General features: G+C 52.9%; 2 protein-coding genes across 2 annotated transcripts; one reads left to right on the top strand and one right to left on the bottom strand.

The window, feature by feature from the left end:
- Positions 1-2,145: 2,145 nt before the first annotated feature.
- NATD1 (N-acetyltransferase domain containing 1) lies at positions 2,146-11,483 on the bottom strand. Its single transcript, XM_054391331.1, has 3 exons — positions 11,387-11,483; positions 3,010-3,128; positions 2,146-2,262 (listed from the first exon to the last, which is right to left on the bottom strand). The coding sequence occupies exons 1-3, from the start codon at positions 11,481-11,483 to the stop codon at positions 2,146-2,148; spliced, it is 333 nt and encodes a 110-aa protein (XP_054247306.1).
- Positions 11,484-33,364: 21,881 nt separating this feature from the next.
- On the top strand, positions 33,365-50,380 carry MAP2K3 (mitogen-activated protein kinase kinase 3). The gene is made up of 13 exons (XM_054391060.1): positions 33,365-33,380; positions 37,870-37,902; positions 38,298-38,367; positions 40,322-40,370; positions 43,631-43,744; positions 43,918-44,037; positions 44,505-44,621; positions 44,778-44,829; positions 45,621-45,748; positions 46,389-46,466; positions 48,912-49,051; positions 49,799-49,844; positions 50,297-50,380. The coding sequence occupies exons 1-13, from the start codon at positions 33,365-33,367 to the stop codon at positions 50,378-50,380; spliced, it is 1,047 nt and encodes a 348-aa protein (XP_054247035.1).
- The last annotated feature ends 18,819 nt before the right edge of the window (positions 50,381-69,199 follow it).

The following is a 69,199-nucleotide window of genomic DNA, read 5'->3' as shown; positions in this document are numbered from 1 at the left end:
AGTGTGTTGCATGTTAGAGCGAACATTTAGCAGGCGTTTTTTTGAGCCCCTTTTCTTTAGTTTGATATCTGCAACCTTTTCCCAGTGCCTCTGAACCATCCTGAAGGTTGCAGCCAGGCTGAAATAAGCAGCAAGAGGGCAGAAATGTGAGGCAGCAGCAGGGCTGAGCCCGATGCCTTGACTGAGCAGCAAAAGCTGGAGGTGGGTCTGCTGCAGGGCACAGGTAGTGGACATGGGCAGGGGTCTCACAGCCTGTGATGTGGCAGGGCAGAGATGGAGTTTGAGAGGTTCTGCCTAAGCCTGTGGGCAGAGCTGTGCTGTGTTGGCAGCAAGCAGCCCAAAAGCACAGGCAGGCAGCAGGGCTTTGCCCTGAGCTGGGGGCTGGGAGGAACAGCTCAGGGTCTCCTTGGCTGACATCAGGCACAGGGTCTCCATCTCTGATCAACTCAACCGGAAGAGAAGGTTGTAGGAGCTTTTGTCTCTGTCACCATGGACTTTGCACTGGGTTCTGGGAGAGGGCTGAGCTGCCTCTTGTCCAAGGCTTCGGTCGATTGGTGGCACAGATTGTAAACTTTAGTCCCCACTGGGAGATAAGCTGGTCTGGATGTGGCCTCTGTGTGAAAGGCTCCTTATCTTGTCCTGCCTGGCTGCAGCCCCCAGCAGCTGCTCAGGGCTGGCAGCACCTTCTCCTTCACCACAGTTCAGCTCTGGAATGCTGCAAAATCCTGAGAGCTTGGGAGGAGATGCTCTTGGGTCCAGCTCAGGCCCCACACAGCCTGGGCAAGGCAGGGAGCCAGAACCAGGCAGTGCCCAGCCATCATGCTGGTACCTCTACATCCAGCTGTCACAACACTGAACTGTGCTGAAGAGTCATCATCTGCAGAGGTAACAGCACAACACAAGGGGGTTCCTGCTGCTGGCCAAGGACTCCACAATGCTGCCAGCACCCTGGGTGCAGAGGTGAGAGGAGGCTGGTGAGCAGAAGGACAATGTCCTGAGCCAGGGCTTCCTTCCAAAGGCCATGAGAAGTGATCAGCATCCACACCAAGGCAGGTGGCTCTAGCATCAAGCCCTGGAGAGAGGCCAGGAGCAGGTCCCAGAGGCCTTGCCCAGGTTGCTCCCAGGAGGTGATGACAGCTCACACTTTACAATCTGGGGCACAGACAGGGCTGCACACGGTTGAGGGAGATGGGGGAGCGTTCCTCTTCAGCTGCAGGAAACCACCCTGGTGCCTGCAAAAGCATGGGATGTCTCCCTGTTGCTTAGGCTAGGGCTGGCCATGGGGGCTGGTGCTCCTTCCCTGAGCAGGCTGTGTCCACACCAGCAGGGAGCAGAGACAGGAATGGTGGCCTACAACCCTGCAGGGATGCCATGTGGGACTGTGTACAGAAGGCTGGACAAGAGCTGACATCTCCAGGGAGCAGTGTCTGCAACTCAGCTGCCTTTCTTCCTCTGCACACTCATGCTGTATATGCTCTGCCCCGGCCCCTGTGGCCAGAGCCCCCTTCTCATACAGCTCCTGTCTCTAGTCTCGAAGGTGTCACCATCCCAGTGTCTCCACATCAGGTGTGGCAAAGCACCCAGGGTGCCACCATGGCCCACATGTTCTCATCTCTGCCTCAGGTGAGCTTGTGCAAGGCTCAGTGCCCAACAGATTCTACAAGGGTTGGGGCTCCCCCAGTACCTCCTCTGTCCCATGAGTTTTAATTCACAGCATCTCCCCCAGCTGCTGCAAGAGGGGCTGGTACTCCACAGCCACCCCTAACCAATATCCCCCAGGGAGTTCACAGCTGTCACCAAGCAGAGGGGAGAAGATGAGGTGCAGACCAAGTCACCCCTTGGGCTGGTGATAGTGTTGGGTGGAAACATCATCCTCTGTCACCCTCTGGCCGGGGAGGAGCACCAGGGGGCACCACGGGTGCCTAGAGCCAGCCTGGCCCAAGGCTCATAGCCATACTCACAGGTGGGCAGAGCAGAAGAGGTTGTGCTCACACTCATGCACCACATGGGTGCACTGAGAAAGGAAAAAAAAAACACAACCCAGGGAAGTGTGAGCGTGGGAGAGGGATTTCCTGAGACGGCAGAGAAGCGAAGGCCGTGGCCAGCAGTCCGGGGCAGGGCTGCTGGTGCCAGAGCAGTCCTGCTTTAAGGCTGCAAATGTTCCAGGTACTGTGGCAGAGGGTTCTCCTTGACATACTTCTGGATGTACCAGCAAGTCAAGTGAGCCTTCAGGTCCTCCTGCACCACGAAGTCCAGGGCTGCCTGCAACCAACCACAGAGGACAGGTGGGTTACAGCCAGCACCCCCCCACCTCTGCACTCTCCTCTGGAGCTTCACAGGGGTTGGGACTCTTGTACTTCACAAGCAGCTGGGGGCAGCCATCCTGCCACAGCCTCCACAGTGCTTCAGGGTCCCCAGTTTAACCAGAGGTGTGCAGGGACTCCCCAGGTGACCCTCCAACCCGGTGGATGCAGGTGACCCAGCCACATCACATCAAGACTGCCTTTGTCACCCACTGCCCTGGTTTATGAGGCCAGCTGTAACCTCAAAGCACTGCCCCACAACCCCCACCATGACTGTCCTCATGGCTCTTCAGCTCTCCCTGCACAGCTGTGGGCCCCAAAAGCTGGGCCTCAGACAGAAAAAAGGGCTCACAAAGGCCTTGAAGCTTTGAGATAAGGGGATCCAGCCCCCAGGAGAGGTGTGGAACAGCCTGTGCAAGGTGGGCACAAGGGCTGCTCACTGTGAAGAGCAAAGGGCCAAACCTGGGTGAGCAGCTGGCCATGCTGGCACCTACCCAGCCCCTCTCACTGCCAGAAATAGGAAATGTCTGACCATGGATTTCCATCTGCCCAGCCATCCACTCCCCATCTCCCACTAGGGCAGGGATGGTTTCCATGGGGCATGCGTGCAACACCAGTGCAGGGCCCTGCTTCAGCCAGGGTCTCCAGCTGCAGCTGGGACAGGGCCAGCTTCTGCCCAGGGGGGAAGTGGGGGCTGAGGCCATACCTTTGCCAGGTGCTTGGCTATTCCTCTGCCTCGGTAGGCGTCCGGCACCTCTGTGTGCTGCAGGTCCACGATCCGCTTCCCCACGTACTCATAGAGCAGAACTGCCTTGTCATGGCAACCTGGGGATGGAGACAGGAGGGAGGCTTGGGATGTCCCCAGGCAGCTGTGGGCAGGCAGCTTTGGGACTGCTGCAACAGCCCTCACAGGGCTCCTTACATGCATGGTTTTGGCACTGGGTAGTGGAAAGTCTCAGTAGAGATTTTGCTCTTGGTGACACTTGGATGTCCCTGCTGGTCCCTCCCTTGTGATGCAAGCAGAGGTGGATCTGCTTGGCTTTTCCAAGGCCCTAGAGCTTTTCAACCCAGCCCTGAATCCAGGGGCTGAGGTGCCAACACAACAGATTTAGGTAGGAAAGTAGCTGGCAGGGAGGGGTGGGATGCGTTGAAGGGGGAAAACAATCCAAGGCTGACCCAGGCAGTGGCCAACTCCTTTTTCTCTCTACAGCACAGTTTTTGTGTTGTGGCATGTAAAACAGGACAAGATTTCTTGGCCTGGTACTGCAGCATTTGGATTGACAGGTTGTGGGGAAGATGCTGGGAGAGATGAACCCCACAGGCACACAGGAAGGTGCACACAGGCGTGCAAGGGAGGGTGTGTGCACACACATTTACATGCACACACACACAGAGGCTTCCTGTTGCAACACCCTGACCTTTCTCACAGCAGCTCAGTTACAGGAAAAAAAAAAAAAAAAGGTTTCAGCAAACATGTAAATCAGAGGAGAGCTACTAACACCCCTCCAGCTCCATCTGCAGAGCCTGAGCTGCCATTTTCAATGCAAAAGCAAATATTTCATGTCTAGAGTGTTTCTGTCTTTCAAAGTGAGTTTCAACAATGCAAGCTTCCCATCAGATAAAATAATGGAAACCTTTCCTTTCACTCCAATGGTTATTGGAGGGTGAAGGACTGCAAGGCCCACCTACACTTATTATATGCTTTAGCTGAGCTCAAGACACTATTTTCTTGCATTTCAGCTGCAACCCAGTTCCCCTGATCCCTGTATTTGAGAGGCACAAGAAATGAAACCATTTGAATTCTGCGTTTCAAGAGAAGCAGCTCAAGTTTTTGTTCCTGCTCCTTTTAGGCAGAGCCTCAATCCTGCATCAGATGGAAACCTTCACATTTTCAGCCTTTCATTCCTGCTGCCCTCTACCCACTTGTTCTTGTGCCAACATTGTTCTTGGGTGGGCATAAATAATTTCCCTTGCTGTCAGCCCCCAAGTATTTACAGGCATCAATCCTGCCCCTCTCAGCTTCCAGTTCACCAAATCCAAGCTCTTCTACTCTCCCTACAGATCTCAGATTGCCCACCCTGTCTCAGGACAGAGTTTAGGGTGAATCTCTGGGATGGGCAGAGGTAATTGGGTGGGGAAGAGGTGCTCACCTCTTCCCCAGTACCAAGACCAGTGCAGATGAAACCCTACAGCCCCATTTTAGAGCTGCAAATCTTTGTGGGGCGGAAAAAGGGAGAACTGCAGCATTTCCCTGTGCAGATCCAGGCACCCAAACAAAGCCAAAAGCCAAGGGAGCAGCTGCAAGGCCACTTCTTCCCCAGCAGCACAGACCTGTCTCCCTGGAGAGAAAGCCCACCCAGGTCAGGGCAGCCTTGCATCAGAAACAACACATTTGGTGACAGATCTCTTAGAGCTGCCATCAGCAGAGGCTGCAGCCCCAAAGGCTGTAGAATGCTCTTGTAACAGCAGCTTTCTCATGCTCCAGCCCTTCCACTCTGCTCTCCTCCCAGGCCAAAACTTTCCATAGCCTCTACCTGAAGCTTTGACAAGTTTAAATTCTTCTCTAAGTGATGACAGAGCAAAAGGCCTATTTTAGAAATGTTAAATATACTTTTTTATATATATGTATATATATATCTATGATCTGTCACACACACAAATGCATTTTAAAGAGAAGCTGATGTGGTGTTTGGAGTGCTTTGGATCTGTTCTGGACAAACTTTCCCTCAATATCACAGAAGCATTCTAAAACCAGTTGGTTGAGGAGCTGTAGGGTGCCAGGGACACTCGTGCCACAGGGTTTGGTGCAAGCCCTGCAGGTGACACAGATGGCTGGAGAGGAGATTGCTGCTGCATCCTCACTCCTGCACAGCCCTGGGGCTGGGCTGGGTGTCTCCCAGTCCCTGTCTCCAGCTCCCTGCTGTGGGATACCACAAACTGAGCACTCAGACTGCAAGAGGAGCTGATCAGGGGGGTAGCCAAAGGTGAGTGGTTATGCTTAATGCTCACCACAAACACCCTCTGGGCAAGAACATGCCAGGTCAAATTCAGAAGCTGGGGACATGGGACTGCCCTGATCAACAAGGAAACCAGACAGGATCTGAAAGGATTTCATAAAATCATGGAAAGGTTTGGGTTGGAAGGGGTCTTTACATGGTATGTAGTCTACCCTTCTCTGCAGTCAGCAGGGACACCTTCAACCAGGTTGAAATTGCTCAAAGTCTCATCCAACCTGACCTGGAATGGTTCCAAGGGTGGAGTATCTACCACCTCTCTGGACAGCCTGGGCCAATGTCTCACCACCCTCATCATTAAAAAAAATAAAAAAATCTTCTTTACATCTAGTCTGAATCTCCCCTCTTAGTGTCAAACCATCAGCCTTTGTCCTGTCACAACAGGCCCAGCCAAAAAGCCTGTCCCCATTTCTCTTACAGCTCCCCCCCTTAAATACTGAAATGCCACAGTAAGGTCTCCCCATTTCAGTCTTGTGAGACAACATCCCACTTGGATTCTCCACCATCTGCTGCCAGGCTGTGTGCTTATGGCAGCCCTGCTTCCACAGGGATGCCAGCTCACAGCTCAGGTCCTGCAGGAACAGCCTCTCCTGGAAAACTGACATCCCTATTCCTCTGCTGAGCAAGGCTGAATGTGGCCAACAGCTCAAAGGGAGGGGAACAACCATCTGGGAGGAAAGCACATTTCCTTCAACCCCAGCTGCTCTGCACATCCTCTCCATACCATCTTCACTGGGGTCCAGAGCCTTTGGGAAAAGCCAGGTGAACCAGGCTGTTCCTGGGCCCTCCATGAGCATCTGTAGGCATAACCTTTATTGTCCCATCAAAAGGCCTCCCCAGGGCTGGAGGGAGGAGATAAGGGGACCAGAGGAACCTCACTGCAATAAGCCAGCCTTGCTGCTACCTTGGATCTGGGAGGCTTGCTCCCAGCAAAGGGAACACTGCAAAGCTGGGGGGGCTGGAAGCAGAGTTGATCCCTCACAGGAGCAGCTCAGCACCAGGCTGTTGCAACCCCCACAAAAAGAGAGGGCACACAGGCAGAAAGAACACCAAAACATGGCTTTAGAGGGACACCACAAGCCAGCCTTCCCTCCATCTGTCTCCTTAGACTTCAGACAGGGATTTTATCAGGCTGCACAGAGGGAGTGTGGCAAAACAAGCCCAGGTCTCAGGCAGGTCAAACAGTGCCCCATGGGCCTGCTCCTGGTGTTTGGCACCCAGACACTTCCCTTGGCTTCAAGGCCATCGAGAGTGAGGAAGTCTGAGTCAATGCAAATCAGCCCAGCAAGAAGAGGAGCAAGAGGAGGCTGTGTTGGAAATGGCAGCAACAGCAGTGCAGCTGGTCCCCAGCCTTCCCTCTCTGGAATCACAGAGTGCATGGGGAAGAGGAAGCTTTTCCAGGAGTGGGGTGAGAGACCAGGTCTTGCTCACCATGGAGGGTTTCTACTGGGATCAATGGCACAGAGCTTCCACCCAAGCAGTGTGGACAGGATCCCTGTGTCACAGGCTCAGTCACATCACCAGACACAAGTCCCCAGGCCAGGCAGCTTGTGAGCCTTGGGGAACAAGCAGCAAGCCCAGCCCCAGCCCTGAGCTGAGGAAGGGACATGGCAGGCATCCAGGAACACACAGGCACCCAGCTCCAGCCCATATTTTGCTGATCCCCTCTACTGGGGCATGCACAGGCTAGCAAGGGGATGCTGCAGCACTGGAAGCACAGCAGGAACCATCCATCCAGCCCCAGGCCTTCTCCCCATCCCTCTGTGCTGGCCCCAGCCCACAATACACCATTGTGTGCCTGGGACTGGAGCAGGACAAGGGCCCCACCAGGGCTGGGTACCTGTGGCCAGTTTCTAAGCTTACAAAGCTTTGCAGGCAGCCCCTGAGTTCCAGCCTGCTTGGGGCACTGCTGCAAAGCCATTTTCTGAGCACAAAGGAGGGGAGAGCAGACAGCAGCCCCATCTCCCACCCTCAGACACAGCAAAACCCAGAGGCTGGCTGTAGCTCAGCTGCTTCTGGCTGCTGAGCCAAAAGGTGGCCACTGAAAGCTGCCAGGAGGACGAGACGTCCTGACCAGCTCACACATCCCAGGCTGGAGCTGCCTGCATGCCACGGGCTGGCCCTACTCCCACGGGAGGCACTGGCATGTTACTAGGGAGAGAAAACAGAGAGTACAACAGACGGAGCAGAGCGGGGACGGCGCGGCCGGCACGGAGGGGCCTTGCTCGCAGGAGCAGCAGGGGCAGGGGGCAGGAGCAGGCTGGTCTGAAGCAGTTTCCTGTTAAGAAGCTCTCTTGAGATGGTTCTGGTGTGGAAGAAGAGTGGGGATGTCTTGCTGCAGCGTACAGCAACCTGATCACTTTGTCCCCACTGCTAACTCAGCAGCTTTCCTCTCCTGGAGGGCATCTGTCTCAGCAGAAGAAAGCACCAAGGTACAACCTGCTCCAGTTTTCCTAATGAACCTAAACCTGGACTCCTGATGAAGGAGCTCCCGAGACTCAGATCAGCAGCAGGCAGAGCAGAAGCTTCCAGCCACTGGATCCTGGGGAGGTGTGGAAAATGTAGCTTGTTGCACCCATGCATTGGATGAATGGGGGCACGGATGCACAAGAAGCCCACACATCCCTAAGGAACCAGAGCTTCTTGGTGCCTGTGGTGATCCCATCTCCTGCCTTATGTTTGATGGGCATCAAGAACTCCAAAAGGCTGCTGCTAAAAGTGGTGTTCCCTTGCCCCAGGCAGCTGTGCCAGCAGCCAGACTGACTTGCCAGCTACTTTGAGATGGGAGTCTCTTTGGGTTTCTTGTTTTGACCAGAAATTGTATCTCAAATCCAAAAAAAAAAAAAAAAAAAACCAAAAAAAACACCACCAAAAAACCAAACCTCCCAACTATTCCTGGCAAAACCAGCCTGTGTGATTCTCACAGAAGCTTTTAGCTCTGACAAATTGATGTTTTCCAACAGAGTCTCTCCACAGGGAGGTTTCTGGCTAGCTCGTGCTGTTAGTCACATCTTAACCGATTACAAATCCAGTTGGGCTTCTTTCTACTCTTCTCTCAGAGGGATAACCAAGCTTGGTGAGGTCTGGTTATAATCAGCTTTACTTCCAGCTTCTCAATGCTTCTGCATTCAGGATGCAAGGAAAAAGGGAATGTATTAAAGTGAAGCAGCTGTGGCTGTTGAAGTTTTAGGAGGCACGTTCAGCAATGAGGGGAGAGAATAGCAATGAGCAGAGAAGGGAAAGATGAGGCAGCCTGTGAAATGCCAAACACAATTCATCTTCCCTGTGTATGAGGACAGAGTCACACAGGGGTGCAGGAAGGAACACAGGATGATGCTGAACACACTTTCACAACTAGTTCACAGCTTCTGCAGTGTCTCAGGCCTCTTGCTACAGGGATTTCCATAAGAGTATCACCACGGAAAGTTTTCTACTCAACACCACCCTACTGTAAACCACCACGTCAGTCCAGCAGAGACCAGCTGCCACTGGAGACAAGCAAAGCCTGGCTCCCTGGTTCACCTGTTTTCCCTAGAGCATCACCCACACACTCAACATCTAGCTGAAATTAGGACCAAGACACCAGAGACAAGCTGCCCCTGGAGCCCACTGGCGAGCTGTGGGTTCACCCCATGAGGTTGCTGTTCATCTCCACCACAGTGCAGTGACACAAGGCACAACAGTGCTCTCAGAGGGACATGCAGGTCACATTGATACTAAAATCTGTGCCTGGACCATTTCTTGTTGTTCCCCTGCACGCAGCAAGGAAAAACTGCCACAGCATTCAGCACCTGATGCTCAGGGTGCCAGGAGTGGGAGTGATGAAGAGGGCAGCGCAGGAAATAAACACCCTGCCACGCACTCCTAGAGACATTGTTATCTTCTGACCACTTTCCAGGGCTTGGCTGGTAACAGCCAATGCCCAACAAGAAGGAGAGATGGATCACCTGCCCCACATGGATGTTAGTCAGCCCAGCAGCAGGAAGACTGTCATGGCAGGACACTGCTCAGCTCAGTTTTCTTACTGGGGTTCAGTCTCCCTGAACTCAGAAACACAATCCTGATGGCAGGGATCCACCTACAACCCTGGGAAAGGCTGTGGATTCCCCAAGCTGTGGTGGTCCCCTGCCACCATAGATCCCACAGTTGATTCTCTCACTCTCAAAGCTCATTCTCACCAGATCCAACTCATCTTCCCTCAGCCACCAAACGCTACCCAGCCCACAGCGTGGCTGGCAGAGGTTTAACTCAGCAAACCACGATAAAGAGATTCCATTTCCTTAATCACTGTTGGTCCTTAGCTCTCTCCTCTCTTTTTTTTTTTTGCACATAGGAACCCTACCTACAGCTACAAGGCTGCCTTCCAGCCTTCACAATGGCAGCAGGGACAGCCATCACCTGGGACCTCGTTTGATCTCTCTCTAGTTGAAATAAGCAGCTGGTGAAATTGTTTTCTCCGCACCCAGCACGTATGTCTCCTCCTTCCTTGCTCCACCACTGTGGAGCTTCCAGCCTGCACTTTGTAATTAGTGGTTGAAGGGGGAAAAGAGAAAAAAAAAAAAAAGAGGGAGGGAGGGACAGAAGACTCTAAAATAAAATCCAGCCTGTTCCTGTTGTTTTATTGTGAATGCCTCCTACAGTCTATACAGTTCCTGCACTACCCATCTGAGTTGGGTTTGTTGAGTATTTGGGATTAACCATTAAGAGGAGGGCTGGAAAAGGACCAGCCTGCCATACAGCAATTTCAGTGCCACCTACTTTTTGTGTTCACTCCATCCAATATGTGACAGAGCTGTTGAGGGGTCACCATGTCACCAGATCTCCACAGCCCTGCTCCCACAGATGCTTGATGGCAGCTTGGCTCCATGCTGTAGGTCCTACCCAACTAGGTGCCCCGTAGGCCACTCATACCCTCAAGGGGCTTCCCTGCTGGAATCCTACCAGAAAAGCCACCCAGCAATTCCCAATCCTAGGAATGTCCCCCAAAACAACCTGGTGCAGCACCTCCACGTCATCCAAAGGCATCTGATCCTGGGGGGACGGGGGCGAGCTAGTCCCCCCCACAACCTGCCTCTGCCAGAAAGGGGCTCCACACCGACCAAGGGAACCAGGAGATCCCCCCCAAGGCAGGAAGCAGGGCAGGAAGTAAGGGGGGGGGGCATCAGGAACCAGAGGCACTAGGGGCTCAGCGGGGTGGAGGGAGGGCAGGGTGGAGCCTGTGGAGTGCTGTGGGACACAGTGGTACAGGGAGGGCTGGGGGTGATGGGGAAGGAGAGGAAAAAGGAGTGGAGAGGGAAAAGGTGGGGAAGAGGAGAAGGGAGAGGAGGGGGTGAAAATAGCAAGGAGAAAAACAGGGGGGGAAATCGGGGAGAGGAAGAAGGGAAATGGTGGGGGAAAAGAGGGGACAAATCGGGGGGGAAGAGAAGGGGAAAAGAAGGGGGATGGAGGGGGAGATATCAGGGAGAGGATGGAAACGGGGGGGATCGAAGGGGGAGGATCGAAAGGGGGGAGGAGATCGAAAGGGGGGGGGAGATCGAAAGGGGGGGGAGATCGAAAGGGGGGGGGAGATCGAAAGGGGGGGGGAGATCGAAAGGGGGGGGGGGAAGATCGAAAGGGGGGGGGAGATCGAAGGGGGGGGGAAGATCGAAGGGGGGGGGAAGATCGAAAAGGGGGGGGGGATCGAAAGGGGGGGGAGATCGAAAGGGGGGGGGGAAGATCGAAAGGGGGGGGGAAGATCGAAAGGGGGGGGGGAAGATCGAAAGGGGGGGGGGGAAGATCGAAAGGGGGGGGGGAAGATCGAAAGGGGGGGGGGGAGATCGAAGGGGGGGGGAGATCGAAGGGGGGGGAGATCGAAAGGGGGGGGATCGGAAGGGGGGGGAGATCGGAAGGGGGGGGAGATCGGAAGGGGGGGGAGATCGGAAGGGGGGGGAGATCGAAGGGGGAGGAGATCGAAAGGGGGGAATGTGGGCTTGCAGGTATTGGGGAAGCTGGGACCTCTCACAGAGGTAGAGACAGGGGCAGTGGGGGTGCAGAGAAGGTACCGAGGAGCCCCACGGCGCCGCCCCTTACCGTTCAGCCGCACGGTAAACTGCCTTCGCTTCCGATCGTGCTCCACTTGGATGGGGCAGCCCTGCTCGAGGAGGCCGAGCGGTGACGAGTGCGCCATGGCCAAGCCGAGCCGAGCCGAGCCGAGCCGTACGCGGCACAGGGAACGGCGGATCGCGTGGCGGGACCCCACGAAGGGGAGCGGCGGCGGCAGGAGGGAGCGGGAGCAGCGGCGGGGCCGGGCCGGGCCGTGGCGGCGGGAGCCGCGGGGCTGCCACCGGCGCGCGGCCGCAGGAAACCAGCTGTGCGCCACGTGCCCGCCGGGCAGCCAATGGCGGCGCCGCCGTTTTGTTTTGGTACGGCCGCCCGGCTCTTAAAGGGACCGCGCACCCCCGCACGGCTCCGCAGCCAGCGGCGGGGCCCGGCGCCCCCGAGTGGGCGCGGGGTCCGGCTCCAGCTCCGTTACTGCCCGTACGGCCTTAGTGAGCTGTACCGGTCGTATACTGGTGTTCTGGTCCTGTACTGGTATACTGGTCCTCTATTGGTATGCATAGACGTGGTGCTGAGCAACATGGTTCAGCACCCTGGAACAGTCAGAGAATGGTTGGTTCTGGTCAGCTGCTGGTGTGCATAGACGTGGTGCTGAGCAACATGGTTCAGCACCCTGGAACAGTCAGAGAATGGTTGGTTCTGGTCCTCTGCTGGTATGCATAGATGTGGTGCTGAGCAACATGGTTCAGCACCCTGGAACAGTCAGAGAATGGTTGGTTCTGGTCCTCTGCTGGTATGCATAGATGTGGTGCTGAGCAACATGGTTCAGCACCCTGGGACAGTTAGAGAATGGTAACCAGCAACAGAACAAGAGGACACAGTCTCAAGCTGCACAGGGGGAAGTTTAGGCTTGATCTTAGAAAGAAGCTCTTCACAGAAAGAGAGATTGTCCTTTGGAATGGGCTGCCCAGGATGGTGGTGGGGTTGACGTCCCTGGAGGTGTTTAAGAAGAGACTGGATGAGGCACTTAGTGCCATGGTCTAGCTGATTAGAATAGGTTGGGTGATCGCTTGGACTTGATGATCTTGGAGGTCTCTTCCAACCTGGTTGATTCTGTGATTCTGTGGTTGGACTCCATAACCATAAAGAGCTTTTCCAATCAAAACAATTCTATCATTGTACTGGTCCTGCACTGGGTATTCTGTACTGGCTGTTCTGGGGCACTGGTACTGCCCTGCTGTGCCATCTGCTCTACAGTAGTTGCTGTAACCAGAGTACCAGCAGAGAGGTGGCAGAAGCCTCATTCGTGGGAACATTTCAGGTCAGGTTGGAACAACCTGATCTAGCTGAAGATGACCCTGCTCAATGCAGACGAGTTGGACTAGATGACCCTTAAATGGTCTGTTCCAACACAAACCAGTCTGTGATTTGTGAAGGGTCTGGAGAGTAAGTCTTATGAGGAGTGGCTGAGGGAACTGGGGTTGTTCAGCCTGGAGAAAAGGAGGCTCAGGGGACACCATCTCACTCTACAGTTCCTGAAAGAAGGACAGAGCCAGGTGGGGGTTAGTCTCTTCTCCCACAGAACAAGTGATAGGACCAGAGAAAATGCCCCCAAGTTGTACCAGGGAAGGTTTAGGTTGGATATTAGAAGAAACTTCTTTGCTGAAAGGGTTCTCAAACGCTGGCACAGGCTGCCCAGGGAGGTGGTTGAATTCTCTTCCCTGGAGTTGTTTAAAAGCCACAGATATGTGGTGCTGAGGGACCTGATTTCACACCAGACTTGGTAGAATTAGGTAATGGCTGGACTCAGTGATCTTTAAGGCCTTTTCCAACCGAAACAATTCTATGATACTGGCCAGGCTACATGTCCTGGTTCCATTGGGCCAGAGTCGTAAGATCAGTTTTCAGGAAAACTGCATTTTTGAGAAGCAGGCAGCACTGGATGTGGTGAGAACCCAGCTGATAAGAGGCTTTGTTTCCATTGGTGGCCAGCCATGGTATGTGAGTCTCCACAGCAATGGAGGTCTTCAGCAGTTTTGTGTTACACAAGTGCTGTGATGTCACTGCCCTGCTGCACTGGAGCTGAACCAGTGCACTGGTGCTGTGCTGGTGCTTTGTGCTGACACTGTGGGTGTGGTAGAAGCCCCAGGTCACCGTCCCTGTGCAATCCTCTGCCCCCCATCCAGGACTGGGCCCTTTACTGGGGCAGGGGGTCCGTTGGTTGCCTCTGCAGCATGGCAAACCCTGGAAAGCAGTCCCAAAAGCAACAGAAACCTTCTGCACCAGCTGTCACAGGCCCCCTGAGATGCCTGGTGGGGGGGAGACCTGCCACAATCACTGTTTGTGGGATGGTTGCACTACATCCTCAAAACCAGAGGCACTTAAGCATCTAGAAGGAGGTGTCCCTGCCCAGGGGTTGGAACATAGATGATCTTTAAGGTCCCTTCCATCTCAAGCCATTCTACGATTCTACACACCATGGTCTACATCAGGGTCTGCTTGATAACCTCAGTGTATCCACCATGTGCAAAAGCTGGGGAGGAAGGAAGAGGGGGGAGGTGTCTCCAACCCCGGGGAGCTATAGCAGCAGCACCCTGATAGATCTGAACCAAAAGCTCTTGGAGGTAGGAGCTGAGCCTGTCCAAGGTGTCTGCACACCAGCTGTGCAGCAGGCAGGCTGCTGGCTGCCTGTGCAACAGGAAAAACAACACCACCTAGAATTAACCTGCAACTTGGAATAGCTCACCAGCAGTTACTCTGCACCTAAATACCATCTCGTGGAGCCTGGCCTTTGTTTACTCATCCCTTTGGCTCCTGCTCCTCGAGTTGGAGTCCATCAGCTGATTAATTCATCAGGCCACTCAATTTGTTTGGTTTGTGCTGCTCCATTGGCCGATGATGGAGCTGAGCTGGATGCTGGCATTCTGCCCACTGGGGGTCATATTCTGCTCCTGTGCAGCACAGGCACCCACAGCACTGCAGAAATGGCTACCTGCTTGGAGAAAGGGCTTTGTTACCTTCCCCCTCCTCCTCCATGAAAGGGTAGAAACTGTCAGTGGTGAGATCATAGAATTGTTAGGGTTGGAAGAAACCTCAAGGATCATCCAGTTCCAACCCCCCTGCCATGGGCAGGGACACCTCACACCACATCAGGTTGCTCAGAGGAACATCCAGCCTAGCCTTAAAAACCTCCAGGGATGAGGCTTCCACCACCTCCCTGGGCAATCTGTTCCAGTCTCTCACCACCCTCATGGGGAAGAATTTCTTCCCAACATCCAATCTGAATCTACCCATTTCTATTTTTGTTCCATTCCCCCCAGTCCTATCACTCCCTGACACCCTAAAAAGTTCCTCCCCAGCTTTCTTGTAGGCTGCCTTCGGATACTGTAAGGCCGTAATAAGGTCTCCTTGGAGCCTTCTCATCTCCAGACTGAATAGCCCCAGAGATGTTGTCCTTCTGTTCAAAAAAACTGTAGACATGGCACTTCAGGCCATGGTTTAATGGCCACGGTGGTGTTGGGTTGACAGCTGGGCTCAATGATCTTAGAGGTCTTCTCCAACTGAAGCAATTCTGTGATTCTGTGTGGTGGAGTCACCATCCTTGTGGGTGTTCAAAAACAGTTTTATGATTCTCCTCATCCCTTCCCTGACAGCTTCCACTCCACCTGTGCTTCCACGCTGTGTGGTGGCATGGAAAGATAAAAAATGGCAAAACCCTCGGAGCAGGGAAATGCAGGAGAAGGCAAACACATGGCAAACAGCTGGGACAAGTACAGCTGCCATTTTACAGGGAGGAAGGAGACAAATTACATGAGCCTGAGGGCAGGGGTGAGCCTGGGGCAGGCTGAGAGAGAGGCCCAATCCTGTATCCTGCTTGGAGCTGTAGGGGAGCGCTGATGCCCTCCAGTGCACAGAGATGCTCAGGAGGTCATTTGCTGGAAAGCCTTTGGAGAAGGGGGACAGGAGCAGCAGGCTTTGCAACAAGGCAAGGGGCTCCTTGTCTCTCTCAGTAATGCCCCTGGTTGCTGTGCTGGGAACACTGAGGATGCCCCATCCTGCTGTGGGTGCATTTCCAAGCCAGGCCTGCCGGGTGCAGCCCTGCAGCAAGGGGCCAGGGGTGAACACCTGAGCATCAGATGCCTGCAGCAAAGATCCTGGTGTGTCTGGTAAGATCTGGCCCCTGGCTGCACCTGCACCTCCCTCCCTCAACCTCCTTCTGGGGCCTGCAAATCCACAAGTTTATCCACAGAGCACAGATTTCCAGGCTTGCCAAAAGTCCAGCACTCCTGCTGAAATTTCTGGCAGCACTTCCGCTCCATGGGGATGCTTTGCCTTTGCCTTTGCCTGTGACAGTTCCCTCTGCCTCAGGCCAGCAGTTACAGCTGCCTCAGATCCTCCAGACACACTCCTCCACCAAAGAGGCTCTGCCAAGCCCAGTGACAAGGAGCCATGCTGGCAGGCACTGAGGAGTTGCAGAAGAAAAGGAGAGATGTTCCCAAGAGGTCACCCTGCCCTGCCACCAACAAGGGGACCATGTGCTGCCTCTGGTCCCCTCCTTGCAGCTCACAGAGGTCCATGGTCTCCCTTCTTAGCTAACTAAGAGCTTTCCAGTTTTTAGCCAGCAGAATTAAGCCTCATTAAAGGCTGGTTAGCATTCCTGATGATATTTGGCATGCAGGGATATTTCTGTTGATTTCATAGTGGCTTCTTATGTTGGAGCTAACAGTGAGTAATATTTTGGCCACTAAATCCAGAGGAAGATGATATATATGATTAAAAAGAAAGCAGGTTTGTAGTAGGAGCATGGATTGTCTGAATTTAATTTCTAGTCTGGGCTCCACGGACTATAAATCCTCTTTCCGTCCTGTTAGATTTTTGGGAAGTAGAGCATACCCCAATTTCCATTCATGCTTCTGCAGCTGGAAAGTTTCAGAGCAGGTGACAAAACCCCACTTGTGAAGCACCTAGCAATTCAAGATGGGTGAATAAAAGCCAGGCAAGTGTTTCATCCACCCCTGTAATTGCAGCTGGGGTTGGTGGTGATCTCCAGCCATGCCTGGGAGTGCAGGTGGAGGAATGGTGCAGCATGCGACGTGCTTGGGGACAGCAGGGTTGTGCCTTATGCTTGCAATGCTTGCCCTAGGTGCTGCCAACATCAAGGTCAGTTCTCAAAGCCAGTCCCACAGGTCCTCGCAGGTCCACATCCAGCTGCAGAGGTGTAAAGGCTGCTCTGCTCCACAGCAGCACTCCCCAGATCTCCCATCCAAACACCAGCCCAAACCCGTTTGGATCAGCCAGGCTGGAGCTCAAACCTCGTTGTTGATTCAGAGATGTGTACAGCTAAACGCTGGGAAGGTCCACTCTGCTCCCACCTCCTGCTTGCCCAGCCCAGGCAGTGACATCCTGCAGCTCTTGCATCAGAGCTAACAACTCTGCGGTTGGGCTGGAGCAGAGTGTTTTTAGAGACTCCTTGCCCATGTTGAAAGACTTGAAAGGTGGGGAATCTGCTATGTCTCTCAGGAAGGTAATCGCTCTCCCTATTAAAAAAACCTGTAATTAATTTCCCATTTGAACTTTTCTAGCTTCAATTTGCAGCTGCCAGATCTTATGCCATGGCTGCTGGATTCCAGGTCTGTTGGAGGCACCAGCCCTCTGCAGACAGACACAGAGCCCAGTTTGCCCAAATCCTTCCTTCCTGCAATGATTTCCTTGAGCTGTCTGATTTTGAGGCAGGTTTTCCAGCCCTTGAACTGATCCTAAATGCTCTGCAAACCGTGGAGCTGAGAACTGGCTGTGACAGCCCTGCTGTGATCTCACCAGGGCTGTCTGCAGTTGCCACCCCTCTAACCCCTCCTTTTCATCTATGGATCATGCAAGGAATTTCAGCTAGAAAATGGCACCTGTAATCTCCTTTTTGCTTGTTCAGCTGCATCACTCATGTCCTGTTTGGCTGCTATGGTCTGTAGCCCAATTCAGGTATTTGGGGAACATCACAGAATCATAGACTGGTTTGGGTTGGAAGATACCTTAAAGATCATCTTCCTCCAAGCTCCCTGCAGTTAGCAGGGATATCTTGAACTAGAGCAGATTGCTCAGAGCCCCATCCAACATGACCTGTAATGGTTCCAGGGTTAGGACATCTACCACCTCTCTGGACAACATGGGTGAGGGTCTTACCACCCTCAGCATAAAAAATTTCTGAATCTCCCTCGTTTAGTTTAAAACCATCACATCCTCACCCCGGAACATGCTACTGCACATTGCTGGGCTATGAGGGATTGATTTCATTGAATCACAGAATTTGTCAATGACTCGGAGACGAATAAATCCCCATCGATTTCTCAGCTAGATCCACTGGTGGAACCCACGGCGTGCAGGACTAGAGACCCAAGCGATGAAGGATGAGGGACAAGCGATAAGTTTGGCCGGTTTCAGCTGCACAGCACCCCACGCTAAGTGTGTGGGTCAAAGCGTAACACAGGACGGTGGTCTCCTAAACCGTGCTGCCGGCAAGGCTCCGCGCCCCAGCCACCACCTCTACCCTTCGTGTGCCGCGTCGGGGTCACGCCGGTGACGAGGACAGAGGAGACGCCCCGGTTACACAGCAACGGCACTTTCTCGCTCGCTCGGCCTGCCACCCGCCCGCCTCGTTTCCTCCTCACCGCCATGCCCGAGAACCGCGAAACTCTCCCAGCTGGCAGAGGTAACCACGCCCCCACCCCCGCCGCGGACCAATCTCGCTTCGTGGGGGCGGAGCCTGCTGCCTGTCGCCCCGCCCCGTCGCTCTTCCCCCGCGGCCGCCGCGCTGGGCCGGACTTCGCCGGGCGCCGCGCTCAGCCTGGGCGCTGCGGGGTTGTCGTCGCCATGTCCCTGCCCAGAGGTAGGGTCGGGTCCGGTCCGGTCCGGTCCGGGGGGTGATGCTGTGCAGGACTGAGGGGCTGGGAGGAGCTGGTCTGGGGAGTAGGGGAGCGGGCTGCGGCTGCGTTGTCGGGTCTGGCGTAACCCGCGGGGACCGGGCTGTTGCCCAACGTGCCGGGCGTGGGCTCCCCGCAGCTGCCGGCCGGGGCTTCCTCTGTGTGGCCTGTCCCGCCGTGGGCTATCTGCAGCCCAGCATCGCTCGCTGGGATCGAGGCCAGGCTTCTGTGTCCCCTCTGGGCTGCAGAGCCCGGGAGTTGTGGGCTGCGTGGAGGGGAAGTGGAGCTGGAGGCCGCGGAGCCTGACGCTGTTAGTGGTGTGGAGAACCATAAATAACAGTATGGGAGTGGTGTCCCTGCTGTTGGAGGCTCTGCCCCTCAAAGAAACCCCCGTCGCAGCTCGGCAAGTGTCGTGTGGCTTGCACCAGCTTGTGCCGAGCAGAGCTTTTGTCTTGGCCTAACGAGACAGGAAGGATGGGGGTGAGGATCCTGCTCCCCACAGCATGGATCCAGTTCCCTCTGGCCTAGGTCTCATCCCCCGTGGCATGGACTTTCTTTTCGGTGGCTGTGCTACATCCATGACCTGATGCTGGTGCATATGCCAGGAGCACCGTGGTGGAGTTTCCTATTGCTTCCACCATCCTCGGCTGTCAAAAACGTGACCCTGTGTCAAGGGTTTTATTTATAGAGGATCGCCGTGACTCAGGTGGCCTGGTCGCTGTCCCAAGGTGAGCACCAGGTGGCAAGCATCAGCCTGGGATGACACCGCCGGCGTGGCGGGAGTGAGGAAGATGAGGAGATGGTTTTGCTGGTGCCTTGGTGCTCCGGGGAGCCGGTTGCATCAGCACCGTGAGCGCAGACCGGGCGGAGGAGGGAGCACACGGAGCTCGGTTGCTGCCTCTCTCTTATCACCGGATTGAAATTTGAGGGTTTTTCCTCGTTCGGGAGTGATGCACTGGAAACTTGAAGTCAGGAGCCATGTGAACAGATGAACGCACCTCGGCGTGACTTTTTTTTCCAGCCCCCATTTTTAAATGATCCGTGTCTTAACCGGAGGGAATGTGGACCTGAGTTTCCTGTTTGCTGTGTAAGCAGGGTGTGAATCAGCAGCGATTTACGGTGCTGCTGAGCGGAGCTGCTGACTCACAGGTACGAGCACATGCCGCCCGCCGGCCCGCGTTGAAAGGGATCAGCTGGGCTTCTTAAAAAGGCTCTCACCGGCACAGCCTAGCCCAGACCTCTTGCTTGGCTCACGCGTGTGGATGGAGGGAAAAGGTGAGCTTGGCTGCGGGACCGCTCCTGCAGGAAGTGAGGATCTGGGGAGAAGCAACCTGGCTGGCAGCAAAGGGTGATACTAGTGCTGGGAGCACCTAGGAACGTGGCTCTTTCCTTGGAGGAAGTTTGGAACCTGTCTGTATCTGCAGGTTTCTGGTTGTGCTCAGCTGGTTCATTCATACAATTACTCCTAATATCTTTTGCTAGAGGTGCTGCATGTATGCCAGGTGTGCACTGCCAGCTCTGGGTCCCCATTTGACCCAAGCTCCTTTGCCTCCCTTGGGACAGTGTTCAGCATGGGGATTGATCCTGAGTGTTTCTAATTTATCTGTCTCTTTAAAACCCTCTCCTCTCATCCTGCTTGCCATCCACTGTACCTTTGCTTGGTTTTACATCTCACCTGGGCAGTGCCAGCCTTCTGAGGCTGGGCATAGGGATGGTCCTAGGTCCAAGTGTATGCACCTGCTGCTGGCCCTTTGGGTGCACTGGCAGCAGCTCCTTCACCTGTAGGGCAGCCTGAATTTGCAGCTAAATTTCCCTGCTTCTCCTTGGGGAAATTCAGCGAACGCTCTTGGGGCTTTCTTTTTGCTGGTTGAGTTGATCAGGGTGGTAAAAAGGAGGCTGCTGCATCGAAGTTCTCAGGTTGGCTGTTTCTGTGACAGATGCTTACCAAGCCTCACCTGCCTTCATTGTGAGTTAGTCACAGGATTGTCTCCTGCCCCGGGAGTTTCTGGGGATGCGCGTGGCTGGCCATGACACGCGCGATAGGAATGGTGCTGGGCGATAGGAATGGTGCTGGGCAGGAGCTTCACCTCGCTCTGCGCTAAACATAGCTTGGGAGATAAACACCTCCTGGGGATTATGTGAAGCTTAGGGAGGATTGGGGCTTTCTTCCTCTTCCCATGCCCGTATCTGCTTGCTCCAGGTTATCTCGCAGGATCAGGTGTGTGGGAAAGACGTCGCTTGGGTTTATCTTGCGTCGTCGATCTGATGTTTAGTAAAATATGCAAAAGCTTCCTCTTTTCCCAGGTCACCAAAGATGCCTCCAGATGTCTTCCATCAAATGGATGACACTGAATGAAGGAATTGTGTGCAAAGCTCTGCAGCTGCCTGGTTGTCCTCCTTGGCAGAGCTTTTGCAAGGGGCACAGCCTCTAGCTGCAGATTGCAGCATGTGGCTGGTGCTGAGCAAGGTTTTCCAGCAAAGCCTGCACCTTTTTTTTGGTGAAATGGATGCTGTGAAGAGGGAGGAGATGGATCGGAGAGGTTAAAGGAGAAGGAGATTGAGCCTTGGGGGGTTTGCAGCTTTAGGGTGAGTGCAGAAGTAGGATAGAGGGTGCAAAGTCTGTGCTAGACCCTGCGTGCACATCCAGGCTGCTGCCTTTCCCCTGGGGTTTGAGGTATATTTTTTGCCTGTCTAGGAAGACTTCTTCCATGTGCCCATCTCCATGGCTGTTGGCTGTGACTTGGGTGGCCCCTGGGAAGCCCCTCCTGAGGGGACAGGCAGAAGCATGGAAGGTGTGGAGGTGCATGTCTCCCAAACCTAGGGAGTGGGCTGGAGAAAGGAGCTGTGCAGCTGTGGGGAGGGAGGGTGCACGGATGGGGCCTGGAGGGACACCTGCTTGGCTTCCCCTGAGCTCACCCAGCGGCAACTAATTCAAAAGCAAGTCCTTCTCTTTAGGGGAGAGATCTTCCTCCAGGAAGATGGGTGTTGCTGGGAGGGGTCCAGCTAAGGCAGGCTGTGTTTCTGGGCAGACAGCTCTCCTTTGACATCAAGGCTTGGGAAAAAATCAGTGGTGAGAAATGCCAGAACCCAGGGATGAACTGATATTTGTTCTGGTGGTGTCTCTATTCTGGGTAGGTAAATAAGCAATGGGGACATGTCCCTCCCATGCCCTGGCTGTGCCCTCCATGGGATCTTACCACCATTATGCAATTCAGTCATCTGTGAATCCTGTACTGTCTCTTGTACCATTCACACTTCTCCTGCTGCCACCCCAAAACCAGGCAATTCTGCTGAAAACACACAGGGAGCCATGACCTGGAGAAGCAGGACTTTGCCTTTGGGCTCCTGTTCAGCCACCAGCCTGATGTCCCCTGGGTGCATGTGGGCAGGGAGGTGGCATGACTAGGAGCTCTAATCCCGTGGAACCATCCAGATGATGATAACAATCATGGAGACAGCAGAGACCTTTGCTCTTGCCCTCTTCCTTGTGCTGCTGTCTGTGAGCATAATGGTGGGTGGGCACAATATCATGTGGATGTGACAAACATTTAGCTGTGCTTCAGCAGTCCCTTTCCCTCCCTGGAGAGATGCTCCCTTACTCTCTTTTTTTTTTTTTTCAGTGGATAATGCTTCTCCCTAAAGGCTGCTGCTTTGCTTTTCTGGCTCTGGGCTCCAGGCTCCAGTTCAGGGCTAAGCCTGTGGTTTGCTGCTGGAGGAAACTCCTCTGTGCTTTGTAGAGCTCCCCTTTGGGTGCCTGGGAATGGATGTAGGTTTCTGGTCCTGGTGATTTCATGACCTGAGAAGACATTGCTGTGGACATGAGGCTCTGTGGGTTTGAGGATAGAAGATGGTTTTCACTGGTGTTAAAAAGGCACTGCCCAGGCAGGCTGTTTGCTGGGGAAAGAGCTGGGAGAGGAACTTGGGTTGGCTGGGGAGGTGATTTTAGTCTACCAACAAAAAGTTTGGGGTTTTACTGGTGTGACTCAGGACTGCTTGTGGGTACAAATAGAGCTAGACCTACCCACCACCTCTTGCTGACAAAACTCTGTAGTGCAGATCAAGTCTTAGCCAGGGATTTTGGGTGAGGGAGAGGGCAGAGAGGATTTTGGTTTTAATGCTAGAAACTGGAAGTTTCTATTCTTCTATCAGTCTGGGAGATAATCCATTTCCCCACAGCTCCAGATCTGCTTGGAGATGCTGCTGCTGCACTGATGCCATGGCAGCACTGTGAGTGTAATTGTTCATTGCCCCAAGGAATACCATAATTATTGGGCACCAGTGCAGCTATCTCAGATATCACAGTAGTGTCTTGTGGTCCAGCTGGCCTCAGTTTGTAGTGAGTCTCAGTCTCTGCTCCCTTCTCTACAGCTGGGACAGGACACCTTTCTCTGCCCGTGTGAGTTATAGTGTGGTTAATGGGAAGGGCAGGATTTGGGGAGTCTTGTGGTCCCAGCGGGTATGGGAGGGAGGGATTTGCTGCCTAATGCTGGGCAGGAGGTTCTGGACCTGCAGTGGGATGAAGGTGAGTGGGGTTGGACCCTCTCCAGCTCTTTTCTCCCCTCTAATCCTGTGCTGTGTTGTCCACGTGGCTTAGTTAATCTGTGGGTGCAGTGGCACAGGGCTGCTTTGTGCACTGTCTGAGAGAGAAGATGGAGTGCCCTTTGGAAGAGCATGCCACATCCAAGCTCTGGAGCCTGGTGGGCTTTTCCTTGTGCTGTGATTGCCCTCATGTGCTGCTGGATCTAGTGTAGAGTCACTGGAATCACAGACTTTTAAGGTCAGGGATGATGGTGAGCACCGTGCTTGGCTGGAGGTCAGGACGTTGTTTCCAGGAATTACTGCAGGCAGTCCAACAGCTTTTGGGCAAAGTAAGCTGGATTGTGTAAAAAGGCAGCAGATCTTGTTTTTAAAGACATGCAGTGCTGGAGCTTGGTTTCTCTGAAATGTGGTGGTTGTGTCCTCAGGGAGCTGTTTGGTGTGCTGGGGTGTGGTGCAGCAGGATGCCTCTGCCCTGACCCTGGGAGCAATGGCTTTGCAGCCCTGCTTGCCTGGAAGTCAGAGAAGGAGACATCTGAAGGGGATGGCCTGGCTGTTGCCTATTTCTCTGGGAGCTGGCACAGTGCATGAGGAGCTGGGGAGGGTCCAGCACCCACCAGGCTGCTCCAGCATCCATCCTCCTGTGTGCACTGAGCTGTGGGAGGTCACTGCTGAGCTACATCTGCCCTGTGCTCTAAGCCTTAATTTCATCATTTCAAGCAAAATGCTTATTTTTATTATTTTTTTTAAGATGAATTTCCATTAAAAACAACTGGAGAGAAGGCAGGATGAGGAGGAGACAAAACTTAGCAGAACTTGTTTGTAGAGCTTCTACCTTTCCTCCCCCCACACCACTGCTACCACCACCAAAGAAAAAAAACCTCTAGTTTGGGGAAGGAAGAAACCTCCAAAGTGCTCAACACAAGTAATTTCCCATCAGAGGCTGCTAACCTTAGCTGTGGTTTGGTGCTGGCATTAGCCTAATTGCTTATATCCGATGATCCTGTCTGAGGATGATGATGGTGTTGGACCTTCTCCTCCCTGGGAGCTGCCTGTTGGGCACTGAGTGTCCCTTGTCGTGGGTGTTTGCACCCTGCAGCCTCCTCTCCTGCCTTGGATGTATCTGTTGTGTCTTTTAGGAAACTTCAAGCAGCTTTTAACGGTGATATTTTCTTCCCATAAAGGTCTTGGAGATTTCTGATAAGGAATGAATAAAACCCTGCAGCTGGATGGGGTCCTGCAGGCATCTCTTTGGTGGTGCCAAGAGCTGTGTTCTACCTTTCTGTCTGTTGGTGGTGGGTGCAGGTGACCCGTGGTGCAGGGCAGAGGGACAGAAGGGGAAGAAGCTCTTCTGCAGGGCTTGGCAGGTGACAGTCATGTGTGTGACAGATCATAAACATGCAGTGCTGGTTACGTGGATGGGCTGGGGGTGGTTCAGGGGAGGATGACTGAGGTTATCTAGGGAGTGTCAGCTTGTCTGGGCTTGCAGGCCAGTTAGATACTGCTTTGTGGTGTGTGGTTGCCTATGGTGCCATGCAGCCCTGCCTGCCTTTACTGGTGGTAATGGCAGCCCTTGGAGCTGGTGGCATCCTGACCCAGCTTGCTGGAGGACATTATCCATCCATCTCAAAGCAGCTGGAGCAGATGTCCTCTCCTGCTGCTTTGCTATGAATGGCAGTGAAGGGCAGGCACACTGTGTGATGTGACTGTTCTTTGCTCTAGGATGCAGATCTTGCCTTACTTGGTGTTGGGGTGAGAAAGTGGAGGCTTGAGGGGGAGCTGACAGAGCAGCTGAATGTGCAGCCCCGAGGACGGTCCCTCTGAGTCAGTCCTGAAGGTCTTCCCCACAGGCAGGCACGGTGCAGGGGGGTGTGTTGCCCTGAGGACATGAGGATGTCTTTGCAGCACGTCACCAAACATGACGTGGCTCTCTCTCCTGAGAGCCAGATGTGCTCACCACAAAGGCTTCTGACGAAAGCTGCTCTGCATAGCTGAAAATCCCCTGCCGCTGCGGGCTGCTCGTCTCCCTCCTGACCTGCTGCCAAGTTGCGCCTCAGCCAAAGGGGAAGCCATCTCCTGCTGATACGTTGCTTTGGCTGCTCTTTGTCATCTTCCAGGCACCTTTAGAAGGTGCTTGGGGGTAGGTGACAGGCCCAGCCCCACGTGCCTGTTTGTAAAACCCCCGTGTCTGCACCCAGGCAGTCCCTGCCAGCACAAGGGCAGGCCAGCACAAGACAATTCCGTGCTTGTGCACGTGTGCTCAGATGGCTTTCAAGGTTTCATCCACCCTACCTGGCTGACCCGTGGTGCTCCTGCCAGCTACCATCCCCTCAGCCAGGAGCTGGCTGCTCAGGAAAGAGAGGATGTCATGGTGCAGAAAGGAGGATGCAGGTCCCAAGGAGGTGGGAGGTGATGCTGCTGGGGGGATCAGCATGGACCAGGACCAGCCTCCAAGCTATGCTCTGTCTCTCTTTGGCAGCCCCTCTTTTCCTCAAGGCTGGAAACAGCTGCATGCTGCCAGAAAAGTAGGTGGGTGTTTTAGATCTGCTGCTTCTACATCCCCCTGCATTCACTCTTCATTAGCATCCCCAGCTCATTTCTTCCAGGTTTTTAGTTGATTCCTGTGATTGCTTGGCTGTGAGCATCATGGCCAGAGCCTGGCTGGCACTGGCTAGGACTGGGGCTGTCCTCTGAGCCTAGGGTGCCCACTGGGCTGTGCTGTGGCCAGGCTGTCTCTTGTGCTCTGCAGACCCTGCTCTCTTGCCCAGGAGAATCTTTTCACAGGTGTTAATTACACCTGCCTGCTTTGCTGAAGGATGCCTAGGTGACCAGAGTAAAGCAGAGGCTGGAAGAGGTGCCTCTAGAAACCACCAGGCAGAACTTGTGGGTGAGAGAATTTGAATTGAAACTCTTACCACCAGCCTTGCATGTGCTTTGCTGAGGTGCTAGGAAACAACTCATCTTCTCCTCCAGCAGCTCTCCTGTATGTGTGATTTCTTTTGTGTGGCTTCCAGGTAGCTGCAAGAGTTTACCCTTAATTTGGGATCCACAAAGAATTTCTTGTCTGGTAACTGTGGATTTCCCCCTGGGGTTTCACTGTTGCAGCACAGGGAAGGGAGGCAACCAGCCTGGCCCTTTGTCTCCAACAGCTTTGGCTCCTTTCAGCTCCTCTCCTTGCCCATTCCCAGGGGTGCTTTGCAGAGCACCTCTGCTTTCCCCACACCTTTGGTGTGAGGCTGATTCTTGGGAGTAAAGGAGATTTTTAGAGCTTGTTATTTCTTATCAAAGTGAAAGTGGTTCATGGAAGCCTCAAGTAAGCCCCTTGAGAAGCTGCAGGGTTGAGCTGCATTGAGTCACGAGGATGAGGAGGGGACTTGAGCACCTGCCCTATGAAGAGAGACTGAGAAACCTGTGGCTGTTCAGTCTTGAGAAGACTGAGAAGGGATCTCATTGATGTCTATAAATACCTGAGGGGTATTTTCCTGTCAAGGTTTTTGCAGCCAGGCTGGATGTGGCTGTGAGCAACCTGCTGTAGTGTGAGGTGTCCCTGCCCATGGCAGGGGGGTTGAAACTAGATGATCCTTGAGGTCCCTTCCAACCCTGACAATTCTATGATTCTAAGTGGAGGGGGCCAATCTCTTTTGGGTGGTGTGCAATAATAAGACAAGGAACAACAGCTACAAGATTGAACATAGAAGATTTCATCTCAACATGCAGAGGAACTTCTTTACAGTGAGGGTGACAGAGCCCTGGAACAGGCTGCCCAGAGAGTTGTGAAGTCATCTACTCTGGACACATTCAAAACCCATCTGGATGCATTCCTGTGCAGACTACCCTGGGTGATCCTGCTCTGCCAGAGGGGTTGGACTGGAAGATGTCTGGAGGTCCCTTCCAACCTCGAATGTACTGTGAGACTCTGAGTCAGCCTGGGAGCTCTTGAGCTGGGACATGAGCCAGATGTGTTGGGACTGCTTGCTTCCTGGGATGGAGAGATGGCTCTTGAGCCTGGCTTTGCCAGATAGAAAAACCTGCAAGGCTTTTTTTCCCCCTGAATGTTGGGAAAATTGCACTGCAATAGCTGGATTTGAGAGAGGTAGGCAAGGAGTAGAAAAAATGAGAGGGAAAAACTAAAGCCCACCCACAGGGAAGCAGCAGAGCAAGGCTGTGCCCTTCCTGCCAGCAGCCACGTGGGACTGTGGTGGTAAATGGCTGCTGAGCTGTGGGCACATCGCCCATGGAGGCCCTGCCTTGCCCAGGTATGAATCAAAGCTGCCCTGTGGGTACTGGGCACATCTGCACAGGGATGTTTTCCCCATGCAGGGATGTGGCAGCTTCAGATAAGAGGATCTGAGCGGGCACCATGTGCTCACAGCCCAGAAACCAACCGTGTCTGGGGCTGCATCCACAGCAGTGTGGGCAGCTGAGACCTCACCTGCAAGGCTGGGTCCAGCTCTGGAGTCCTCAGCACAGGAGAGACATGGACCTGTTGGAACAAAGTCAGAGGAGGCCACAGCAATGATCCAAGGGCTGGAACCCTTCAGCTGTGAGGCCAGACAGAGAGTTGAGGTTGTTCAGCCAAGAGAAGAGCAGGCTCCAGGGAGACCTTCTTGTGGCCTTTCAGTACTTAAAAACTAAAAAAAACTTTCTACAAGGGCATGAGTAATAAGGCAAGGTGTGATGGTTTCAACTGAAAGAGGGAGATTCAGACTAGATAGAAGGAAGACATTTTTTACTCTGAGGGTGGTGAGACACTGGCCCAAGTTGCCCAGAGAGTTGGTAGATGCCCCATCCCTGGAGCCATTCCAGGTCAGGTTGTTTGGGACTCTCTGCAACCTGCTCTATTGCAGATGTCCCTGCTGACTGCAGGGGGTTGGACTAGATAACATTTAAAGGTCCCTTCTGACTCGAAGCATCTTAAGGTTCTATGATATCTTTAACATCCTAAACCAGCGAGCAGCAGGAGCTGATCTCATGGACCAGCAGGACAGGAGACTGGGAATGTGGATGTAGTCTGTCCTCTGGGGAAGAGGAAGAAACAGTGAAGAGAGAGCAAGAGACACATGGTGAGGGTCAGAGAGATGGTGTGGTGAATGCCAGGAGAAGAGGCTGCAGGTCCAGTTTGCCTTGGACAAGCTCTCCTAGGGGTTTCAGGAGCCAGCTCTCCCCTTGCTACATCAACCCTTACTCCCAGCATCATTACAAGCAGGTTAGGGGGACCAGATGGATCACCTGTCACCTCTCTTGACCTGGGAGCATCATTAGCAGTAAAGACTGATGTTTTTTGGCTGAGGTTTGAGTGCAGTACCAGGCTCACATGGAGATAAGGTTGTGTAGTGGCTTGAGGGGAATTAGACAGTCTCTGTGTTCTGTGGCTGCTCTCAGCCTCTGGTTTTCCTTTGTCTCATCCAATCCTGGGAAGGCATCTCAGCTCCCCATTCACCTCATGAGTGAGTGAATTTTAATCTGAGAAAAACTCAGTGGAGGAACTGGAGACTCCAGCTGGCTGTGCCTGCTTTGCACCAGCTCTCTGGCCTGATTTTGTGTGATCTGGCCTGGCATTTGTGTCTTCTGCCTGGTTCTCCAAAGTGGGAAGAGGACAGAGTGAGAGAGGCAGGGAAGAGGGATGGCCACTGAAGTTACAGAGACATGCTGCTGGGTCACTGCTGGAGAGCAGAGGTTTTCCTTTGAAGATGCTTTGGCTTTGTCCTCCTGAGCTGCAGCTATTCCCAGGAGCAGGGAATAACTCCAGATTCCCAAGGGTAACATCACTACAAACCATCTGAGCAGCTCCTGCCCTGTTCTCCAGCAAAGGTGCTGGTCTTGGGAAGGTCCTGAAGTATCTGGGCCAGGAAAACACCTGGTTGGTCTCTTGTTTCTATCCCTCTCCTTGAGCAGGTGGCTGTAGACACTGAGTCCTTCCTTGGTTATTTTCCCCCTTGATAAATTCCATTTTCAGAGCAGGTGCCTGTTCTGTCTGACATCATTTGCAGAAATGAAATCACTCTGTCCCTGCCCAAAATAAATTGGAGGGAGGATGGTAGAAAGCTAATATTTACTTTTTCCCCTCTCTTTAAAGAATTGCATTAGAAGCAGAGGAGGAATACTCTGCTCTCCTGCCAAGTATACAGAGTTTTAGAGACACCTGGAAGTACTTGTATTGCACCAATTTGGCTAGAAAAAGAGTGTCTGTCGACTCTGGAGGATTGAGTTACAGCTGACAAAGAGTCAAATGGCTCTTTTCCTTTCCCACTAGCTAACAGTCTGCCTCCTGTCAAGCTGATCTATTCCAAAAACAGTTTGAGTTTTCTCTCGCATTAGGAAACTGTCAGCAGCTGAACACATCAATTCCAAACACATCTTATTCTTTCACGGCTTTGCCTGTGGGCTGAGAAATCAAAGGGAGGAGGAGCGTTGCTCTGGGAAGAGTTGGGTGCTTGCTGCAGGGAGATAGGTGCAGGTGATCATGGTTCTGCCTCTTCCTTTCTCTCTGTTTTTGTGATGGTGTTTGTTTTAATTGCTTTTTGTAGCACACTCTTTGCTTTTCTCTAAGCACCATCTCCTCCACTTTCTCCTAACCATTAAGGCGTTGGGGCTGGGATTGCTTCCAGACCTTTGGTAGCAGCACACCAGGGGCTGCAGCCGAGTCGGTGCTGGTCCCAGGAGGTGGCTCCTGGCCGTGGGCTTCACGCTGGCCACGCGTGCTGTGGGCTGGCCAGACCTGTGCCCTGTGCTTGGTTTGTTCTGGTTTAATTTACCCACCCCAAGCACTTTCCCAGCATCCCCCCCCCCAGCCGACCCTTGGTGGGTCCACGCTGGCATGGCAGCTGAGCTTTGAGTGGGTGCATTCCTTCCTAGGGGTTGGAAGGGACCTCTGGAGATCGAGTCCAACTCCCCCCCCCCCCCTTCAAAGCAGGAGTGCTTAGGGTAGGTCACACAGGAATGCATCCAGATGGGTCTTGAAAGTCTCCAGAGAAGGAGACTTCACAACCTCTCTGGGCAGCCTGCTCCAGTTCTCTGTCATCCTCACAGTAAAGAAGTTTTTCTTCATGTTGAGGTGGAACTTCCTGTGCTGCAGATTATGAAATCCAATTGGAGTGATGGATGCAGAGGAGACAGTGTCCAGCCCTGTGGCACCTCTTTGAGAGAAAGCTCTGCCCACACCCCAGCTCAGCACCTGCTCTGAAGAAGTGTCCCTGGGACTGTAACCACTTTTGCCCCAGGGTTTTGCACAAGCTCTTGTGCAAAGCAGCCCAACTCTTGGCATGCAGCTAACGTGTCCCATAATGGCACAGTGCAAATCTCAGCTAGCTGCTGCTTTTCAGCTTTGCCAGGAGCAAGTCTGGTCCCTGCTCAGGTGTGGTTTCTTGGAGGGGAGCCTGCCTTGTCATGGGACTGCAGGACAGCGAGCTGCCACCTGGGAACAAAACACAAAATCAAACTTTTTCTTTTTTTTTTTTTTTTTTTTTTTTTCCCCACCAGCCCTTAGGGTTATGCAGGTAACCTAAAAATGCAACTGGACTGTAACTGGGCGGTGACATCCTCCCGGAGCTGCTGGCAGAGCCGGCAGGGCTTGCGGCAGCATTATCTGACCGGTGCACGGAGGCTGGGTGTGGCTCTGAGCCCCAGAGGTGGCAGCACGAACGTGGCTGTTGGTAGCTTTGGCTGATGTCCCCAGATCCCTTGCTGGGTACCAGGAGATCACACCCATCTCCCTTGCATCGGTCTCACCCGGCCCAGGTGGCCCCCTCAGTGTGACATCCTGCTGGGCCGAGGGGGGACGAGCCCTGTGCAGTGTCAGTGATTGATTGTCACCAAGCAGCACCCGAGGGGCTGAGAAGGATGACCCTGCTGTTCCCTTCCTGACTGAACTCGGTTCAAAGGCTTTTGTTTAAAAATAGAGCTGCTGCAGAGTTTCCAGGCTGCAGGACCCATGCATGGCTTGGGCACAGGGAGCTGTCCTGTGGGAAGTGCACCTTGTACTTGGAAAGGCATGGACTTGGTACCCTGGGCTTGAGATGCAGCTGCATTACAGCCTAGGCCAGGAAAACCCCAGGAATTCCTGTTGTATGGTGAGGTGCAGTGGGCATTGGGCAGTGTGGCAGTGGGAGTGTGTGGCCAGCTGGTGCATGGGCTTTGATCCATAGAGGGAAAAGGGTGTCCCATGAAAACCACCCTCTGCCCACGGTTAGGCAGGGACTCTTCTTTTTGGGGCAGCCGTTAAGGTTTTGCTCAATCCCAAGCACACACTGCTGAAAAACTCCTTGATGACCCTAAACAGGACATTCCACTTGCTGCTTATGGCAGAGTGACTCTTCTTTGGTCCCCAAGCTTAACCAGACTGGCCTTGGGAGATGCAGAGGAAGGGTGGGGAGAGGGGCCTGGTGTTGGCAGGGCACTGCTTGAGCTCATTGCTGTTTTTAAGGGTGCGGTCTTTCACTTATTCAAGCCAGCCCACTGGCAGGAGGCTGGTGGGAGTGATGGGAGCCATCCTTGCCCCTCCCTGGCTCTGCCCTGGTGTATCTGGACCTGCAGCAAGTGCTGTGACTTCTCCCCATGATAGAGTTTGATCACCTGGCTTCCCTCACCTTTGCAGGGTGATGACCCAGCACTGAGGTGTGGGGGGGCTTCACTAACACCAGTGAAACACCCAGTGATGCCTTTTGTTCCTCTGGCATTACCTGTAGTGTATGAAGGGCTGGATGATTTCAAGGCCAGGCAATTTCTACCACACTGGTAACCATGTGAAAGAGCTGCCGGTAGTCAGACTTGAAAGGATGCTTGGATTTGTTTTAGGATATTCCCCCCTTTTGTTCTGATTTTTTTTTTTCTGGATTTGTTTTTGTTTGTTTGTTTTGGTTTTAAGGCACTTTAGAGATGTTGGGAAGCTTTGCTTTACACCACCCTTGGTCCTCAGGCACTGAAACCTAACAGCACTAGCTCAAAGGAAATGGTATTTCCCATCCCACCTGTTGGGTTAGGGACTTTCTGCTCCAAAGCAGTGCTCATTTTGTGGGTGTCTGGAGCATCTTATGTCTGGGACAGGGAATCAGCCATGAAGCCAGAGAGCTAATGATGAGAGGACAGCTCAGCATTGTTCTCCCCAGGAGTGCTGGGGACTGGTGCTGGTGACTCTTGATGCAGCAGCTCCTGCGTCAGCATCCTTCACATGCTGATGATCTGTGCCTGAAACTATACCCTGGGAGTGGAATTGTGCTTGAGAAAATATCTTCCGCAGTCCTTCTGGGGCTTATATAAACACCATTTAAAATTAGAGTCACTCATTCTGTTGGTATGTGCATTTACCTTGACCTCTGACTTTTTCTGGCTGCACATGCAAACGGCCAGGCACAGCCTACAAGTCAGGGACCAGCTCAGGAGCAAACTGGAGGCACGTTTTCTATAATTAGTCGAAGGTAAAGATGCTGGTACAGTGTCTCCCCTCCAGGCTGACAGGGAAATCGAAAACAAAACTGCAGCCTGTGAAAGCCAAGCCTGGCTTTGATCACGAATGTCAGTACTGGCTTCTGCCAGGCTGGTTTTGAGGGAAAGGGGAAGAGCAGCAATGCTTTGCCACAGCTTTTCTTGCATGTGTTTGTAGAGGAGTGATGTTTTGTTGTTTTTTTTTTTTTTCCCCTCCCCTTTTTCCCTTGCCCCCCACCCCCACCCCCCTTTCATCTCTCTCCCTTGCTATTTACTTGCCAAATCCACGCAGCAATTTCTATTTTGCCACCAGAGACGCCGGCTCGGTTGTCAACCCCTGGAATAGCTGCTGAGCTCTGTGCCCATATTGTCATGGAACAATATTTCTACTATTTGTTGTGGTAATAGTTGTTAGTGGCAAAGCAATTAAGGTGTTACCTGCAGCATGAAGAAATGTGACCTCTTTCCATCCCGGCACCCCCTCGGTGCCCGAATGCCAGTGAGCCTGGGCCCTGATGACTGCCTGATGCTGGCTGCTGGTAGGGCTGCCCTGGAGCGAGGGTCGCTCCGATGGGGATGCCGGGCGGGGAGGAGGGGGTGATGGAGAAGGCGGGAGCGGGTTGTGCCTCTCTGCCTGCAGGCTAGGTTTGAATGGCTGAATTCTTCGGAAGAAAAGGCGTCCCGCTGGGATGCACTGTTAGCAGTCCAGCGCTTCAATGGCTCCTGGAGCTGGGAGCTGGCTCCCGCCCAGTTTCCTGTTGACGTCAGCTGCTATTTCGCCGCTGCAGTTTTTACAACTGTTGAGCTTTCAAGGGTAACTGGAGCCGAGACCGGCCAGGCTCGGCAGCTGCCGATGAGGGAAGGCTCTGCTGCCTTCCGCAGCTCACCCTGCTCCCGGGCTCTGCGAACCCCGGGCCGGGAGAGCTGCCTGAAGCTAGCCCATGTATCCCCACTGCAAATAACCAGCGGTGCTTGCAAGAAGTGCCTGCTCTGCAGGATCCTGCAGGCTCTATCTATCTATCTATTTTTTTTCTTTCTTTTTTTTTTTTTTTTTTTTTTTTAACACCCTCCCTCCTGCCGTCCGCCCCCTTCCCGCTTTGCTGCCAGGCGTGCTGGAGTTCTGCTTCATTTCTGGGAAACCATGGACAAGAAGCAAGGTAGATGTTGCAATTTGCAAAACACGTGGTGGGGGAGAGCGAAGGGCTGATTCTGGTGCTAAAAGGGACTGTGGTAACTTTTGGGGGTCAATCCATGTTGGTTTTGCCCCTTTTTTTTTTTTTTTTCCTTGATTTTGGGGTCCATGTTTGCAGCTGGGGATCTATTTTTTTAAAGCATTGGAAACTTGCATGTTTTCTGTGGGGTTAAAACGCTGGCATCCTAACTGTAAAAAAAAAAAAAAAAAAGGCAGTTTAGCATGGGTAAAGGAAAATACTTGAAGGGTAAAGCTGGCTCCTTGCTCTGGTTTTGGTTGCATTCCTGGCACACAGGTCTTGCATGGTTGTCCCCTTGCTAAAAAGCCTGTTGCTTTGGCAAAGCTAGGCACCACGGCAGTCAGGAGCTCTGATTCAGCGTGGGCTGACAGGTCAGTTTGGAGCTGCAAGGGGCTTTTTCTGAGGCGTGTTTTTTCCCCTCCTCCTTGCTTGCTTCTTTGCAGAAGTGGCGAGCACGGGGCAGCGATGACCCGCGGGAGCCTCTCTCTGCAGCGGGACCTCGATGACTGATGGCTCTCGGCAGGTTGAGAGTCCTTTTTCCACTTCCACAGATAGCTTTTTCCACTCTCAACGGTGGAAAATAGCACAATGTGTGCTTGTGAGGAGCTGGCTCTTATGACTTGAGCAACCGAATTCCCCTCTCTGCTTTGCACCCTGCCTCTCATTTCTTTCTTTTATTTTCCCCCCCCTTGATGCTTTTTTCTTCCAGCTCTTTCTTTGCAGCAGGGCTGGGATTCACCCTCGAGCCTTCTGCCCCCATCCGTGGCATTTGACTTTCTTCCTTGAACTGAGGAGAACTGAGATGCATCCGAAACATTTCCCCTAGTGCTAACAAAGCAGCCTCCCGTGCCACAGCCATCCTTGGGACTTCATCTGGGGCTGGAACCAAAGCCCTGGGGAGGCAGTGGGGGCAGGTTTAATTTCAAAGGTCGGCTCAGGCAAATAGTTTTATTTGCAGTTCTTTAGATTGTCCTGTCATTTCTCTCCACCCACGCCAAAGGAGTAGGAAGGATAAAGCTCCTGGCGAGAGGTGCAGCATAATGGGCTGAAGTTGGTGGTGGCAAAGGGTAGGCTTCAGATGTTGAATTAAGCAGTTCCAGGAAATAATCTGTGTCAGTTCTGAGCTGGTGGAGGTTCCAGCATGAGAAAAAGTAATGGTGAGGCTCTTTTTTTTTTTTTTTTTTTTTTTTAAGGAGGAAATGGTGCCTTTCTTAGCATAAAGGATGCAGTTACGTGTCTGCAGCATCACGTGGGTTACAGTCTCCTCCACACCAGGAACTTTTGTCAGCTAATTTTCCCCTGCCCGGGTGTAAGGCTCAGTGCCGTGTGCCCCCATGGCTGGCAGCCCCTCCCGCTGCCCAGAATGTCACACTGGCAGTGCCCAGCCTGCTCCAGGCTGGCAGCAGAGCCCGTGGGCTCACAGGGGTAACCAGGACGTGTCCCCATGCTGCCTTTTTTGCCCCCACTGGGAGAATCTCTTGAGGGGAGATTCTGTGCTGCTCTGTGCTTGCAGCCACTGCTCTTGCAGGAGCTCAGTGCCCTGGGAAACTGGAGTGTTCCTGGGGTTTTCAGGTGACACAAAGTGTTCTTCATGTTAGAGCAATGCCTCCTGCACCCACCCTACCAGAACGTGGGGACAGAGAGTGCTGAGGTCTTGGTGGTGAGGAGCTGACAGCAGCTGCTTGCGGGGGCTGAAAGCAAGTGCTGCCCTGGGATGTATTCGGGACAGAAGGGCTTGAATTGCAAGGTCTTGTCATGCCCATCCCACTGCAATTTTGCTTTTCTTTCCCCTCTCGGACCTTTCCCCCATCCTCATTCAGCCTGAAACAGTGTGTGGGCTTTCCCTGAGGGGCTGCAGAGGCTCAAGAACGAGGTCACCTCCCAGAGGTGACACATCCAGCTCTGGAATATGCAGCAGCCTTGGGGCACTTGGGGGGTGGTTGATGGGCTGTGCAATAGTGGGGAGGCTTTGTCATGTCCCCATCTCTTGTCTGGGCTGTGCTTAACCCAGCCCCATAAGCAGCAGGAGAAGCTTTTGCAGCAAGAAGCAGGAGTTCAGGCCAGGTTGCAGGGTGCTGGAAAGCTCATGCCAAATTTTGGGAGAGCTGTACAGGCAAATCCAATCTCCACCTTGGCTCCCCCAGCTGCAGGGCAGCATCGAGGGTGATTTTATTCCTGCAGGCATGGGCTGAGCTGGGTTTTCCAGCAGCGTAGGTGGCCCAGACAGAGCCTGGGAGTGGTGGCAGAATACCTCCGGTTTAATCGGTGCTTTTTCAGGTTGGAGTTAGGAAATTTTTTGTGACGCTAGGTAGGACAGAGTGGGAAGGGGATCGGCACTCACCCTGGTGGTACAATGCCAGGAAGCCAGAGGCTGCAGGCTGGGGATACAGGGAGGTGGGCTGTTGTCCAGGCCTCCTGTTCTAGCAGTGTTTATGTGGAATGGCCAATTCACAGAGGCGTTAAGTGGCTGCAGGGGGTTTCTAACAGGGAATCTCAGCGTGCCCTGCTGCCCTTCTAGCCCGCGTTTGCAGATCCTGCCTGCAAGCTTGGGCTCCACCAAACAACGCACCCCATTGATTCCTGACCCCAGACTGGGTGCTTCCAGCTCCCTCCAGCCTGGTTTCTGCAGCCGGGGCTAAGGAGGGTTGACGCCGTATCCTGCAGGAGGCCTGGCTCGGGGAGCCTGTGGACCCTGCTCCTGCCGTGTGAGTCACCGAGCCGCGGCCGGAGCTGCCAGCGGAGCCGGCGGCACAGAGGGAGCTTTGTGCTGGCTGTGGAGTTACTATGGCAATGGGGGAGAGGGAGAACAAACAGATGAAGTAAAATACCATCCATGATGGGGGGCATTTCAGGGGTTTGTGTGAAGGTCTGGCTGGCAGCTGCTCTTGGGGGGCTGCACTGAACCCCCTGTCTGTGTTTTGGAGCAGGTTCTGGGGGAGAGACGCTCGGTGCAAGGCTTCTGGGCAGTAGCAAGCACAATCCATCCCCCTGGGTGGGCTGGGCTGGGCTGTGTGCCCACGGTGAGCTTGCCCAACTTGCCTGGATACAGAAGGACTCAGGACCCCAGTTATTAGGTTTTTCCTGAGCAGCAAGAGGCTGGGTGCCCGAAGGGGGAGGCATTTGAACCCATGGGCAGTGTCCTGCCGTCGGCTCTGCTTTGCCTTTGCTCCTCTCATTGCTCTACTAGGTATTTTGCAAAGTGTCTTTTGTGGGCATGCTGGACTATTGGTGATCCCCTTCCAGTGGTGGAGAAGGGGAACTTTGCAGGCTCATGAATTAGAATCCATGATTCCTGTGACATGGTCATGTCTCCAGAGGTGGTTTCCAGCCCAGTGGGATTGGCTTAGAGGAGAGGGTCTTGCTCATTGGTTTCATTGAGCTGGAAGTTCACATTGCTCCTGTAGCTCATGGAAACTGTGCTGGTCCCAACCCTTATGGGCCAGCTCTGACACAGGAAAGACAGCAGATTAGATGGGGATATGGACTTGAACCATACTGATTGCTTCAGCAGGGAGGGATGCTGCAGGTCCTGCAGTTAGGAGCTTTGCAGTATCTTGCAGACCAGCCTTTCCTTGCAGCCACAGCAAGGTTTGTGTTTGGGGAAAGATGGGACTGGAAAAGTGGGTTTTAAGCACCCCTCTTAGCTGAGGCATTTGGAGCTGGTGGGGGACAGAGATGGGGATGGAGGTTGGCTGTGATGGGAACATGCTAGACACGTATGGTCCTCCTGTCTCAGTGTTGAGGGAGCTTTCCCACAGTGCTGCATGTCCTCCTGAAATCCCAGCTCCTTGCCTCTCCCCTCCCTGCCCTGGCAGTCTTTGGAATGCAGGACTTTGTCCTCATGCCTCTTCCTGGGAGGCAGGCAGGTAGGAGCTGTTTTGAAGGGCTGTCCACTCCCAGCCCAGTGCCTGGAGCTCACCTTGACCTGGTACTTTTTAATGCATCTTCCAGGCCTGTGCAGCCAAAAGCACCTTTAGCTGCAAAATGCAGAGGGAAAGGGGAGTCAGGACTTGTTTTCAGCTGTACCATTTCAGCCCCCATCCTAGCTCCTCATGGTCTGTGAGTGACACTCTGGTTTTGCTTGAGGTCTGGTGGCTGTTGCCCTCTGTGCCAGATCTGACCCAAACTGCAGAAGGGCTCTGGCTCTCTCTAAGAAGACTTGGGTGGGATCAGGGTGGGGAGGCTGTGGGGCAAGGAGGAGACGGACAGGGAGCATTTTTGGGAGCGTCGCTAATGGCGTGGGGACCTCTTGTGGCTGGAGAAATGGGGATGAGGCCAGGCTTGGCTTGGCTGGGTTCTGTCTGCCTCCCTCAGCCTGCAGCCCAGCCAGGGCTGCTCTCCTTGAGTGCTGCCTGGGCCCATGAGGGATGCAGGCTTGGTACCTGATGGGTCTGGAGCATGGAGGCTGAGCTGATGTCTCCTTTCTCTCTTCCAGACTCCAAAGGATCGTTGGAGCCGCACAAACCGGGTAAGTGCCCTGCAGAAATCGTAGCTTTAACTCCTGAGCATCAGCAGTTAAAATCCCCAAAGACATAGGACTGTCTACCCATGAAGGGTAAAGAGCACTCTTGGGATGTCTGAGGAGCATTGCAAGGCACCATGAAACTTGGCAAACAGTCTCTTGTCAGTGCACTCCTCAGCATTTCTGCAGGCAAGTGCTTGATGGGGGCATCAAGACCCACTTGTGCTTCTGAGATTTTAGGCAGGTGGTTGTGAGCACTGTGACCTTCTTGTCACCTTGCTGTAGCTGTACAGTGCAGGAATCCAGGCTCTGCTTCCCTACCTGGTGGCTGCAGGCAGGAGAATGCTTGAAGGGAGACAAGTTAAAATGCCAGCTGCTGATGTGTGCATCTTCTCTTGCAGTGAAAGGCAAGAAGAAGAGGGACCTGAGGATAACATGTGTCCCCATCAAGCCACCTGTTGCCAACACCACGTAAGTGTCTCCCTTGCTTAAAGCCAGCCAAGTGTTCACTGGAGCTGGATTCAAGGTGATGGTGTCAAGGGGAATGGCCTGTGTAGACTTTAGAGTATCAGAATAGTTAGTTTTGTTTTTTTTTTTTTTTCTCTTAAGCTCTGACTTGTGGGAGATGAGAAGGAATTGCACATGTGTGCTGATGTGCACGCACACACCCACAGCCTGCATGTCTCTCTCTGGAAAGTTCTTCTTTGAGTTGAAATGGCTGAAAGGCAAAGGCTGGGAGGCTGCTGGGAGACTTCTCTTCAGTCTTCCAGCTGTGGTTGTGCTGATGCCAAAGGACTAAGTCGTGGTGGAGAAAAAAAACCCTCTTCCCTTGAACAGATTTTCTCATGCAGGGGAAGAGAAAAAGTGGTGGCAGTTGGACCGTGGAAGGAGCAGGGGGAATGAGGGTTAAGGGGTGAGAGATGAGGTCAATATCAGAGGTAATTTGAGTTGTTTGCAACACTTCACCTTGGTATGAAGAGGACACAGACATCTTGCATTGTTGTGCTGCTTGGTGCTGGTGCCCAGCAGTGTCTCAGAGCACTGGAATTTTGCTTTGCCCTGTTTGCTTCGTGCAGCTCATGCTTGTTATGCTGTGGGAGAGAGCCCAGCGTAGTGGCACTTGGTTTGACAAAGAACAGAAGGCTAAAATTCCTCTTCCATGATGCTCTTCCAAAACATCCCAGGCTGGTCTCAACCACTGAGCCTTGTTTGCTTCAGAAACCTGTTCTAGAGACCCTCCCAGCTTCAGGAGAGCAGTGAAATCCCTAAAAGGGAAAAACCACTACTGAAACCCCAGGTAGACAGGGCAAATCTGACAGAGGGGGAGCCTGGGGAGCTCCCCACTTGATGCTGAGCAGCCCAGCTTGCACATGCTGAGCCTTGCATGCAACAGCCACCTCCTTCCCTAATGGGTGCATCCATCCAACCCAAACTATTCCATGATTCTATGGCCTTGAAGCTCTCTCCCAACCATAGTCATTCTGTGTGATTGTGTTTCTGCTGCCGTTGGTGTTTGAATTTCCCCTGGGGAAGGCACCACGCTGGGGTTTGCAGAGTGCTTGCATGCCCAGAGGCTGGTGCAAGCTACCCACGACTCCTCTGAGCTTTTTTTCAAGCTGCAGTGCAAATATTTGCACAGTGCAAGGCTTCTGCAACGAGCCTGAAGTACTTCCTTGAAGCTGGGGGTTGCTGTACTGCTCTGATGGGAATGGAGAGGCTAAACCAGTTGGGCAATCTCAACTCTTAGAAGGTCCTGGGGGAGAGAGAGAGGGCAAAGAAGTGAGGCACAGGGGACAAAAGGGGACATGTCTGCTCTAAAAGTGCCCTGCTGCCCATAATGGGAAGTGGGTAGTGACAGGGGAAAAAAAAAAAATCCATGAAGGAAGACTTTCACCTGCGTGGTGTCGTGCAGAGCCTGACGCCGAGGTGCTGCCTGCTCTGCCTGCCACGCTGCCTGGCACAGGCCTGTGAGTGTACACAGATGACTCAGGGGTGAGGAATTACCTGCCGTGCCCTCAGCCTGCGTTTCGGGCTACGTGGCTGCCCTGTTACAACACCTGCCTGTCAAAACAGGACAGCTGAGCTGTTCTGCCACACAAACAGCTCCTCTCTCGCTTCCTGGGGCTTGCCTTCTTAGCAGGGATGGTTTCGTAGCCTCTTGGTTTGATGCCTGTCTCACCTGGCTGAGTCTGGGCTTCTTGCTGCCTGTGTGGAGTGAGTGCCTCGTGGGTGTGGGGCTGAGGTGTTGCTGGCATGATTAAAGCATGGGTGAGTGTTTGGAGGGGGCTGTTTTGAAGCCACGACAACAAGACAGGGTGGAAAGCAGTGGCTGAAAGTGCTTGAAGGAAGGTGAAACCTGGCTCCTTAGCCCCCAAGAGGGCTGAAGGAGCTGGACTTTCTCCTGACTCTCTCTCTTTTCCCACAGGCCTCCAAGGAACTTGGACTCCAGAACGTTCATTACCATTGGAGATAAAGTACGTGCCAGTGTGCTTTCTCTCTTTGCTTGCTTCCTTTTTCCTTTGCCTCCTGCACGGAGAGTTTCATGGATCATGCCTGACAACCTGTCAGGTTGAGGTTTCAGAGCACATGAGAGGACACAGTCTTGAGCTGCACCAGGGGAGGTTTGGGCTGGATGTTAGGAAGAAATTCTTCACAGAAAGAGAGATTGGCCGTTGGAATAGGCTGCCCAGGGAGGTGGTGGAGTCACTGTCCCTGGAAGTGTTTAAAATAAGACTGGATGAGGCACTTAGTGCCAGGGTTTAGTTGATTAGATGGTGTTGGGTGAGAGGTTGGGCTTGATGAGCTCAAAGGTCTTTTCCAACCTGGTTAACTCTGTGATTCTGCAACAGTACCCAGCTGGTGCAGCATCACAGGATGCATCTGTGTAGGGATGAGATCCCACAGCAGGACCTTGCCCTGGGGAAGCAATGGGGTGTCTGTATTGAGAGCAGTGACTGCTGGGGAGCTGAACATATCACTCAGCACATGTCACCCAGCCTGCAAGACAGCTCATCCCTGAGCATGTGCACTTGCTGGTGTTGCAGTCTCTGCAAGGCAGGTGGGTGACAGCAGAGGCTCAGTGTGCAGTTTTGTCCATTATGGGAGATCACAGTGGTCTCTTCACAGCCCCATCAGCCACCTCAGTCTGAGGAGATGGAACCAACCCATTGCCCCTATAGCAATGTGGCCTCACCTCCCTCTCACTGCCCCAAGCACAGTCTCCTTTGTCCTGCAGACCTGCAGTGCTGTGTTAGTGCCATGGCCAGGAGAAGATGAGCACAAAACTTTTCTTCAGCTCTCCAAAGCCTTTGCTAGCAACCTAATGAAAAGCACTGCTAGAAATAGCCACTCTTTTATTTCATTCTCTTGTTATGGGCCCTCCTGGGGCTGCAGAAGGCTGTTTGCAAGGGAGCTAAAAATACCATGCAGTGGCTCAGCCCTATATCTATCTGCTTACCTTCCAGCCTGGGAAGTGACTTGCCTGATGGTATCTGGGCTCCTTGGCCTCACTGCAAGGTTCTGGGGTTAAGGGAGAGGTGGAGAAGTTGGGTCCAGGGAACAATCCTGCTGCCTGTGCAGCCATTGTGCTGTGTATTAATAACTCTGGGAGAGATGCTCTGTGACAGCCTGGGCATGATGTGTGCAAAGGGGAGAGGCTGCAGCTTGGGGAAGGCTCTCCAGGTTTGTTTCCTTCCCTGCTCTGCCGGCTCCAGTGCTTGCAAGAGGGGTCTGGTCCAGGTGTTTTGGAGGAAGAGGGCTTGGGCAGAAGACCAGTTTCAGGTTCCTGGGGTGGGTGGTGACCTCAGGACCATCGGATCCATGTAGGTGATGCCATGCATCCTATTAGCAGGGCAGGGAAGCATCGGCTGTGTCACTGCATCACCTCTTGTTGCTGGGCAGGGCAGTGCTGGTTCCTGGAGTGTGCTGGGAATTGCCAGCTTCTGGGGAAGCCTTAGGGTAAATGCCAGGAAAAAAACCCAAACAATAACCTGGAACAACTGCAGAACACGTGTCCTGAAAAGCACCACCAGATCCTTCCTGGAGGCCTCTGCAGGAGCTGCAAGCCTGCCCTGCTCCTCCGCCAGCAGCCTGAGGCAGCAGGGTGGGGGGGTTGGACATATCCCACTTCAGCCCTGCTCTCCTCATTTCTGGAGCCACCATCTGTCCAGGAAAGGGCTGGCACCTTCCTGTGCTGGGCAGCACATAGCTCAGCACTGAGCTCAGGCACAGACCTCCCTTGCTCCCTGCCCTGGCCTCCTGCCAGCCACATCTGGCTCCAATAAGCAGAGACAGGGCTGGTAGGAAGGTCTGGTAGAGCTGGTGGCTGCTGGCCATGCAGTGGCCAGCACCAAGGGGAGGTTGCTGGCCAGGAGCCCAGCAGCCACATCTCCCAGCTTGGCTCCTTGACACCAAAGGCTGTTTCCTCTGGGCTCTGGGCGTAGCTCGCAGGCACAGTATCCGGCGCTGTGCCGTGCATGTTTCCCACCCTGGCTGCCTTTGTGGCTGCTGGGGCAATTTGGCATCCTGGTATTATTTTTGCTCCCTGAGACCGGAGGAAAGCTGGAGGCTGGATAAAGCCTGGCTAAAAGAAGGTCTGTGACTTCAGAGCAATGAACACAGCATCCCAAAATAGCCCCTGTCTCGCTCGGGCAGCCTCTGCCCTGCCCAGCAGAGCAGGGGGAGGTGTCCTTAGGGAAACTGACTCGTGGGTTGTGCAGGAGCTCGCTGGCTCCCTGCTGTGTGGGGCACAGGCTTGCCTGAGCACTCTGATGGGATTTTTCCAGCTTGAAGTGAGCTTTATGCAGTTGCAGTCACCTGGGCTGCTGTGTGGGTGCTAACTCAACGTTTTACCTTGCTGGCTGCTTTCTGCTGCTGGGAGGAAGTAAAACCCACCTGAGACCCCTGATTATTAGGAGTTGAGCTGCTGGGCTGCTGTGTGCACGATCCCACTGACCCTGAGGTGCTGTTAGACATGTAGGTGTGTTTGTGAAGGATCATCCCTTGGGATGCAGGGTGAGGTGGGGGATCCTGGCTGCACCCAGGCTTTTGGAGCTGTGGCAGAGGCTCCTGACTGCTGCTCATGTTGGCATGGGAGCTGTTAAAATCCTGCAAGGAGTTCAGCAACTGCAGAGAGACCCTTGTGTGAGTAATGCTGAGCAGGCAGAGAGGCACCAAGCTTTGGTGCCCTTTCCAGTGGCAGTGTGCCCTGGCTTAAAGGATGAAAGTCCTGATCTCTGGCTGCAGAGGGGGAATTAAATGTGCCCTGGTGGGTATGAGATGAGAAGCTTTGAGCTGTAGTTCAACAGAGCAAAAAATAACACTCATCTCCTCTAAGTGTGGTGCTTTGGGAGTTGGGCTCTTCTCACATGCAGCAAAGTGACAGGACAAGAGGAAATGGCCTCAAGTTGTTCACGGTGGATATGAGGAAAACTTCCTTCACAGAAGGGGTTCTCAGGCATTGGAACAGGCTGCCCAGGGAGGTGGTGGAGTCACCATCCCTGGAGGTATTTGAGATGTGTGGATGTGGTGCTTAGGGAAGTTAGCTTAGCAGCAGTGGTGGGATTGTGACCTCCCGGGGAGGGGTTGGCCATGGTGAGCTCAAAAACCTCTTTCAACCTCAACAGTTCTACGATTCTCTGGTGCATACAAGGAGCTGGTGGAGTCCTGCGGGTGCCAGCGTTTGGAAGTGCTGATGTCCTCATTGTCTGAATAATTTTTGTCTCTCTCCCTGAAGAACTTCGAGGTGGAAGCTGATGACCTGGTGGCGATTTCAGAGCTGGGCCGTGGAGCCTACGGGGTGGTGGAGAAGGTCCGGCACGCGCAGAGCGGCACCATCATGGCTGTGAAGGTGAGGACAGCTGCCTGCTGAGGGCAGTGGGGATCAGGATGGGCAGCTCTCAGGGAGTGCAGACACTGCTGAGCTCCACTGATCGGGGACAGGCTTGTCTTGGTTTGGCAGCCCCTGGTGTTGCTGCTGTGGTTTGGCTGTTGAAGGCTCTGTGCTCTGCTCTCTTGTCTCAGCGGATCCGAGCCACTGTGAACACTCAGGAGCAGAAGAGGTTGTTGATGGACTTGGACATCTCCATGAGGACAGTCGACTGCTTCTACACTGTTACCTTCTATGGAGCCCTCTTCCGTGAGGTACTGAGCTAAGGGGTGGCTGGTGGACCCTGGAGCACTGGGGGCTCATCCAGTTGCACTAAGGGCACTAAACTGTTCCAGACTACCTCTTGCTTTCTTCAGCCCACCTGAGCTGTTTGAGATGCTGCCACAACTTAAAGTCAAAGGCTTGAGCAGGTCTGATTCCTCACTCACAAGGCACATGCCCAAGCCTGTTGTCCTGGATCTACCCCAGGTTGAGTTTGGGGTAGATCCTCAAAGGAAGGCCACTGCAGGTAGTTTTGGTGGCTCCTGGACATCTGCCCATCACTGTCTAGTGCTGAGCTTGTGTGCTGGTGGTGTGGCCAGCAGTGGCTGTGTGTCAGGGACTTTGGCTTGCCCTGTATGGAAGCAACAGTGGCTCTTTGTCAGTTCATCTCCACTGCTCTCTTCAGCTCCTGAAGATTTCCAGAAAATTCCCTCTCAGCTGCTTTTTCTCGCACCTGCAGGGTGATGTGTGGATCTGCATGGAGCTCATGGACACCTCCCTAGATAAATTCTACAAGAAAGTGCTGGAGAAGAAGAAAACCATCCCTGAAGACATTTTGGGGAAGATGGCTGTGTCTGTGAGTGCCTCTTGGGTTCTCACATGGTTTTGTCTATTCCTTGAGCCTGTTGGAGGTCTCTGTTGTGGCCCATGGTGTGTGGGAACAGGTGGTGTTTGCAGTGGGAGGCTGGTGCTGTGTGTGTGACTAATGGCTTCTTGCTCTGTTTGTCCCCAGATTGTACGAGCCCTGGAGCATCTGCACAGTAAACTGTCTGTAATCCATAGAGGTAGGTGCTGGGTGGGGTTAGCAAGATGTGGCTGGAGACCTAGCCTTGAGATAAGTGATGTGAGGGCTCCTTTCTAGGAGATGGGTGGTGTGTCCCTCTGGGATGCCTACAGTGGGGTCTCAGAGTACTTAGGACCAAGGTGGACAGATCTATGTGCCCAAGGCTTGTTCCTGAGGTGCATCCCATGTGCATCTATTTGCATGAGCTTGTTCTTTTCCTCCTTTCCAGCTGAAGGGTTGAATATAGTAACTGAATTCCTCTCTCTGATGACAGAGGTGCCTCAAAGGCAGCTCTTGGGGACAAAATCCCCAAGCCTTCCTGACTGGGTAGGTCTAGCAAGGTGAGGGCTGAAGGAGGTCTTATAAAATGACAGATGGGAATTGTAACATTCAGGTCTTGCTCTTCGTGCTGGTGTGGTTTCTTGTGTAGCTGTGGACAGATCCTGATGGGCATGAGACAAACTGTCCTGAGAACTTGGGAGAGTTGTGATTTTAAGGATGTGTTGGGTGCATAAATGTCTCTTGAGGAGCTGAGCATTAACTCCTCAACATTTTATTTCAGCCTTTTGAGCTGCCTCATTAAGAGAAGAGGTCTGTCCTGCCTGAGGGGTGTGGTTATAGTTTTGCTTGTGTAAACTCCTATTGCAATAAAAGATTGGTGGGATTTTGTCTCCCCTTCTGTTAGGGCTTGCTTGGTCCCCTTCCAGGTCAGTGGGGAGTTGTCCATCTTGTCTCAGGCTCTCTGATACCTCAGCAAAGGCCTAATCTGCCCTCTTGTGTTCTCTCTCTTAGATGTGAAACCTTCCAACGTGCTGATCAACAAGGAGGGCCATGTCAAAATGTGTGACTTTGGGATCAGTGGCTACTTGGTGGACTCAGTGGCAAAGACCATGGATGCTGGCTGCAAACCATACATGGCTGTAAGTGTGCTTGTGTGGGACTGGAGCTGGCAGCCTTCAGCTGCCTTCAGCTGCCTTCATCCTTGACTCAAAGAGGCTGCCACTTCAGCCTTAGTTTCTGAGATAGAAACCACTTCAGAGTGCTCTGAGCTTCCTGACTCAGCACTGAGTTCTCCAAGGACAGGATTAGCTTCCCAGTAAGCCCTGCCATGTGCATAATCCCACAGCAGACTCCTCTGCCACCTTCCATTTGCAGAAGACTGGCTGCTGCTGCTTGTGCTTTAATGGAAGGAGTGCTCCTTGTCAGCTAGCAAATGCTGAGGCTTTTCTTGGCAGGATTGTTTAATTTCATCCTCAAGTCAGTGTGAATTTCCCTTTGCCATCTGTGACATGTGTGTGGGCTTGTGCTCCTGGGGCAGAGATCATGCTGCAGGGCTAGCACAAGCCTCATTCGGGAGCTGGAGGGGAGAGTTTCTGTAGGTTGTGTGGAGCAAGATGTGGCTTTCATCAGTGCTAGACTGAACCTCAGATCCTGCCCCTGTGAGGATGTGAGCCCAGGGGAGACTACCCAGCCTGGGTTTTGGAGCCAGAGGTTTGCACTGTGGGGCTTGCACTGGGAGAAAAGATAAGAGTTGTGATATCTTCCATTTTGCTGTTACAGCCAGAAAGAATAAACCCTGAGCTGAACCAGAAGGGCTACAACGTGAAGTCGGATGTCTGGAGTCTCGGGATCACAATGGTAATGCCAAGGGCTGGGAACAGCAGCCTGCAGCCCTGGGGATGGGATGGGGTCTGTGCTGGTGGGGTTCCATCCCTGCCATGACCAGTGGTGCCTGGTGGCTTCACCCCACCTAACAGGACTAAATTCTGAGTGTGATAGCTGAGGGCATGAGATGAGGTGCAGGGTGGAGGTGCTGCCCTGTGTGCAGAGGGATACCTCACCCCTAGGGAGGCAGCTGTGAACTGAGTGTGCCCCCAGCCTTGCCACCACTTCTGCAGCTCTTGCTAAGTCAGCTGGCAAGCTTGCCAGGAGGTGATCCGTCTTCTGCCCCTTCTCTGTTCTTCCCCTCCCTTCTTGCATGTTCCTGCTGAGTCCTGGGGAGTACAGCTGGGACAGCTAGCTGAGTGTGAGCCAGCAGTGTGCCCAAGTGGCCAAGAAGGCCAACAGCATCCTGGTGTGTATCAGAAATAGTGTGACCAGCAGGATCAGGGCAGTGATGGTCACTCTGTACTCAGCATTGATGCGGCCACAGCTCAATTCTGGGTTCAGTCTTAGGTCCCTCACTAGGAGAAGGACATTGAGGTGCTGGAGTGTGCCCAGACAAGGGCAATGAAGCTGGTGAAGGGTCTACAGCACAAGTCTTCTGAGGAGCACCTGAGGGAATTGGAGTTTTTTAGCCTGGAAAAAAGGAGGGGAGACCTTCTGACACTCTGTAAGTCCCTGAAAGGAGGTTGGAGCAAGGTGGGGGTCAGTCTCCTCTCCCAGATTATAAGCAATAGGGTAGGAAATGGCCTCAAGTTGCACCTGCGTAACAGCAGGCTTAGTTGGGTGTCCAAGAATTTGGGCTTTTAATTGCTCTGCTGTTCCCCATGCACTGGCTGGAGAGGTTTGGAGTGGAGCAGGGTTTGCTGTCGTGGGTCACAACCTTCCTGCTTGCATCCCCCTCCTGGGTTAGCAAAGCCTTGCAGGAGGATGGGGGTGAGGTCGCTGCATTGAGGGATGCTGTGCATGCTTTGCAGCAAGCCCTGCCTGCAGGGCAGGTCAGAGCAGCCAACAGGAAGGGGAAATGCTTTCAGTTCCAACATTGCAGCTGCTCAGGATGGTTTATCTACCTCCTGCAAGAAACCGATCTTGCAGAGAGCAGCTGAGATCTCCTGGCGCCAGAGGACAAAGGAAATCCCAGCTGCTGGCTCCAGGGGGATGCCGAGGCTCTCCCTTTCCAGGAGACTCTGCCTGGGGCTAGATTGTTTTCAGGATTTTTTTTTTTCTGTGCCCTCTTAGCCGTGGCCTTTGTTCTGGGTGCTGCACTCTCACATTTATGTGCACCCTGCCCATCTCTTGGCAGATATTCCCCAGCTTGTTTTGTCTGCAGTGCCAAACCCAAGCCCCTCTCCTTGGTGTCCCTGTGCCAGAGCTGGGCTGGCTGGCTGGAAATGTAATCAGCTCTGGCTTTCCTCCCAAAATGCAGGAAGCTGTGGGATGGGAGATTGCATGAATGATGAAGTCTCTCAACCTTTCCAAGGCTGCATGGGAGAGGAGACCTTGCTTGAAAGCCTGCCAGCCTGCAGCCGAGTGGAGCCCCAACCTGCCTGATTCCCTCTAATGTCTTCCTCCTGGGCTGGCTTCTTGATTTTTTTTTTTTTTTTTTTTTAATTTCTGAAGGGGTTTGATTTCAGATTTTTGTGGTTGAGCTAAGCCAGGCCTTTCTGACTGGTGGCTGCATTCAGTTTTCCAGCAGCAGGAGCTGAGCTCCCCTGACCTGAGCCAGAGGCAGGCATCCTGTCAGTTCTCTTACTCCTCCCATCCCATCCCATTCTGCCAGGTGTGGAGGTTCTGTTGCTCATTTCAAGACTCTTGGCATGAGGACACTGCCTAAGATATGATGGACCTGATGATCACAGGATATTAGGGTTGGAAGGGACCTCCAAAGATCGAGTCCAACCCACCCTGCCAGAGCAGGATCCTGCCTGAATGGGTGAGGGAGCAGAGGTGACCTGTAGGAAGGACGCAGTGATTGGGATGGTTTTAGCAAAAATCTTCCTTAAGTGATGTTCCACCACTTTTTTCTGGGGTTTGTGGACTTTTTGTGTGTGTGCCTAACTCATACAGTACCAGCCTGAAGCCCAGAGGCTGCCTTGTGGTGAGCAGAGCACTTTGGAAGGCAGTGCAGAAAGGGTGTGCTGTTATCTTTTTAAATAATCCCATTTTACATCTCTTTGGTGGCTTCCTGTAAATGCATTAATATGCTGAACCAGCCACCAGAGGAAGTATTTTTGGCCTCTGGGCCTTTGTATTTCTTTTTTTTTTTTTTTCTTTAGAAAAAAAAAAAAAAAGGCAGAAAGTGGTATGACCCAAATTGAAAATGGGTAAGGAAAGAGGTTTTTCATTTCAGGTCTGAGGTAGGCAGGCTGCATGGGGCTGTGCTCATCCCAGTGTCTCACACCAACCTGTCTCCACCCTCAGATCGAGTTGGCCATTCTTCGCTTCCCATATGAGTCCTGGGGGACTCCCTTCCAACAGCTCAAGCAAGTGGTGGAGGAGCCCTCACCCCAGCTGCCCACTGACCGCTTCTCCAAGGAGTTTGTGGACTTCACAGCACAGTGGTGAGGCTCTGGCAGGGGCTGGTGGCTTTTCCCAGCCTGGCTGATCCTTAGGGGGTTGGAGGGGACAGCGTGGGGCTGGGGTTGTCATTCTTCAAGAGCACATTTCTCCTCGATCTCAAGATACCGAGGCTGGTGCTTGGCCGTGGCAGGAAGCGCTGCCCAAAGTGATTTTGCTCTCAGCCTGACTCACTCAGGCTGGTTGGAAGGTGCAGAAGTTTCTCTTCCCCCTTTTGCCATCGCTGCTGCTGCTGCAATGTTGATGTTTTCTGGCAAAGCAGCAATGAAATGAGAACAAGGACCTGGCAGCATCTGTGTGCCTCTGGGTGAAATCTGATCTGTGGTTTTGTGGCTCCCTTCGGGGTGTTCCTCTGCTCCCTGTGTGCTACTCGGAGGTGCAAGGCAGAGGTGGATCCACCAAGGCAAAGCTCACCCTGTGAGTGGTGAGAAGCCATCTCCTCTCTTCCCTGTTTGTTCTGTCTGTGTGGACAAGCAGGAGCTGTGTGGGGCAGGTGACAGCAAGCTTGGCTTGTGCTTTTTGTGGCAAAACACTGAGAGTTTGTCCTTTCCCAGTTACCTGCCTGGCATCTTCGCTGGTGGTTCAAACCTGCTCAGCCAAGGTGGGAAAGGAATAGGTGGTATCCACAGAAGGATGCCATGCTGGTTGGGAAGGGGAGATCCCTTGTGACAGACCACACAGACCAGAAGAAGATCTTAACAGACTTTCTCCCCTCTTTTCTTTGATTCCAGCTTAAGGAAGAACCCTGCTGAGCGAATGAACTATTTAGAACTTATGGTAAGTGTGGAGCCATTCCTACTGGTCTTTGTCCCAGTGCATTCTGAAAGTCAAAGGACAACGGGACATGTGGGTGATTTTTCAGGCACAGAGTGGCAGGGGTGTAGTGTGCCTGAGGTGGAAAGAAGGGTGTGTTGATTCCATGGGTGTTAAGGTCAGGGTTTCTCGGTGTTCTTTCCCTCTGCCCTGTCTGCTCTTGGCAAGATCAGACCTGAAGTAGTGGTAGTACCAAGGTGGGCTGTCCCCCTGGGGTTGAACCTAGAAACACCAAACCTGACAGCATTAGTTAATCTTTGAGCTGAAGGATGGTGTCCATGGGAGCCTGGGGAGAGGAGGTTGATGTTCCGTGACTTCCCGAGCACCTTGCCAGCTGTGCGACATCCCCCAGGGACTGCTCTTGGACCTGCCTGTGTGTGGGCATCAGCTGATGTTGTCTTTGGTCTCGTTGGCAGGAGCACCCTTTCTTTACTTTGCATGACACCAAAGAGACTGACATGGCTTCCTTCGTGACAGAGATCCTGGGGGAAGACTCCTAACTCGGAGCTCACAGCTTTGTGCAGTCCCCTCCAGCCTGGCTTCCCCGCACAGGAGCGAATGAGGACTCCGATGGTGGTTTGCACAAATCTCACTTCCCCAACCTGTGGGCATCTCTGGCCCCATCTGGCTTCTCAGTCTCTTTTCTCTTTGCCCCATAAACCAAATACCCCAGGATGAGTCTTCTGAAGCCAACACCTTCCCAGCTAAGCCATGGAGATGGAAGGTTCAGGAGTTCCCTGCTGACACCAGTGTATTGGTCCCGGGGAGAGGACCATGCCTGTGGTTCTTGAGTGGACTCGGGGCAGAGGGTGCCAGAGGGCATCTCCCCTCCCCAGCAGCCTGGTGCACAGTGCAGGGAGGTTTTGTTTCTGTGCTTGCCTGGGGAAGGCAGAAAAAAATGCTGCTGTGCTCACCCAGCTCTTCTTCCCTCCCTTCCCCGGAGTCAGGTCTCATTTGCCTTCCCTTTGTGCCCAGCTGTCTGCCCCCAGGAACAACTTCTTAGGGGGCAGTGGGGCTCCCTGGGCACGCTGCTGTTCACACCAGAGGCTGTTTTAATGCCTGGCTCAACACCTGACTGACCCTTCGAGGCAGCACCAGGCTGGGTGTCCTCCTCCCTTCCTCAGTGCACTGCTCCCATGGAGGGAGAAAAAAGCATTTTCCGATGAACTCACCTTGACGTCAGCATCAAACCCACGTTCTCCCCATGCCTGCCCACAGGACTTCACCAGCACACAATGCTCCCTTCCCCATGTGGGCACAAAGTGATGGAGGGACAAACAGGTCCCCAGACACTGCCTGGCTCTCCTCCAGCCCCGGGTTGGCAGGACACATCCCCATCTCTGGGCATCTAATGCCTTTGACTGCCTCCGAGAGAAGACTTTGCTCCATCTCCCTTCCGACCTGGAGCTCATGCTAAGACCTCACACTGTGACACCTGCTCATTTTCGGAGGCCCTTCGTGTCCCACACTGCCTTTGAACCCAGCAAGGTGTCAGCTGAGATTGAAAGCCCAGGGCCTGCCCCGGGGGCCGTCGCCGGTTGTACATTTTCTGTCTGTACAACGCAGGACCTCGTAACGCGTTCCCTGGTTTTAACCTAACTTGCTTCTGTGGGAGGAGGGGAGGAGCACTTCCTTCCCTGCTTAACAAATCCACTGTGAAAACCTGATGTGTTTCTCCACTCTCCCAGCCTGAGCACTCCATCAGGAGCTCCAGGAGCCAACAGGATTTCTGTCTTCTGCTGTATCTGATCACGGGATGAACGCAGCGGCTGTGGATTTTGTTGGGGTTTTCTTTTTTCTCTTTCTTTTTTAATAGATTGACTTTTTTCAGAGGGATTTTTTTGTTTTGTTTTGGTTTTGTTTCTTTTCTAATATATATATTTCTGTGTATGTGTGCTATATATATATATTATATATTTTTAAATCAACAATGAATGTGTGAATGTCCTATGTGGCCAGCAGATTTGGTGATACGGCTAACATTTTCCTGGCTAATTTAGGGTGGTGGGGAGGGGGGTCACTAGAAGACACCCTGGCCTAAGACTTCTATTGTTTTTGTTGTGTTTTTTTTTTTTAATTGAAATATATCTATTTTTCAACTGAACCTTTTAAAACCACCTTTCCTAAAAGCCACACCCTGGAGGTCTGGCTTTCAGGGTGCAGTTCCAGTGTTCTGTGTCCCCTTAAATCCATTGCTCCCTGCTCCTGCAGCCCAGGGTTTGAAGTGACACTGGAGACCCTATGCTAGGGAATGGGGCTGCCTGACACCATCTGTTCCTGTGAGGTGCTCCTGAGGGAAGCTGCTCCAGGGTGCAAATGTTTTCAGTCCTTTACCATGCAGCAGAGCTTTTCCCCCCATCACTGCTTTAACCTCATCCCCAAGCCCACAAACCCTGAGAACCAGCCCAGGCTGAGCTGGACAAACCCTATTCAGTTGTGCTGGACGCTGACCCCCCTCACCTCTCTGCTTCATGTAAAATAAGAAGGTGGTTCATGTTCTCCACATCTTTCTCCTCGACCCCACTCTGCAAACCACCCAATGCTCTCCAGGAGCCCCTGTACCATTACCTGCTTGGTTTGGCAGCTTTGCAGCCCAGATGTACAATTGGATTTTTGTTTTTCATTGCTGGTTGCTTTGGATTGTTTCTGGTTTTGATGTTGAGTTTTTGGGTTTGTTTGTTTTCACTTTTCTCCTTGTTCCCACCCCTTTCCCTACCCTTTATCTCACCCTTATTAGGTGCTTTGGGGAATGGTGATTTTTCTTTTTGCATGTCTCCTGCTTTTCTCCTCTTGGAAAAAAAACAAACCCTCCCAATTCCTATATTTTGGGGAAAGGGAGCATTGGCCCTTTCAGACCCAGGGGAGATGCCTCTGGGATGGGCTTGGGTCCCTGTGGATGAAGCAGGGCTTTGCTGAAGAGGCAAACACAACCCCCTCACGTGCCCTCTGCTTGGCTTCATCCAACGTGGGTCTTCCCTGTCCTTCACACCCCACTCTTTCCTGTCCTGGTCCCCTCCTCGGTGGCAGGGGGTACTGGCAGCTTCAGGGGACACCAGCTTGGCTTTAAGGTGGACAAGGATTTTGACTCTCATCAGAGGCCCCTTGTATTGTTGAGAATGGTCTGTACCCATTAAACCCAGTCCTTGTTTCCAATAAAATTCACCCTCAACCCCACTTGTCTCTCGTCTTGGTCTGTCTGGCACCTGAGCAGCCCAGGGATGGGTGGATGACTGCCTGGGAGGGATCCTGCCGCATCTGTGCCTTGTCCTCGTACCATAGGGTAAGGCTGGTCCCGACCTGAGGCTTGTATGGGCTGGGGCCCCCTGAGCATCGCCTCTGAGAGTGCTGCCAGGATCATCAAAGGACTCTGCTTCCCCTCGGGAAAGCGGATGGGGGCCGGGGGCCGGCTGCCTGGGGCGAGAAGGCAATGAGATGCTCGGTCGGGGGCGATCTTGGGGTGGTCCCAGGGGCAGAAAGGGGAATCCGAGGTCTGTCTGCCTGGGGCAGGGGGACAGGCGACTGAATCCCCCTGGTGGGGTCCCAAGGGTGGGAGGGGAGAGTGGGGTCCGTCTGCCTGGGGCTGGAGGGCAGCAGGACGCTCGCGGGGGCGTCCCGGGGGCGGCAGGGCTGCCCGTGGCCGCGAGGGGGAGGCAGTGCCCGGTACCGGCCCCGCGGGATGAGCCTCGGCTGGTGGCGGCCCCAGGCGGGCATCGTCCCGTCCCTGCTTATCCCCCAACATGCTGTGCCACCTCTCCCCAGCACCTTCCAGCCATCCCTCGGGGCTGCGTGGCCGGGATTAGGGGGCCGCCAGCTGGGCATCGCCGCAGGTCTGAGGGGCGGTGGGGGTGGGGTGGTGGCGATGTTGCCCTCCAGGCAATGGGACAGCGGGAAGGAGAATGGACCCTCCCCAAATATTTCCCCTGTCGGCCTCCACCGGGCAGGGTCAGGCTGGGGACGCCAGGTCCTTCGGGCACCGGGACTTCGGTGGTGATGTTTTGCCTGGCAATGGGACCGAGAGGTGTCAGGGATGCTGTGGGTGGACTGGGACCTCTGACTAGGATACTGTGGGTATCCGCAGGGACCTGTGGCAGGGGTACTGTGGGTGAGCAGGGACCTCAGTGGCACCCACAGCCCACCCACATGGCTGGGGGACATTGGGAGGAGGGGCCTGGGCCAAGCTGGAGAGCTCAGCGTTTCAATTACCAGCTTAATAGCTGCATCGAGAGCCATTAAAAATGCATCAGTGCCTCCGAGGAAAGAACTTCAGGAGAAGCAGAAAATTCATCACTTCGAGTTCCCTTATTAGGAGAAATGGTGTTTTTTTCCCCCCTCTGCTTGTCTCAGCTATAGGCAAAAAGAGGTTATTTCTACCCAGTAACTTCCCATGGGTCTATCACAAGGTGTAAACAGGCAGTGCCCAAACCTGGGCAAGAGGATACAGCTCATGATGCAGAAAAAGGAAAACTCATCTGATCCCACACCAGGACAGGACATTGAGACCATCACTGTGACAGCATCTCAGCTCTCCTCAATTTTAGTGCCAACAGCTTTCCCTGCCCTTTCCTGAGCAGCATGTGTTGGGAGTGGGCTCTCTAAGAAGTCAGACACCCAAATGTGCTCTCCCAGCACAGTGTGGGTGTTGGTACTGGTCATACTGGCCCTGTGCTGGGCTGCTGGGTCTCTCCAGGAGCTGCTGAGCTGGAGCTCATGCCGTTCCTGAGGAGCTGGTTGTGGAGGAGGGCTGGCTGATAGCGTTAGCAGGGGGTGTGATGATGCAGCCAGTTTTCTGGGGCTGCAGGTTACTTATTTGGCTTATTTTTATTTCTTTTCTTTTTCTTTTTTTTTTTTTTTTCCTGAAGGTGGCTGAGGCTGTATCTAGGGCAGGTTGGTTGTTTTTTTTGGGAGGTTTTTTTTTGGTTCAAGTGGCCTGTGGGCACCTTCTAGATGGATGGTGTGAATTAGAGAGTTCATGCAGGCCATGGGTTTGTGTGAGATGTGTTCAATCCTCCCCTAATAGCTGTCTCGCCCAGAAACTTCCAAGGCTCCTGCTCTTGTAGCACCTAAGTGCTAATGAGCTGAAGCTGCAGAATACCAATGAGACCTCAGGAATATGGATCAGCCTCTTCAGACCCAGCTAGGCTGGCCAGAGGCTTTAAAATACTTTCAGCTGGTACCTGGAGGGACTGGTGCAGCCCATCAGGGAGGGAAGGAGTTAAGTGAGGTGTGCCTGGGTTGGAGAAGGTCTTTGCTGCCCAAAGTGAGCTGCTGTGGAGGTCTCCCAGCTCTTCTCTCCAGCAGAAGGGTAGGTGGTTTGTTTTGGGGTGAGGAGAGCTCAAGCCTTGGTTTAATTGTGACTGTCCAGGTGATTTGGTGCCTTGCCCTTTTTTCCTTGATAACTGCTTATCCCTGGCTGTGAGTTTCTAAGCGTTGCTCTCTTTTCAGCATTGATTTGTATAAAGCATCTCCAAGGCTGGTTTTTAAATCCAGTCCCAGTGAGTGTGTAGTTATGGAGTGGGCCATGGGATTGGCCCGTGTGCAGCTGCTTGGCTACTGCATTCCCCTGGGGCTTGCTCCAGGGCAAACCCCAACTCTCCACTGATGGGGTGCTGGAAACCTGGGCTGATCTTCTATCTTCAGCAGGAGCCCCAAAGCAAGGGGAACACTTCTGGCTTGCCCAGTGAATATGGACCTCCTGCCTTCCCTCCTGGTTTGAAATTCCTGTCGATTTTTCAGAGGTGGCAATGATGGTGGGGAACGTGGGGGTGGGAGAAGGAACCTTTGGTAGTGCAAAGCTTGAAAATATCAAAGACTGAAGGGAATGCTTTTTGGGGGGGGCGTGGGGGGGGGAGGAACACACCAAGGAGGTTACCTCCTACACGGAGAGCCCCAGTCCTTTGCTTGGAGGCTTTCCAGCCCCTGTGAGCAGTGGCTCTGGCCCCTCACATGCTGCATTAACCTTTCTGGAAATACCAAGCAGTGCTGGAACAGGCTGTTTATTTCCAGACGCTGGGAGCGCCGGGCGAGTGCTGCAGGCACGTGGGCAGAGGGCTGCGGAGGAGCCGGGGGAGCCAGGGTACCTTTTGCACTTGATTTATATCTCGGCCTGGAGGAGACAGGAACCTTGATGAACCAAAGCAGTTACCTTGATATCAGCTGTGTCGTTCCCTGATCAGGGCTGCCTCTGTCTTTTACAGGGTGACATCCCCTTTGCTTCTCACGAAAGCTGAGATTTCATAAGCAAAACCTGAGCTGCCCCACATGCCATGCCCCACATGCCCTTTGCTTCTCATGGAAGCTGAGATTTCATAAGTAAAACCCAAGCCTGGGTCTGGAGCTGCCCCAAACACCAAGCAGCATGGTTTGCAGGTGTGGTTTCTCTGAGCACCTCTGCTCCAGCTCAGTGAGGCAATTCATTATCTCCTGGGTCATCTCAACCCTCAGCAAAGGGCCCTGCAGAATATCATTGTCTGCAACAGGTCCCCATTCAGTGTTGGCAGCCAGAAGCTGTTAAACGAGCTTGAGGGTACCCCAGGATGTAACCATGCAACGGAAGCTGTGTCTGGTGAGCCCTTGCTGGTGGCAGGAGGAGTTTAGCTGGTGTGCAGCTGCACCCACAGCCTTGGAAACGGGAGCCCCAGGGGTGCTCTTTGCCTCCCTCCTCCTCACAGGGTTGCTAATCGCTGTGTAAATACCCAGCAGCCGCTGCCGCGTGAGCCCAGCCGATCGATCCGGGCGGGAGCTGCACAGGGAGAGACCTGGCAGAGCCCGGCTGGAGAGAGGGGCAGCGTCCATGGGTGAAATCTTGGGAGCCTTGGGTAAACCAGGAGGATGCAAAGGTGCTGGTGGCTCCCAGGGCAAGGTGTAGGGGTGGTAATGAGGCTTCTTGTGGAGATGGGTGGGAGGTCTTGGAGCCCTTGGTCACCCCTCCTGGCTGGTGCTGCTGCTCCTTAGCAAACGATGCTTTTCCTGGAGCACCAATCCCAAGTCATGCCACTTTTCAGGAACCTCTCCAAATATCCCAGAAGGGCTTTGCAGGTCCTGACAGTGGTGGCACTCACCCCCTGAAAGCTACACTGGCCTCCTGGGCTCTGCCTTGTCTCCTTTTGGCTTGCAATGGGTGACCCAGAGCTGGAATCAAATCGCATGAGAACCTTCCTGCCTCATGGACCCAGCAAACCTTTGCCATAGCTCAGACCTAAATTGGCAGTGTTGGGGTTTGATGTGGAGCTCACTCCAGCTTCAGTGAATGCTGCTGGAGGTCTGGGGTGACCTCAGTGAAGACTGAAAGGTTGTTGTGGATGTGAAGCAACCTCCGTGACCTCTGTGGGGGGATGTATCTCCTCCTGAGGAGGGGGCTGCACCAGCACCAGGGGGCCATGGTGGGGGTCTCTACTGCCTTGCTGAGCTGAGCCCCAGCAGCAGCAGGATTTGCCCTTTCTCATCGTCCTGCCTCACCCTGCGTTTCTTTAATTACAGCTTTGGGAAGGATTTTGTCCTTTATTCCCCCAAATCTTCTCCTTAATTAAAATCCTTGATCTGGGCCAGCGGGAAGCAGCTGTTGCCTCTTTGCTGCGTGCTTGGGTGTGTGTCAAGCTGCTAACATGACTGCAGGCCACATAGGGACAGGACAGGGGACAGCATGGGGATGGGATGGTGCTCACACAGAGGTGGGGGGCACTTGGTGGTGTTACTATCCCACCCAGTTTCTCCAGGTGGCCCCAGGTGATGCTGAGTGGAGCTACAATCACTCTCGACTTGCCCACAGGAGGGCTGAAGTCATCTGAGGTGTGAGTGGGAACTGAGTGCTCTGTCCCTTACTATGGAGTCTCTCCCCATGGACATGCAAACAGCTGGAGCACCAGCACCCCATGGGGAGGAGACTGGGCTCAAACCCAGTCCTTTTGGGCTTGCCCAGCTCCTGGCCTCAAGAAAGGCTGAAGCATGGGGGTGGATGAAGGTGATCGAGGAAGCTTGGAGACCTTATTATGGCCTTCCAGTACTTAAAGGGACCTGTAAGAAAGACGGGGACAGCCTTATTATCAGGGCCTGTTGTGACAGGACAAGGGGTGATTGTTTAATCTAATGAAGGAGAGATTTAGACTGGGTAGAAGGAAGACAGTTTGTGCACTGAGGGTGGTGAGACAGTGGCCCAGGTTGCCCACAGAGGTGGTAGGTGCCCCGTGTGTGGAACCATTCCAGGGCAGGTTGGTTGTTGCACAAGTCCCTGATGACTGCAGGGAGTTTGGACTTGATGACCTCTAGAGGTCCCTTCTAACCCAAACCAGTCCTCGATTCTCTGATTCTAAGCTGGGGCTAGGATTGTCCCTTGAGCTCAGTTGGCCTCCTGGACCCATGATGTGTCTGGCCAGGGTCAGCTGTTTCTCATTCCTCCTTTCATTCATGCACTGACTCGTTCAGAGGAAGCATGTCAGGAGCTGGCTGCAGCAGTGCCAGATCCAAATCCGGCACTGGCACCTCACAGCTCTCCTGGGCCACCCCTGCCACTGCTGTGTCCCCAGCCTCACCACAGCTTAGGGCTGTTCCCCCTGCAGCTTCATTATGTTTTCTTCCAGAAATAGCCCAAGGAGGTGACTTTATCCCTGCCTGCCTGGGGCTGGTGTTTCTGCAGTGATCTGTCATCAAAGCAACAGGGAAGTGTCAGGGACAATTAGTGAACTGGTGGTGTTAACTTTATCAGAGGAGATGTGTCTCTTAGTAATGAAACTGGTGGAAGAGAAAAAAGGGAGTGCTGACAACAGATGTATGATTTCACCTCCAATTTCCTGGTGCATGCATTTTTCATTCATGGGAGCAGCTGCTATGCAGATTTATTCAGAGCAGAGCAGGTACAGCCCTCAGTGGATCAATTGTTAAAGCATGCTTAGGAGAAAGGGGCCTGGCCCCGCACAGGATTGTGCCAGGTAGTTCCCAAAGCTATCCCCCAGTCTTGTCCCCAGGCTGAGCCAAGAGGCCACTCATCTTTCTTTCCCAAATCCATGTTCTTCAGCACCACTTCTGTTCCTCTTCTGGGCCAGGAGAGATTTCCACTGACCTTTGTGGCTCATGTTTCCTGTGTGGGTGGCCTGGGTTGAGTTTTGGTCTTTTTTCATCTCCCTTTTGCTAGGGCAGCCAGTGCTCGGTACAGCACAGGGTGGGTTAGCTCCACCCTGGTTTAGGGAAACACATCCAGGCACAGACAAAGTGGAGAGTGGATTCATTTTATGGTCATAGTGAGTTGGCTTCTTCTGGCTCTGTGCCAGCTAGGTTCTGGCTACTTGTCCTCTGTTGTCAACCCTTGAAAGTCAGTACAAAGCCAGGTGCCCCTTGAACCTCGATGCCAAAGCCACATAGAATTGTAGAATTGTCAGGGTTGGAAGGGACCTCAAGGCTCAGCCAGTTCCAACCCCCTGCCATAGGCAGGGACACCTCACACCACAGCAGGTTGCTCACAGCCACATCCAGCCTGGCTGCAAAAACTTCCAGGCATGAGGCTTCCACCACCTCCCTGGGCAATCTGTTCCAGTGTCTCACCACCCTCAAGGGGAAGAATTTCTTCCTAACATCCAATCTGAATCTCTCCATTTCTAATTTTGCTCCTTTCCCCCCCAGTCCTATCACTACCCAACATCCTCAAAAGTCCCTCACCAACAAGTCTCTTGCTGGTGATGTCTGAAGCTCTTCTCCCTCCCTGTGTTGTGAGTTCTCTGTGTTTTGGGGGAGTCATCTCCCCCATGGTGGTGGGGAAGAAGCCCCTCTTGAAGCCAAGGACAGTCTCAGCCCCCTGTGCTGGTAAAACTTAATGCAAGAAAAATACTGGAGGTCTTCTCCCCTCTCATTAGGAATGGAAGACAGGAGTCTTCTTTCTTCTGGATGCTATACAAGCAGCATGAATTATTTAGGAGACAGCATCTCCAATAAATATTTTTTTTTAATATGTGGGGAGATTAAATCTGATTTTTTTTCTTTTTAAAAAAATATAGTAACAAAAGCAATTTCTCTCTCATAAGTCCTCATATTTCACAGAGCAAAGGGAGCCCAGGCATCCATTTCTGTATTGATCAGCAAAAAGGTCCTTGTATAGATTGAGTTCACCCAACCTTGTTTAATTTTGGATTCATTGATTCAATGCAAAGATCTAGATGAAAAGCAAGTGGGCTGCTTCCAGTGCTGGTGATGCTATTTTGGATGAAATCTAGTGCATGCTGAAATAAATATGCAAAGCATTTTGTAAGTTCCTATAGGGGTGGGGAAGAGGGAGAACCAGATGTACTAAAATATTTAACAAACTTTTCTTTTGCTCCTCCCCTGGTTTCTGGCAAGGCAGGTGAACCTCAGGAGGTTCAACAAGAGCAAGTGCAGGGTTCTGCACGTGGGCTGGAGCAATCCTCACTGTCAATACAGACTGGGGGAGGAGGGGTTAGAAAGCAGCCCTCTGGAAAAGGATTTGGGGGTGCTGCTGGATGAGAAGCTGGCCAGGAGCAGGCAGTGTGAGCTTGCAGCCCAGAAGGCAAATGACATCCTGGGGCTGCATCAAAAGCAGAGTTGCCAGCAGATGCAGAGAGGTGATTCTGCCACTTTGCTCTGCCCTGGTGAGACCTCACCTGGAGTACGGTGTACAGGTCTGGAGCCCTCCATAGAGGAAGGACATGGACCTGATGGAGAGGGTCCAGAGGAGGGCCACAAAAATGATCAGGGGTTGGAGCACCTCTGCTACGAGGACAGGCTGAGGGAGCTGGGGGTGTTCAGCCTGCAGAAGAGAAGGCTCCAGGGAAACTAAGAGCAGCCTGCCAGGACCTGAAGGGGGAGAAGGATGGAGAGAGACTGTTTGCAAGTGCCTGTGGTGACAGGATGAGGGACAATGGCCTCAAACTGGAGAAGAGCAGATTTAGATTGGGTATCAGGAAGAAGTTTTTTACTATGAGGGTGGTGTAACACTGGAACAGGTTGCCCAGGGACGTGGTTGAGGCTCCTTCCCTGGAGCTATTCAAGGTGAGACTCGATGAGGCCCTGGGCAACCTGATCTAGTTGGGGATGTCCCTGCTGACTGTGGGGGGGTCAGACTGGATGACCTTTGGAGGTCTCTTCTGGCCTGGCCCATTCTATGTTTTCTGTAGTAACCAGCAGTAGGACTTCAGCTGCTCCAACATTTGCTCCACCAGGCTGCCCTGTGCCAGTCACCCTGCTAGGCAGCACCTTGAAGGAGCAGTCTGCACAGTGACATTGGTGCCACATTAAAATTCAAAGCTCATTAAACCATGTCTGGGATTTTTTTTTTTTTTGGTGTGTATGTTTGTTTCTTTCTTTCTTATTTTTGTTGCATTTTCACGTTGGTTACAAGAACAAGAGATGAGATACGCATCTACAATTCCCTTTCATCTCCAGGCATGTTTTGGGTTGTTTCTTTCTTTTTTTCTTTCCTCCCACCCCTCTGTTGCTCAGATGACAAAGTTTCTCCTTCAGAATTTTGTTTGATTTCGAAAGATGAGAAAGAATTAAAAGCATCTTGGCAGGTTGGGCTCACCTTACTCTCTCTGGGATCCTCCAGGAGGCAGATGTGTGAACTTAAAAAGGCTCCTGGCCCCGAGGGATGGAGTTCATCCCAGGGCTGGATCCCTGTCCTGGCTTTTCCTTCACCTGGGGTGACCATGCTGCAGCTCTCAGCCCTCTTTCCTGGGGAGTGAGATCCTGCTCTGGGTGTACGTGCCTGTCTCCTTGAAGCCCTCCACTTTCAATCCAATCAAGTTTAATTGAGTTGTGGTTTTGATCACATCTGACAGCAGCAGGGATCTTGCTGAGAACCAGATTCCCATGGGGGACATGGAGACAGGGCTGGTGGAGGAGGGAGGCAAGAAGGGGGCTTCCATGCCTGTGCTGATGCTGTTTGGTCCTCATGAGACTCCAGACAAGCTATGTGGCAGCCAGGCCCCATCCATCCTGGGGTCAGATCCTGTTTTGGGGCTGGGTGAATTCACTGTATGTCTCTTTGGGGACCTAACAAGCCAGGTTGTGTAGTTTCTGGGTTAAAAAACAACAACAAAAAAAAGCCAATTTGCTTGACAAAGCTCTGAGGTAGCTCCATCTTGCTGCTGTTGGGGAGCACTTCCAGCATTGCCCACTGCTGCTCCAGCACCCATGGTACCAGGCTTGATCTCATCATCACCTGGCTGGTGTCTGTTGGGGATGTGGGCTCAGCCCTCCTGCACACCCACCCCTTCTGCTGGCACTCACACTGGGGACAGCAGTGATTAATTAGGGGAATTCATGTGTGATTTACATGAATTCAACTGGAAGTGCAGCTCCTGGGATGGAGGTGGAGCACTGCTTGCAGAACCATGCTGCCCCCTGCTCCAGATGCCTGTCTGTCAGCCTGTGTTTAATTGGGGGTTTATTGTGTGTGTAATCTTGGAGGTAATGAAGCAGGCAGGCAAGAGGGAGCTGGCAGCCTGCCCTCCAGCCCCTGGTCCTCAGCAGCAGCTTCTTGGACACAGCAGTGAAGGCACTGGAGATTCTGAGCAATGGAGACCCTGAGAATGGTTTGGGTTTAAACAATAATCCTCCACCCTGGCCTTAGGCTCTTCAAAGAGCCATCAGAGGGGCACATGTGGAAGCCTCATCCTTGGAAGTGGTTTAAGACCAGGCTGGATGAGGTTTTGAGCAACCTGGTTTGATGGGAGGTGCCTTTGCCCATGGCAGATGACCTTCAATGTCCTTTCCAACTCAAGCTATCCTATGGTCTGTCCCCCACCTCAGGGTGCCAGTGCTGCTTACCCCAGGGCAGGTGGAGGTGAGAAGATGGAGCTCCTCCCTGCAGCCCTGGGAGATGGCATTGCTGCTGCACAAGACCATAAACCTTGCAGCTCCTTGAGACTTGGTGGACCTGCTCTGTTTGAGCTTTTCTTGACCTTCCCTGGCAGTTTTTTTTTTGCCTGGTGAGGATGTCACAGCAGTTTTTCCAGCTGAGCAGGTAGCTCTGGCTAATTTGTCTTACTGCTGGCAGTGTGGCACAGCCCCAGTTTCACACGGGTAGCAGCACCAAGCTGTTATTCTTTGTCAGGTGGGATTTTTTTTTTTTCCCCTCCTATGTAATGATGTGGGATAGAGAAATGCAGGACTGGGCTGAAAGTAGAGGTGCTGAGAAGTGAGGATGTGGTGGAATGGTGAGACCTGGAGTCCCAGGATCAGCAGTGGAGACCCTAGAGCACTAAACAACTCATCAGCAGTCACTGAAGGGCATGAAAAGCTGATTTCAGGGGTGAGAAGGAGAACAAACAGCACACAATGCATGTCAGTGGCACAGCATGCAGTGAATGCAGGTTTAAGGTGGAGCTGCAGACCAGGGGAGGAAGCATGAGGTACAAAAATGTTGGTGGTCATCTCCAAATGACTCCAAGTGGATTCTAAAGTGAGGAAGAAGAAACCATCAACATGAGCATCATATTCCTCCTGCTGAAGACTCCAGATGCTGACCACTGATGTGACAGCAGACAGGAGTCCTGGGGAATAGGGACATCTCCCCTCCCAGGTCCCACTTCACCTCTGCCCTGTCTGGTGGAGGTTGAAGGCAAAAGTCATTCTATGCTGTGGTGGGGGCTGCAGCCCTGAGCCTGCTGAGGAGGCTGGGCTGGAAGAGGGTTTCCTGCACTTAGGAGCCTGTGGAGCAGAGGTGGTAGCAGAGAGTGTCCTGAGCTAAGGATGCAAAGGGTGGGCAGGTCTCCAGATGGTATCAGTGGTCTTTGCAACAGATTCCTCCCATCTGGTGATACCCAATCCACAAAGATTAGGGTAATTTTTCTTGCCTTTGATGAAATCAACACTCAGCTTCCACTGACTCATCCTTATCAACAATTTATATGAAGAGAAACATTCAGTGCAGTCAACTCTGTTAGAAGCCACAGACTCACAGACTGCTTTGGGTTGGAAGGGACCTTTAAAGGTCACCCAGTCCACCCCCCTGCTGCCACCAGGGCCATCTGCAACTAGAGTAGGTTGCTCACAGCCCCAAACACCCTGACCTGGAATAGTTCCAGAGATGGAGCATCTCCCACCTCTCTGGGTGACCTGGACCAGTGTCTCAACACTCTCAGTATTAAAAATCTATTTTAAATCTCTCCTCTTTTAGTTTGAAACCATCACCCCTTGTCCAGGTACTTCTTTGGGGGTTTTCTTCTCACTTTGTATTTAAGACCCTGGGCTAAGGGACTCCAGATTGCTGCTTTCAAAGTCTCTCAGTTTCTTGCCTTCCACTGCTGGTAATTTCTTTCCCCCTGTTTTCTACCTTATTTTTGCAACTTACTCCTTGAGAGATGCCAAAAAATGCAGATCATAAGAAACAAATTCAAGAAGACCTGGGCTCTGTTTCCCCATGGCTGCAAGCCAGTGGATTTCTGGGGATTTCCAGTGGATTTCTGGGGATTTCAGGGTTTGGTGGATTTCTGCTACAGCGAAGGGACTCAGACTTGATCTCTGCTCTCCAGTTTCTGACAGTAACTGGAGGTAGCTTCTCCTCTCTGTGGGCATATAACTGTGGCTTAATGCATCTAATCTCTTCAGATGCATTCATTTGTGTTAATTACACCAACACTTGTCAGCAGTATCTCTGCCACTTCTTTCCTTTTACCAATTTTTTCTCCTTCCTGGTGGATTTTTAACGCCTGGTGGCTCTGTCATCTCCTGTGGCTGCTGAGCTCAGGCAGGACACACAGCACCCATGGACTGATGCCATCCAGCCTGGCTCCAGCTGCTCAGCCTGAACTCCACCCAACAGGGGAGGTGAATGTGTCCATCACAGAATCAATAAGGTTGGAAAAGGCCTCAAGGATCATCAAAGTCCAACCTGTCAGCCAAGACTTTATGATTACTAAACCATTTGGGATCATGTGGTGCCCAAGATGTCTTGAAATCCAGAGGAGGTGAGCCAGTGCATCCTAGCTGCAAAGCTGCAGTCTCTTCTTGGCCACAAAAGTGACAACAGCATCCACCATTACTTTAGACAAGGTAGTAGTGGGGCTCTACTGTGTGACAGACACTGTTTTGCCCAAGTGGAGTTGAACAGTGGCTTCCTAGGGCTCAAACTGGGAGGACTTAGGTGGAAATGCCTGACCAGTGTTCCAGTATGGCTTGGAGATGGAAGAGACCCATGAGAGTAAAGTGCCAGTGGTGTGGTTGTGGAGTGTCAATGAGAAAAGAGAGATTCCTGCTAGGACTTTGCAGATGAGATCTGTTAGCTTGGCACAGAAGATAGCAGCAAGCCAAGAGCCCTGAATATCACAGTCAGAAGAATGAGAGAACACTGCAAAAGCATGCAGCTGTCAAACAGAGCAATGCTGAGCCTGGGGGAGATGTAGGGATCCTGCAAACTAAGGACAAGGTTAAGAAGCTGAAGTGTAAGGTGACAGCTAGAAATAGAAGGGACCAAGTGATATTTGTGTCAGAGGTATCATGTGGAAGGCATGAAGAAATCCATCCCTGAGATACCCAACTCCTCGTACTCAAGCCTTGCCCCTTAAACCTGGCATAAACTATGGGAATGGCTCCTCTCAGCTAACCACAGGAGAGGACAGAGCTGGGCACTTCCCCCTGACCACTGCTTTGGTTCAGATCATTAATAAGCTAATTAGTTGCTATGGAAATGTACTGTGGGAGAACTTTGGGGAGGAAAAATTAAAGGTAATTTTTATTTGTTTGGGCCCTGTTCCTATAGCAACAGGAGAACTTGTCACTGAGTACCAGTTGGTTTCCATGGAGTTGGCTGCTAGTTCTGGGTTATTAATGCCTCCAAGCAGGAAGGAGTGAGCCTCACCTCGGAGGACTTGTAGGTCCTCCTCCATCACGTGCCCTGGAACTTTGCATTCAGCCCAGCTCCTGGCCTTGCTTTTGCAGTGGAGTGAGCATGCTCCCAGAAGTTGGGTAGGAGTGCTCATCATCCACAGAGAGAGTGCTAGAAGGATCCATTACATTCCTCCTCCTCTGAAGTCCACACAGCCTGGAACAAAGAATCCATCCCTTCCGAGCCTGCTCCACTTGCAGCGTTGCCTGAGTTTTAATTGGATTTTCTTCTGGTTCAGCTTCCAGATGCTTGGAGTTGATCTGCCTTGCTCTGCTAAATTAAAAAGAATTTTAGCACCTGGCAAGTTTTTTGCTGTGAAGAGGCTTCTTGTTATTAAGTCACTTCTCATCTCACCACGACTGGTTCTCCTGAACGAAGCCATTTGTTTGCCTCCAGCCTCTCACCCTGAAGCATCACCCATTCTGGTGCACCTCTGAGCAAAAGGAATGCAGGTTCTGCTTTGAAGCCATGCTGGAGGTCTGTCAAGGGACCTCTCCAAACTCCTTCAGAAGCTGAGCCTTGGAACCAGCCCAAACCCTCTAGAGCACTAAAGAGCCTGGATTTGGGGGAGAGATTTGCTTTATGCTAGGTTCTAATTTCCCTCCCACCAGCTAACTCCACAGCCTTCCACAGGTGATAATTACCCAGTAGGAACTAAAATGTGTCTCTCCACTCCCCTTATCAACCCATACTTCACTTGGAAGGCATCAGCCACTTCTCTCCACAGCCTCCTGACCGATTCCTGCAGCCGAGGGAGCCTCGGAGCGAGTCCGCGCAGCCTCCGCTGGCTGTGACCGTGGTGCAGTATCTGCCACCTCGCCCCGAGGAGAGAGATCTTGCTCTGCCTTTGAAGGCAAATAAGGTGATCAGCTTGTGGATGAAGCTTTCATGATCTTTGGCTGAGTGCACCAGGCAGTCAGAAGGGAGGCATGAAGGAAACCAGCTAGCAAAGGGCAGCTACTGACGAGCAGCCCTTCTTCAAAGCTCTTGGCAAGCTTTGCTCCTGGCCTCATGGCTCTGCGTGCTGTGCTCACAGCTGCTCCTTCCCCGTTGGCAAAGCACAATCCAAATGCCTCAAAACCAGGGTGCAGAGGAGGGTGGAGAATGAGTCTAAGATGAGGGCTGACTGTGGAGCTGGGAAGAAAGTCACAGAATTGTATCAGAGAATGGAAGAGACCTCAAGGATCGTCTGATTCAGTCGTTCGTGGTGAAAGCGCTGTCCTGAGCCACCAAGGTGGGGTCTGGCTGACCAAACCTTCAAGAGAAGAAAGGCTTCCTGCAAAAGCTTCTGTATCTCCTTAGTGCCTGCTGAATTGCAGATAAGTGAAGGAGACCTCAAGGATCATCTGGTTCAGTTGTTTGTGGTAAAAGCACTGTCCTGAGCCACCAAGGTGGGATATGGCTGGCCAAATCTTCAAGAGAAGAAAGACTTCCTGCAAAAGCTTCTGTATCTCCTTAGTGCCTCCTGAATTGCAGATAAGTCCTGTGAGAAATCCTCTGCAGAGGCTGTGTTTGTTCTTCCATGTGCTCCTTTCCAAGGGTGGTACCCATGGCAGGAGAGCCTTGGGAAATGCAGTATTCAGACAACCAGTGATGCTGGGTTTAGCATCCAGACTGGAGAGTGTCACATCCAGCACACCAGGAACCCAGCTCCAGATTGGAGCCAGAAGATGAGAGCAGCAGGAACCCAGGACATGCCATGCTGGCAGTCTCCCTGCCAGGGGGTCTTTGTGCCCATATCAGTGATGTTCTTAGTGGTTATCTCCAACCTAGGTGCAGCCCATGACTCACAGGCTTCCTGTCCACAGCAACACTAGAGGCTGACTCATGGATATGGAGCAGTGTTTCATTCTGACCCCACAGCCTTTTGGTTGCACCAGACACCACCATGTATTTGTGAACTCCAGGTCTCCATTGCAGGGCTGTGAAATTCCACCAGCATCCTGCAAAGGCACACTGCAGGTGCTGCTTCATCCCTAGCTTCACCTGGTTCTCTTCCTCTCCTCCTTCACTCATGGCTGGCAAACAAATGTTTCATGGCTTGCTTTGATCTGCAGGTGTCCCAAGCAGTGCTTTGCTTCTCCTGTGCTGGTAGAGCCTCTTGCAAAATCAGCATTTTGCTGGGAGCAGCCATGGCTCTGCACCAGATGGCCTCACTGAGGTGTGGGAAGGCAGCTGATAGGGGCCTTGTTCAGCCATCCAGAAGCTGTTTGGTGCAACATCTGAAGAGTGGTCTGAGCATGGAAAGTACTCAGCACTTGGGAAGAATGTGACCAGCCTTTGGAAGAGGCCTGTGAGTCATGGCACTGGTGACAGTGGAGCTATGCTGGAGCTATGCCTTGTGGCATAGGAGGGGAAAGGATGACATCTGCCATGTCACAGGGGAAGGCTGTGTGACAGCTGACAGAGCCTTGCTGGACCCCTCAAGGATGTGACTGCTCCTGTCAGGTCTGTGATGTTCTCCTCTTGCCCATCCCATGCCCATGCTCTGAAGTGACATGGTGGAGCCACCTCAGAGGGATGTGACAAGAAAGATGTTCCTGGCCAGGGAGGCTGCTGGTGGTGTGGCTGGAGTGCTGTGGTGAGCACTGGGGACACCACCCAGCTTCATGGTGAGGGTGGTGGGAGGAGGAAGCAGGGTTTGGTTTCATGACACAGTGAGCACATGCTTCTCCTCTGACAGTGCCGCCTTCTGCTCATCCTGCTCTCCTGGGCAGCTCAGTGACAGAACTGTGGCCCTACAGCTTCGTGGCCCACCAATTTCCCACCCATGTAGCTGGTTTTAACCAGATGTAGCTTGGACTTAGAGCATGCTGTGTCTCTGCAGAGCTCTGGTTATGCACTGCTTGGTCCTGGGTCAGCTCAGGAAGGGGCAGGGAGCAGAGTCACAGAATCACAGAATCAACAAGGTTGGAAAAGACCTCAAGGATCATCAAAGTCCAACCTGTCACCCAAGACCTCATGACTGCCAAACCATGTCACCAAAAGCCTCTTGTGTGACCTCACAGCTTCAGCCTAACACAGAACTGCAAGGTGTGAAGGTGTATTACCTCCAGCAAGGCCAGGCTGGATTCAGCTCGGATGAGAATCCTTTTTTATTCTTCTAGAAATGGCCATAGCAGACCCCAAAGCTGCAAAGAAGAGAGCAAAAGCATCTTGAGAACTGAAGGACTCGCTGGCAGCCTCTCCTCCTCCACCAGCTGTGGCAGAGGGGAGGTTGCAGCTGCCAAGGGGTGTATCTCCTGCAGCCCTTTGTCCACTCCCTGCCCGCTGGTGGCCTTGCCTGGCTAGGAACGTGTCTGGCCAGGTGATGCATGGGAAGGTGTTTCCTGTGCAGCCACTAACCAGCAGCAGAGCAAGTGTTGCTGGCTTGAATGCAGGTTCTCCAACTTCCCCAGGCCTTTCCCCACTCTGGATCCATTCATGGGGAAGCATCTGCTCCGAGCTGCTGGTCCCCACTGACTCCTCAAACCTCACCCGCGGGAGGAGCGGA

Source organism: Indicator indicator, chromosome 22, assembly GCF_027791375.1.
Source record: "Indicator indicator isolate 239-I01 chromosome 22, UM_Iind_1.1, whole genome shotgun sequence".
NCBI lineage: Eukaryota > Metazoa > Chordata > Aves > Piciformes > Indicatoridae > Indicator > Indicator indicator.
The sequence above is the reverse complement of the archived record's forward strand: the minus strand, read 5'-3'. Positions and strand labels throughout refer to the sequence as shown.

Bases quoted from the DNA above. Each gene is read 5' to 3' on its own strand.
- NATD1 (XM_054391331.1), bottom strand. From the start codon at position 11,483: ATGGCGCACTCGTCACCGCTCGGCCTCCTCGAGCAGGGCTGCCCCATC. The intron at 3,129-11,386 runs GTAAGGGGCGGC...CTCCATCCCCAG, and splicing joins GTTTACCGTGCGGCTGAACG to GTTGCCATGACAAGGCAGTT. The intron at 2,263-3,009 runs GTATGGCCTCAG...GGTTGGTTGCAG, and splicing joins TAGCCAAGCACCTGGCAAAG to GCAGCCCTGGACTTCGTGGT.
- MAP2K3 (XM_054391060.1), top strand. The intron at 38,368-40,321 runs GTAAGTGTCTCC...CTTTTCCCACAG, and splicing joins CCACCTGTTGCCAACACCAC to GCCTCCAAGGAACTTGGACT. The intron at 43,745-43,917 runs GTGAGGACAGCT...CTCTTGTCTCAG, and splicing joins GCACCATCATGGCTGTGAAG to CGGATCCGAGCCACTGTGAA.